At 39.3% G+C, this 72,089-nt stretch overlaps 3 protein-coding genes across 3 annotated transcripts; all 3 read left to right on the top strand.

Annotated features, from left to right (window-relative positions):
* The first annotated feature begins 18,953 nt into the window (after positions 1-18,953).
* LOC138879345 (uncharacterized) lies at positions 18,954-19,535 on the top strand. The gene has a single exon (XM_070158956.1). The coding sequence runs from the start codon at positions 18,954-18,956 to the stop codon at positions 19,533-19,535; it is 582 nt and encodes a 193-aa protein (XP_070015057.1).
* A 13,630-nt stretch (positions 19,536-33,165) lies between these two features.
* LOC138879344 (uncharacterized) lies at positions 33,166-33,786 on the top strand. The gene is made up of 2 exons (XM_070158954.1): positions 33,166-33,588; positions 33,649-33,786. Exons 1-2 carry the CDS (start codon positions 33,166-33,168, stop codon positions 33,784-33,786), a joined length of 561 nt encoding a protein of 186 aa, XP_070015055.1.
* A 22,717-nt stretch (positions 33,787-56,503) lies between these two features.
* Positions 56,504-57,537, top strand: LOC138879343 (uncharacterized). Its single transcript, XM_070158953.1, has 3 exons — positions 56,504-56,705; positions 56,765-57,051; positions 57,292-57,537. The coding sequence occupies exons 1-3, from the start codon at positions 56,504-56,506 to the stop codon at positions 57,535-57,537; spliced, it is 735 nt and encodes a 244-aa protein (XP_070015054.1).
* The last annotated feature ends 14,552 nt before the right edge of the window (positions 57,538-72,089 follow it).

The following is a 72,089-nucleotide window of genomic DNA, read 5'->3' as shown; positions in this document are numbered from 1 at the left end:
GTTGCTTCAGCTCGAGCATCAATTATCTCAGCCCTGACCTTCGAGAGATCGGACTCGAGTTTCGTGATCATATCCACTAGAACTGAAGTGTTGTCACGAGCCAGGCAGAGTTGGGCCTCGAAGGCGGCAACCTTAGCCAAGACACCCTTCTCCTCCAATGTGTAAGCCTGCACCTGATCCCTCAGTTCACCACAAGCATTCCTAACTCAGTCGACTTCGCCCCTAAGGTACTCTAGAGCCTCTGCCTTTTTTGCAACTAAGATACGCAAAAGTATTAACATTAAGGGTCAAAAAGGCGAAATGCGTACTACGAGAGGTTACTTGCTCCATCAAATAGCTCTTGTAATTTGAGCTCCGATACGCCTCATATCGCCAGTGCATCAACTCAACATCCTTCCCCTCGCTGAGGAGACTAAGAGACTCACCCTCATCTAGAGCTGTCTGAAGCCTATCCCCGTGATGGAGCAACTTATAACTGAGCCTATCAAAGGCCTGCAGAAGAAAAACTCGATAAGAAAAGGAAGACGCAAAATGCATAAGGACTATGCCAAAACTCACAGCGGAGTGAAACCGGCGGACTTCCTCGAAGGCCAAGCACACCTCTGTTGGTCCAGCCCCTCCAGCCCTAGAAGAACCAACTTCGATTGAGGCATAATCACTAGTAAGAACCGTCGCTCCCGAACCAAAGACTTCGGGAACATCAGGCTCGGGCGATGATCTCTCCTCAAAGACACAGGCCCGTTTAGCCCCGCTAAAAGCTCCATCATAATATGAGTGCAAATTCCGTTTATCATCGTCGTTTGTTATCTTAGAGGCCGACGACTCCTCCCCCTCTATGGAGGTATACAACCTCACCCCAAGGAACCGCCCGATACCTGCAACGGCAAAGCCAGTATAGAAGAAAGAGAAAAATGTCATCTCAAACATACGAGGACCAAGGTGAAAGCAGCATACGCGCATTCTTTGGTGTTTCACTTCCCATCTACCCCGTGACACAGCTCGGCACCTACGCTCGTCGCAAGACGAATGGGTCGCCAACCTCCGAACCCAATCGGGCAAATCAAGAACTTTTCCCAATGTCCATGAAGTTGCTACAGAAAACGAGGAAACACAATTACTCAACTAGTGTTCGCTATAAGAAAGCCTAAGAAGGCACGAGACACTCTACGCACGCGCGTAATTCCATCCCTCGAGAAATGGCATGAGCTCCACGGGGATAATGTCAACCGTCCGAGCCCAGACAAACCGGCTGGCCCACTCTTGATACTCATATTCCACATCATCAACAACAAAGGGCATGGGCAAACAACACCGCAGGGTTAGCAGGCCTAGATGGTGAAAGGGCCGGTACAACCTAACGGGGTGACTAAGCATGAATTCAAGCCCGGCCTTCTCCACAAAGAATCTCATCATCTGTACCACTCGCCAAAACAACGGATGTATCTGTGCCAAAGTAACCCAATACTTCAGGCAAAAATCAAGCATGACCCTATCAAGGGGGCCTAATGCGAAAGGGTATAAGTATACATTCAAGAATCCATCAGCAAAGTCCGTAATACTCTCATCTGGGGAAAGCACCTGCAGCACTACCCCCTCGCCCTATCTGTAGTCTCTCCTCACCATCTCCAGATGTTCCTCTCTTATCGAAGACATAGTCTTCAGAGCAAACTCTCGCTGATCCTGAGCACCGGGAGTAGAACTCTCCCCTACCTACCATGCAGGCCTTGAAGTAGCAGTCATAACTATGGTGGAATTGACAAACTAAAGTAGGGATGTACGCCAACACTTTTTGCGCTCGAGGTAACAAAGGACCCGATGCCAAGGCAGAAGGATAGCTATATAAAATAATGCGATCTTTCAAAGAAGCAAGAGCCACCCCACATATATGTGGGAAACTGCATCACCTCCAGTCCTGAGGTGGTGCCCGACATCGAGGACCTCCATCAAAAAGAAGTCAGGGTTCGGAAAGCCTTCTGCGCTATCATAGAGCTCAAGGTGGTATCCTATATCGTGGTTTTCCTTTCTAAAATGAAAATAAGCACTTCAAGCTCCGCCCAAGAGGGCTCGACCACAGAAAATCGCCTAAATACGAATAGCCCCTTCCTCAGAAGCCTGCCTACAACACCTCAAAAGGTTATCTACTCCAAGCTCAAAGGAAAAGCTCTGAGCGCCCGAAGTCGGATTTCGCTTCGGTGCACTATCTCCATAGGGCTCAAGGGCCCCAATGATCCAGGTTTATCGGACCACTTCAGGCTAAATTCCGGGAATAGCGATGAGCTCAGAAAGGAGCCATTTTTGTTGACAAAAGGCTTGAAAAATATCGTCAATCGTCAACAGAGGCATACATTCGAAATCTCTGCGAATGCACAGGAGTATACGAGAACACGACAAAAATATAAAGCAGAAGTAAAGGAAATATCTTCATATTTGGTAAATATCAGCTACAACGGCCCTCAAAGGGTCCTTACATACAATTACAAAAGCCTGCAAGGGGTTCTTACGCAAAAAGGAAGAAACAACAAGGTTCACACGCGTGATTAAAACCTAGAAACTGGTCTATTCTCGAGGATCCATCCCCGTCGACAAGCTCCTCCGGGCACGCATCCTTTAAAGCCTCATCCCGGCCTTCCACACCGATATCCCCAAAGGATAGGGTGAGACGAAGGGAGGGATGAAAAGACGTCATAGCTCACTGAAGGTCGTGGACCCTCGCTGGCCAAGAGAACCTCGGAGAGACAGCGGACCGGGTGAGCCTCGGCCTCGCTTGCACGGCTACTTAGAATCCACTTCTTGGAACACTTAGCCGTGCAAGCCACCAGCTCAGGACAGAGCACCACATCGAGCCGAGGTATGAAGGTAAGCAGCGGTGTATAATTAGAGCCCCTTTCTGAGCAACGGTATATGATCCGAAGATCTTTTCACGAGCAAGGAAAGTTGACCCCTGTATGTTATCATCTCGAGCAAACAAAGGTAGTGATAGCAGACGTAACAGCAACCACAATAGTAACAGGATGACATGATAGTGCTCGACAAGGGAAAGCTCCGGCAAGAGGCCACAACACAACCTACGAGAGCTTTGCAAAACGGCCTTAAGGCCACGAACCCCAAACATGATGTTCAATGATAAAGGAAGATGATAAGAAGGAATGGACGAATGAGCAGATGAAAGTACTTGAATAAGAAAAACAACACCAGAACACCCCCATTTATAGGGGGGCAATAACACGGTCATCGAGGCTTTGAAACACTGACTGGCGGACGCAAATACTACGTTTGTGAAAAGTCGAATTGACGATGCTACTTTCACCTTGGAGAACGGGAATCAATAATGCATTGAGTGATGTGAAATACACAAGTCCGGGGGATATCCCGGTTGTCGCAAAAGCTCGCGCCACAGGTTACATCATTGGTATGATGTCACCGCAAGAAGCTCGTAGAGTCAGGTGTTAGAATCATTCCCATAGCTCCGTTCTAGGAAACGCGAAGACTATCTGTACGTGGAAAAATCAGAGGGCTTAATTTCTCGTTATCAAGCCACCTTGGATGAATATCTCGAGACCCTGAGGACGTGGAGTTGCGACCGAGTCCCCTCCCTTGGGGTTCATCGATTCCCAACTCAGAGATGATGAAGATCGAGGCTGAACAAAAAGGGGAGTTCCCAAGGCATGCGGCTAAGTCTGATAGAGCCGTCCTACCTAGAGTCTGTGTCAAGGCATCACATCTAGCCGTCCTATCTCCATGCTTTTACAATTAATGCATGTTGTACTATAGCCGGATTCACCTCCTATATAAAAGGAATTCACACCACTTTGTGTGGGGCTGCTGTAGCTCCAACTATCCTACACAAGATCAATAATATCTCTCTTTCTCTTTCTTTTCTCTAACTTATTCGCTCGGGGCTACTCTTTGCATTTATTGCTTTCATACTTTTTCTTTATTTATTGCTTGGTATTGGCAGTAAAGAGCTTCCTTTAATTATATTTTAACTGTTATCCGTTTTTCGGTTACTCCCGATAGCTCAATCTCGAGCCCGATATCGACCCCGAGGCTTTCATTGACCAATCCGAAGCCCGGGCAGCAAGACCTTCGGTTTGATTACTACCCCATTTTAGCTTGTATCTCTTAGTTAAACTTCATATTCTTAGAATCAACTGCTCTAACAACTAGCATAAAAATAGATCACGTATTTTTAGAGTCCCATTTACATATTTAATTGTTGATTTTAGATAACTGCATGAATCCTGTTTGTTCACTAGTATGTCCAAGCTACATGTCTAAATTCTGCTTGTTCTATATGTGATTAGTGTTTCTAAAACTTTGAATGCTTCATGAAGTGCTTTCCTAGTTTATTCATCTAAGTCTTACCTACTCTACTTTACTAATGAGATCCTACTAAGGTATCTAGCCTTTCAAAGTACTCTAGTTATGTGTATTAGTCATGTCTAAGACCTGTGTTCTCAGCATGTCTTTACTGTAATCTTTGTAGCTAACTTTTCAATTCCACAACTTCATGAGGAATTTGTGTATCTGTTAGCTATCACTAAGGTGTATTCTATGTGTCCCCTACCCCTTTCTCCTTGTGTGAAGTCTGTTTGCCAACGGATTTTCTGAAGTTGTTCTAGGACTTGTATTCTGATTTCAAGATGTTCTTTTTCGTGTTTTTCTAACTACTGTTTTACCCAAACTAGTACTGGTTTTCAAAAAGTACTAAGACTCTTCTCTACACTTTTCACCAAAACGTTTTTAAAAAAATTATGCACTCCCACTTACTCTTAGTTCATTAAGTCCTCCCCCTCTGGTATGTGTACTGCTTGGATATCCCTAATGTCTCCTTGAACTCTGGCATATCAGGGATATCTCATCCATACTGCACATAATTAGTCTTTATTTGAGGAAAGTCTGGGTGTGAGCACTGCTCGGGTTCCTTGAGGTCCTTAGGGAACTCTGACATGCCTGGACATGAATTGGGCTATAGAATCCTTGGCATTTGAGACTAGTAAAGGCTCGGCACACCAGGATTTGCTTTTGGCCTACTTCAGGCTCCCTATAGCTTAACTTCTATTCTATTTATGTAATTTTTATTTAGTCATTGGTCTGTAGTATTTAATCTTAAACAGATATTGGGGTGACTAGTAAAAAGGGAGGGTAGTTGTATACTATGGGAAAGTAGGGTAAATAACATGCCTATATGTTTGCTTGGTTCAAATGTATTATATTAGATAACATGCCTATAGGGTTCATTTGGTTCAAAAATGTTTTATTAGATTACATGCCTATAGGGTTCATTTGGTTCAAATGTGTTTTAATAGAAGACATGTATATAGGGTTCATTTTATTCAAATGTGTTTGTTAGACAATATGTCTATAGGATTTGCTTTGGTTCAAATAAATTCTTCTTGCTTTTCTTTTACATAATTAGAAGTAATGCCTATAGGATCTAAATCAGCTTTAATTATAGAAATCATGCCTATAAGACCCAAAATCAGTTTAACTCGTGCTTGTAGGTTCTGAATCAGTTTAATTGACTGACCTACTCATTTTATTAACAGTATTCAATGTTGTGTTAATTAATATCACTAGAAAGCATGCCTATAGGATGCTAATTGTCCGTTTAAAAATGTTTACTATTTTACTACATTCCTGGTCAATAATTAGATACCATGCTCATAGGACATCACTATTACATGCCTATGCAAGCCTGTAGGGCGATTAAAAATCTTTTAAACTATAATTCTATGCTTTGTTATTTGTGACTGGTCATAATCAACAGGTCTAAAATCAGTAGGCAAACTGAATAGGTCTTTGACAGTTTGGTCCTAACTCAATACTGCATATTCTCTACTCACCTAGATATCTTATTCTAGGGCTCCTTTAAATACCTGAAACCGTGTTTATGATGTGCACTTGCTTGCTCTGTCTGTGGAGGTAAAACTTGAGCCTTTAAACGTTCCATCTTGGGTCCAGTCCTAATTGTTTTGGTTGTCGCCTAGATTTTTCTCCTTTAAAGTACCTTAGGATAGTCTAGAACTACCCAAATTAGTGGTCCTAAATACCTCAGGGCCACAAGGAAGGGACGGGTAGTGCACACATGAGAAATCTTTTAAGATTGCTAGAACGCTTTAGGCTATGACCAAGGGGAGGGAATTGGGTAGTAAGGATATGATGATTGCGCCCTAATGTCACATGTAGCCCCTCATTGAGGAGTGATTACTGGCATTGCATGGGTATGATCCTGTAGGCTAACCAACCTAGGACCCGCTGTTTCCCAATTCCTATGTGTTTAAATGAACTTCCTTTTCTTTATATATATATATATATATATATATATATATATATATATATGTATGTATGTATATGTATATATATACATATATACTACATATATATTCAAGTTGTTCAAATCTCCAACTTGCTTCCATTGCCTGAATCATACATGTGCTTAGAATGTGAAAACATGCCTTTATTTGCGAATATGTGTTGAAATTGTTTACCTATAAAATGACTAATTCACATAGTTTAAGTTCGGCCGGGACGCACCATTATGAATCGCGAGGGGTGCCTAACACCTTCCCCTTAAGGTTATTTCAAGCCCTTACCCTAATCTCTGGTGATGCAAACTAGTACATGAGTTAAATACTGAAGGTGACTTAAAGCACCTTAATTCGTTAGGTGGCAACTATTCAAAATACCCAATTCCCAAAAGGAAACAAGATGTTCCCCCATGAATTTCAAAACCCAGACTTCTCTATCAAAAAAGAAAAAAGGCGGCGCGATAGCATGGCGACTCTGCTGGGGATATTTTTAGGCTTTTTCCATAACAAACACATTTTGTGAATTAGTCCAAGCATGATCTATCCCACGTACCCTTTCCCCTTATTTAAATTTAACTGTCTATTTTCAAGCATTTATGATTTCTTTATTTTCTTGAAACTGACTTGTCTCTTTGTTTTCTTTTATGTAACTGTCTTTCAACTATTTAAATACTGCATTTATTATTTTCTTACATGCAAATACTTTACAACATGCTATTTATTGCTACATAAATCATGCTCGACATCATATTCAACTCCTGCGTAATTAATCCTACTGCAACGCTTGATGAGTGTTTGCGTTGTTCCTATATATCACCCTTTAAATTTGAAAAGGCGTGTTTGCGGTAAAACTAGTCGATCAGCGGTGCATTCAATGGTTTCGTGCCTTTCCCCCTCAAGTTGTCCGCTTGAGGGTCCCAATCTAGACCTTTATAATAGCCTTACTCTGGTTAATTGTACATGCATCATGGTCCAAATATCCATCAGGTTTTCCATAATCCCAACGGACGTAACCACCATTATGTGCATTAATTTGGTGAAATAACTGCCAATATGCTAATCATTACTGTATAAATAGATGAACCTAGAGGGGGAAAGGGCCTAACTCTCTTGTTTTTTGCAGAAAATGAGCTACGAGGTCCCCAGATTTGGTATGGTTGGTAGCATACCCTAACTTTTGCTAGATTGGTGGAGGGATCTTCCTTCATGTGACCAAACCATATGAAATGAGTCTTAGGAAATTTGATTTCTTTGTTGGATCTTTAGCCCAACAAAATACTGATCAAGGCTGCAACTATATTTTGGGACAAGGAAAGGGTTGGGTTCCATTTTAGGAATATAGAAATGACTACCCTTCTAGAAGAAATATGAGAATTTGCTGGGTTACTTTGGGATAGCCTAATCTGTTAGCACCTGAAAATTGCACTGCTAGGGAATTTCTGAAGATGATAGGGCTGAAGAAAAATGACAACTTGAAATGCCTAAAGGACTCCTACAAACCTTTTGTGTTCCTTTATGAAAAATATGGTCACAACAGCTCCTACCGTATTTTTGATGATGATTTCTCAATCAATTCTTTAGGCTGGATTCATCTTAGGGTCTTTGTATTTATTATGTGTTTCTTGGGCATGCTGGTATTCCCAATCCAAGGAGATAGAACCATACTAGGCTGGCCATGGTGACTAAAACTCTGATAGACGAGATCGAGGGGGAGACATACATTATCGTCCCTATGATCATTGCGGACATGTACCGGGCTTTGGAGCGATGTCAGAAGGGGTTCAGGTTCATCGAGGGTTGCAACTTGCTGTTATAGGTCTGGTTGTTGGAATATCTCCAAAAGGGACAATACCATCAAGAATTTCCGCGAAGGCCGTGGAATGATCATATAGCCTTCCATCATCCCAAAAGAATGAACTACATTCCATACATGTTTGCCCAACCGGAGAACGTTATGGGATGGGTACAACTTTTTGAAAATTTGACCAAGGATCAAGTCTAGTGGATGTTCGAATGGTTCCCTTACGATGCGTTCATCATCAGATGCAGTGATTTGTCACACTTATTGTTGATTGGGTTGAGGGGAAAATACTCTTACACTCCTCTCAAGGTTATGAGACAAGTAGACAGGAGATAGATCATACCATGGGTCTCTAAAATGTGTCACTTCAGAGCCAATTTCCAAGGTGATGCCATCCCATATAAGAATGAAGTGCAACATATATGGACCTTGAAGATTATTGTGGAGAAGGATACTATTGAGCCAGAACAATATCGCGCGGGCCACTCATACCTTTACCCTTCGTGGTGGGAGGACAACATAGCCGGGGTCTTTGAGCAAAGGGCTGGACCAGGAAACATGGTTATTGACGAAGTTGCTGAAGTAGAGGTAAAGTATAACAAGCTGCGAAAGGAGTTCGAGAGTCTAAAGCTGAGCATATGGCGCTGCATAAGGCTGACATGAAGATGATTAACGAGTGGTAAGAAAAAGCTATTAAATCTAGCGAGAGGCTGGAATATTTGGAGTACAGTCTAATGGAGTTAGAAGGGAAGATGAGAAAAAGGATCACTGACAATCAGGACGTTGAGGGAAATGAAGGAGGACATCTGGCAAGGGCATTTCTGCTGCTGAACCTGCGCGAGCTGGGAGAGTTGATCGACAAGAGCATCTAGTTTGGAGAGGGTCCTTCTGGGACCAAATAGATTAGATTTATTTTCTTTCTTTTCAAATGTAATAAGGCCAAGAGCCATTAGTGACATTATCTTATTTAGAATTGTTTTGGTTTGTTTACTTTTACATTATGAAATGAGTCAATTATTGGCACTAAATTTCTCCAAATTTATTTGTCTCTAGGCCTACCGCGGGTACACCTAGGTTCCCAAATTAGGAAATGAATTTACATTCTCGTAATATGCGTTTAAATAATTCAAGCATATCAGAATCCTTACTAACTTTTTTACCTTTTTGTTTTTCTTTATTCCTTATTTCGATCCCCTAAGGTTGGTTCGCTCATACTGGCATCATAAGCGTACCACACTAGATCTAGAGGCCCTCCACCTCCTCCTCCTTCAAGTAATACAAAAGGTAAAGAAAATGAAAAAATGGACGACTTAAGTGCTATTCGAAAGGATAATGCTAAGAACACAGAAACTTCAGACGGTCGGAGTACTCAGGCACCAAATGATCTAGTCTTGAGACTGGAACAAAAGATATTGGAGCTACAAGGAGAGCTTGAGTAGTTCTGCAACTTGGTAAAGTTATCACTCACCCTGAATATCCCCGACATCAACCAACAAAACACAAATAACCCACCAACCCCCCAAAACACACAAAACCAACATGCACAAAACCCTCATGCACTGCAGCAATATGCAACCCCACCCCAAAGTCTCAATCCCTTACCAATACCAACCCCGCCATAACATCACCATCAACCAATTCCGTACCCACCAACCGCCACTTATCACACTCCCCAGAACACACCAAAACCCATTCCAGATCCTCAAAACTCAACCAATGATCACCATTACACCCAGGCACCTGGCACTCACCAAAACAACCCCATATACATGGAAATCGTAACTCACTCTATCCAACCAATCTCCTATACACCAGAATCTTCTAAGAAGGACCTGCTCATTAAAAATATGGCTAAAGAACTCAAGAAGTTGATGAGTCGAGTTTAGGGTGTCAAAGGAGGCAAGGGAATAGAAGGTTTGAACTATGAAGACTTATCCATACAGCCAGATATAGAAATGCCAGAGGGTTACAAACCTCCTAAGTTTAAAATATTTGACGGTACAGGCGATCCCAAGGTTCATTTAACGACTTACTGTGACAAGCTTTTTGGAGTCAGAAAGGATGAATGAATCCAGATGAAGCTCTTTATGAGAAGTCTTACGGGAAATACTTTGTCTTGGTACATTAGCCAGGATCCTAGGAAATGGTCCAACAAAGTGGGTATGGCACCTGATTTCATGGACCCGTTCAGGTTCAACATACAAAATGCACCAAATGTGTTCAACATTCAGAACCATAAGAAGAAGCCCACTGAGACTTTCTGTGAGTATGCTACTCGTTAGAGGTCGGAAGCAGCCAAAGTTAGGCCATTTTTGGACGAGGAACAGATGAGCATGTTCTTTGTCAGAGCACATGATTCACAATATTATGAAAGGTTGCTGGTTATTGAAAATCATAAATTATCTGATATCATCAAACTCGAAGAAAGAATCAGAAAAGGAATCAAGTGCAGGATGGTGACAAATTTTGAGGAATTATAGGCCACAAACAAGGCATTACAATCAGACGACATGACAAAGAAAAGAGACGTTAAGGCAGTAATGGTGGCTCAAGGCCTGAAATCTCCACTTACATATCAAACATTTCCACCAACATATCAAACACCTTCACCCACATACCAAGCACCACCATCCACATACCAACCCTCATCTCCCAAATACTCCCAACCAACCACTGCCTATCATGCCTATTATTCCCAACCATCTCATTTCCAGTCACCTCCAACTCGCCAAATTTTTCCAAGACCACGATCAAACATTGATCGCAACCCACCCAGACAGTACATTTCTATTGCCGAGCCCACCGATCAGCTGTATGAAAGGTTGAAAGTCGCTGGTTATGTCACCCCTATTCCTACTGTGGCATTAGAGAATCCATCCCAATGGGTAAACCCAATCATAACATGTGCATACCATTCCGGTATGAAAGGGCACACCATTGATGAGTGCCGAACACTAAGAGATAAAATCCAGACACTAACTGACAATAAGATTATACAGGCGAAAGAAGCTACACCTAATGTCCGCAACAACCCCCTCCCAGAACATAGGGGTGGTGGGATACATGTGATAGAACTGGATGAAGAATGGGATCCTGAGGGGTCAATCGGGCTTATTCGAGAAGACGATGACTTTAAACTTGTAGTCACATTTACTCCTATTATAGTGCAGACTCAGTCACCGATCGAAGTTGAGTTAGCTGCATCAGTCCCATTTGAGCTAGAAATGGCTCAACGTGCGGCCACCCCTGTTCCATTTGAAGTGGAAGTGGCCACACCTTTCACGGTGACAGTATCAACCACACCTCCTTTCAACTCAAAAGCAATACCCTGGGATTATGTTGACAAGGCTAGGCGAAAAGGAAAGGCAAAGATGGAGGAATCCAATGCTGCATAAAGAATGACTAGGGCAAGGAGAATCTATACACCTAAACATTTGGGAGGACCAAGTAAGGATGCCGCAATCAAGCAGTTTGTCATTGAAACAAGACCATATGACCTTTGGAGGAATGTGCAAGCAAGGGTATATTCCTTCATTGATCATTTGAACAAAACCCTAGCTCAGATATCAATACTGTCACTATTGCAAAATTTAGAGGCACACAAAAATGCTTTGATGAAGGTGTTGAGTGAAGCTTATGTACCCAACAATATCTCCTGTGGAGAGATGGCCAATATTGTAGGGCGGGTTCTAGAATGTCAAAAGATAATCTTACACGAAAATGAGATGCCACCTGAAGGGTTGAATCACAATAGAGCATTGCATATCACAGTGCAATTTGAAGATAAATTCATTGCCAGGGTCTTGATTGATGGTGGTTCGAGCCTCCATATTTGTCCGTTGGATACTCTAAAAAGACTGGGCAAAGGTTTCCATGAAATACGGGCAGGAAGCATGAATGTGAAAGCTTTCGATCGGTCCCAAAGAGCCACGATTGGCAAAATTAATATTTGTCTACAGATGGGGCCAACTTGGTTCGATGTCAAATTTTAGGTGCTTGACATATTAGCCTCAAACAATTTTCTTTTAGACCGACCATGGATACATGCTGCTGGAGTTGTGGCTTCCATACTACATCAAGTTGTGAAATTCAAATGGAACCATTAGAAAGTGATCATTTATGGAGATGGGAGTAACCCCATTTACACCAGTCAAACTATCCTGGTTAATGGAAATAGAAGAAGGTTAGGAGGGGAAACCTATCATCACATCGAACGTGTCAATGCCGTCGGGAAAGACAAATAGTGGAGTAGAAAAATAGAAAGCAAACTGGCATGGTCTGGGTATGAACCCAGCAAAGTTCTTGGGAAAAATCTCGATGGTATTACTAAGCCGATACAGCTGAAGCATCATGGTACTACCTTCAGGCTTAGATACCAGTATACATGGCAAGAGCACAATGATTGCTCGCCTCTATGGTGCGGACCGTATTACCCTCTCGAGCAACCAGTGCCACATCTGGATCAAGCTTTTCACCAAGCTGATACAATATGGGTAATTGTAGAAAAAGAAGCGTTAGTTGGGGTGTGAAATCTATTTTTGGAGGATGAAGACATGGACTGCAGTGTAATAATTGAGGAGGAGGAGGGGGAGGAAAAATTCCTCACTATTCAGACTGTAGAGAAGGGAGTTGTTCTCAAGAACTATGCATTTAAGATTTTCAGTAATTTTGTTTTTTTTAAAGACTCACTTATTTCAAAATAAATGCTCGATTCATTAAGCCGTCCTCGTTTGGATGTTTTAAGTATTATTCAAATGCATTGCTCTTTATTATTTATTATTATCTTTTATATTTTTTTTCTACAACATTATTGTTACTTTTCCTGATAAACTGGTGACTGTGACATGTAACGAGGCAACACAACATGAGAATAGTGATTCAGATGAATAAGATGAGATACTTGAGGAAGTTGTCAGGGAAGTTGAAAACTTTGAGAATAAGCCTAAGTCCAACCTTGACGAAACCATGAAGAAGATGAGATACCTGAGGAAGTTATCATGGAAGTTGAAATCTTTCAAAATAAGCCTAAGTCCAACCTGGATGAAACCGAAGTAGTAAATTTGAGAAACGCCAAGACCGTCAAGGAGACTCGCATCATCATTCACTTATTATCAGCAGACAAAGAGGAGTACATTCGTTTCTTAAAGGAATATGAGGAAATTTTTGCATGGTCGTATGATGACATGACCGGTTTGAGCACGTCCACAGTGGCTCACAATTTTCCTACTAATCCAATGTGTCTTCCAGTGAAGAAGAAACTCGGAAAATTCAAACCAGACATGATCCTTAAAATCAAGAAGGAAGTTACTAAGCAGATCAAAGCCAAAGTTCTCAGGGTTGTTGAGTACCCGACTTGGTTAGCTAACATTGTACCAGTTCCGAAGAAAGATGGAAAAGTCAGAGTATGTGTTGACTATCGGGATTTAAACAGAGCAAGTCCCAAACATGACTTCCCACTGCCAAATATACACATTAGGATCGATAACTATGCCAAACATGAACTCCAATCCTTTGTGGATTGCTTTGGAGGCTATCACCAGATTTGGATGGACAAAGAAGACGTAGAGAAAATCGCTTTTATTACACCTTGGGGGGTATACTGCTACAAGATGATGCCATTCGATCCAAAGAATGCTGGGGCTACCTACATGAGAGCCATGACAACCGTCTTTCATGATATGATACACAAAGAAATAGATATATATGTGGACAACGTCATTATCAAATCCAAGTGTGCCACGAACGACATACCGGATTTGAGAAAGTTCTTCGAAAGGCTAAGGAGGTACAACTTGAAACTGAACCCCGCAAAGTGTGCATTCAGGGTTCCTGCAGGAAAGCTAGTATGATTCATTGTCAGTCGTCAAGGGATCGAGCTGGATCCTTATAATGTCAAAGCTATTCAGGAATTGCCACCACCTAGGAGCAAAAAGGACATGATGAGCTTCCTAGGATGTCTCAACTATATCAGTCACTTCATTGAACAGTCCATAGTTATATGTGAACCTATCTTCAAGATGCTAAGGAAAGATGCCGAGACGAGCTAGATCGAGGATTGTCAGAAAACTTTCAACAAAATCAAAGAGTACCTATCCAAGCCACCAGTTTTGGTCCCGCCAAAGCCGGGGCGGCCTTTGCTACTCTATCTATCTATGTTGGATGGAGCCTTCGGATGTTTTATGGGACAACATGACGAGATAGGAATAAAGGAGCAAGCCATATACTACTTGAGTAAGAAGTTCACACATTATGAAGCACTGTACTCTCTGCTAGAGCGCACTTGTTGTGCTTTGACTTGGACGACCCAAAAGTTGAGGCATTACTCTTGTGCCTATACTACATACCTCATATCAAGGATGGACCCTTTGAAGTACATATTTCAAAAACCCATGCCAACTAGGAAGCTAGACAAGTGGCAGATACTATTGAGTGAGTTCTATATCATCTACGTAACTCAAAAGGTGGTCAAAGAGAAAGCATTGACGGATTATCTTGCTGAAAATCAGGTGGGAGGAGAATACGATCCTTTCAAAATATATTTTCCTGATGAAGAGGTATCATTCGTAGGAGAGGACATTACGAAGCATACGATAGTTATGGGATGTTCTTCGACGGAGCTGCAAATTTTAAAGGAGTGGGCATTGGATCAGTTTTGTTATTAGAAACGAGTCAACATTATCTGGTATCTGCTAAACTCATATTTCCCTACACAAACAACATGGCAAAATATGAAGCCTCTATACTAGGACTCAACATGGCAATCGACATGAACATTCAGGAGCTGCTTGTAATCGGTGATTCAGATTTGCTTGTACACCAGGTACAAGGAGAGAATTTTGGCATGTGCCCAAATTCAAAATGATTATGCCGATGCATTGACCACTTTGTCATCCATGATACAACATCCAGATAAGAACTTCATTGATCCTATACTAGTGAGAATTCATAATCAGCCAGCATAGTGTGCCCATGTTGAGGAAGAAACGGATGGAAAGCCTTGGTTCCATGACATCAAGGAGTATTTGGCAAAAGTAGAATATCCGGAGCATGCAAACCACATTCAGAAATGCACCCTCCGGAGATTGTCCAATCACTTTTTCCACAGCGGAGGAAGATTGTACAGAATAACTCCTGATCTGGAATTGCTAAGATGTGTCGACGGAAAGGAGGCTTCTAAATTACTTGAGGATATACATGCTAGGACCTATGGCTAATAACTATGGATTCTAGTTCATTTCCACTCCTTTTTACTTGAGTTTTGGATCAAAAATGTATACAAATAGTCCCAAAGGCTTACATGTTGTACTTGTTTGCAGGGTTTGGTCAAAAAAATGATAAGTAGTCAAAACCAGCTCAAAAAGGATTGAAACATGCACAAATACAAAGAACAAGTCAAGGCACTACTGCAACATAAAATCCACTACAGTCGCAACAAACCATCCGCGGCCGTAGACAATTTACTGCGGTTTGTGGTGGGTAAGTTCAGAGAGGTGCAAGTTTGGAGGCTCAAGCATTGCGGTCCGCAAGGGATTAGTAGCCTCTTCGCGGCCGCAATCCATTTTATGCGGTCCGCGGAAAGGGGATTCACAGAGCTGGAGTTTTGATGATTGGAAGACATTGTGGTCCGTGGTCCATTTTGTGCGGACCGTAGTGAAGCCACTGTGCCCGTGGTGCATTTTATGTGGCCCGCGGTGGCTAGATTCAGAAAATTAAAAGTCAAGCCAAAAAAGCCTCATCACGGCTGCAGTGCATTTTTCGCAGTCCGCGATACCTCTATCAGGGGTATTTTTGTCCAAAAAATTCAGCCTTGTATAAATACTTTCTTTTCACATTTTAGGGTATCTGTTAGAATTAAGAGTACGTGAACAACAGTTTTGTTCCATTTTGAGTAATTTGTAGCTAGTTTGACACTGAATATTCAATTTCTTAGTTTGTAATCATATTATATGGGTTATTCTTCATCTAATTATATGTTTTCTTCCATTAGTATGAGTACCTAGACCTATTAGCTAGGGTTGTGGCTCAACCCTAGTGTGGGTATTTGATGGATCTTTGGTTTTAAGGCTTAGATATTTATGGGTGTTTGGTATTTGGACTGATTTGTGTTTTCATGTTAAATTAGTGGTTGCAAACACTAATTTGTGCCTTATTGGCTTGGGCTTTTCTTGAGAAAGAGAGCTTGAGTCTAGGAAAATCAGTCCAACAAGGAATTAGGGTGTATTCAATAGATTGATAGCTCCAATTAAAGGGTTAAACCTAGTGATAGAAATACTCGACTTGAGCCTATATTGCTTGCACAATTTTGACACCCAATTGGTCTTGAGAAAGTCAATTAGGGAAAAGTTACTCAAGCTACTGAGAGGTATAGAGTGAGTAGTTTCGTCCATTGGCTATATCGCAATCCCCAACATAACAACTTTGCCTTAGGCTTTAGATCCCTTCAATTATCCACCTAGGAGAAAGTCACTTCCCTAGTGCCTCTTTAAACATTTAGAAAACCTTACAAGCATTCATACTTATTTTCATTTAGCATATTATTAGCATAAAATTAGAAGTAACAAACGAACAATTATGATTGGAAGTGTAATTAAGAGAACTTCGCACTACTAGTTTAGATAAGAATCCAAATTTCAAACAATCTAGCTCCCTGTGGATTCCATCCCGACCATCTCTAGTAAAATCTGCTTCGACCGCTCTTGCCACTTTGTAGTGGTGTAAGGTTGGACTCGATCACTTTTTGGTGCCAATGCCGGGGAGCTAACGATTTTGGCTATCTATCTAAATAGTTTTGTGTATTGTTTTTCTTTCCTTCTGTGTTACTAATTTGTGTGTGTCGCAAACTTAGGTACAAAATGGCGGCAAACAACGTACCTCTTCGAGATCTTCCACCGGGGGAGGAGGTAGATGACAATATTGATGATGGGGTTCCTATAGTGCCTCAACCTCAAAGGAGAGGCCGCTAGGCCAATGATAATGTTCCAAACCCTCCCCCACCACCTCCAAGGGTGGCTCCTCAGTTGCTTCCAAATGAAGGATATGCCAGTGCAATTGTTCCTCCCAAGATCCAGGGGGGCAATTTCAAAATTACAAATGTGATGCTGACATTGATTGAGCAGTGAGGGTATTTCACAGCTGCTTCCCATTAGAATTTATATAAACATCTCAAGGGTTTTGTGGATACGTGATGGGGAAACAAGCAAACAAATGTATCGGAGGATGCATTGCAGTTGAGATTATTCCCTTTCTCACTTGAACGGAAAGCTTTGGACTGGCTCTAGTGGCTTCCCAACCATTATATCACTATATGTGATAAGTTGGCTGATAAGTTCATAGCCAAGTTTTTCTCACTGAGACCTATGGGCATTGAGGGATGAAATCCTAGCATTCAAATAAGAAGCAAATGAGTCCCTTCACGAAATTTGGGATCGATATAGAACTATGGTCAAGGAATGCCCTACCAATGATATGATAGAGGCAATGATTCAACAGACATTTTATCAGGGTATAAACATGACCAATCAGTGTGTGATGAACCAGTTAGCAGGGGGTAATTCCATAAAGTTGCCTTATGCTGAGGCTTGTGACATTCTAGATAAGATGGCTGGCACATCCTCCGCTTGGCAAAGTAGAGCCAATGTGCTGCATGGTGACCCCACAGTCATTCACTTGAACAAAGATCTCCATGATCATGGGGAGGCACTAGCAGGACTAACAACAACAATGAACAAGCTTGCAAAGGCAAAGTTTTAGCAAGTTCAAAATCCATGACATGTCAATGCTATGGAGGGTGTCAACATGTTAGTAAACAAAAGAAGACAAAGAGGTCAACAGAACCAAAGGAGTTCGGATCAATATGACAATGATAGTAGTGGATTCCAAGATGATGGTTGTGATGAGCAGAATAAACAAGTGCAATACATGAATAATTATCTAGTCCAAAGGGGCAATTCATGCAACCAACAACAATGGGGACTCCAAGGCAATTGGGAAAATCAACAACAACAAGGGAATACTAATTGGGGGAACAACAACCAAAATTTAAATTGGGGAAACCAGAATAATAATCGGAATAATTAGGGTAATTTGAATGGCAACAACAAAAACTAGGGTAGAAACAACAATCATGGTGGTTGGAACTTTAGCAACCAAGGAAATTGGGGGCAAGGCTTTCAAAAGGCCTCCAATGTATCAGCAACTGAGCAACCCACCCCCATTTACATTCCAAGGTCCTAGTTCTTCCAACAATGAAATGGGAAGAATTGAAATGATGTTCGAACAGATGATGAAAAAGAATCATAATTCTGATGCCCAATTGGCATCCCACAATACTTCACTCAGAAACTTGGAGGTTCAATTAGGCCAAATCTCACAATCCTTGAATACTCACTCTAAGGGGGCTCTACCTAGTGATACGATAGTCACCTCGAAGGGTGGTAACAATTTTGTGCATGTAATACAGTAACTACAAGAAGTGGACGAGGCGGTGATGTGAATACCTCCAAACAAAAAGAAATTTTTAGTGATGAAATTGAGTTGCAAGAGGATGAGATCCCTTCGGTGGTTGAGAATGTGAATGGGGAAGTGAGGATTTATATCCATGATGTCGAGGTGGAAACTCAGAATGACATGAACCTATCTAGGGAACACGTAATAGAAATGACAGAAACAGTTGTGCCTAAAGCCAAGGCTCCTTTGCCAAGGCCACCTCCACCTTATCCTCAAAGGCTCGTGAAGCAGAAAAATGAGAACCAGTTTAAGAAGTTTATTGACATGATGAAGAACTTGTCTATTAATGTGCCATCGGTGTAGGCTCTAGAGGAAATGCCAATTATGGTAAATTCATGAAAGACTTGGTGACAAAGAAAGGATCCATGGATTATGAGACTATCAAGATGACCTACCAAGTTAGTGCAATAATACACTCAATGGCTCCGAAGCTAGAAGATCACGATGTTTTCACCATTGGGAGTGCAGACTTTGCAAAAGCACTATGTGATTTGGGGGCAAGTATCAATTTGATGCCTTACTCAGTTTTTATGACTTTGGGTATTGGGAAACCAAGGCCGACTTCCATGAGATTTCAAATAGCAGATAGAATAATGAAGAGACCATTGGGTATAATTGATGATGTTCTTGTCCGGTTGGACAAATTTATCTTGCCAACTAATTTTGTGATCTTGGATTGTGAAGTAGATTATGTGGTTATGATCATATCGGGAAGACCTTTCCTTGCAACTGGGAAGGCCTTAGTTGATGTGGAAGCAAGGGAACTCACATTCCGGGTGGGTGATGAGAAAGTGGTCTTTCATGTGTGCAAGTCAATGAATCAACCCAACATTTCTGAAGTGTGCTCTTTTGTGGATCTTATCATGACAGTGATAATTGATGATACTAGTTCAATAATGGGAGATCCCCCTGCATAGTTATATGGAACTACGGGAATGCACCCAGTAGATTCCCCCAGTACTGGGTATTTACATTTGGGACTACGGATCGGGATTACCGGTAGATCCCCGTGCATTATGAGTTGTACTACGAGACTGCACCCTGGAGATCCACTAGAGATTTATATTTGGGGACTACAGGACAGTATCCTGGGAGATCCCTGGTTGTTATCTCTGTGCTGAGATGTACTCCTTCCGCGATTATTTTGTCTCCATTGTAATTGTTGTTACCAATTCAAGTGTTTTAATGGTGTAAATTCCTTTACGGTTGTGATCCTTTGTGTGGGAATCCATAGTTTTGACAATACCTCGCCCTATTTGTTTTATATATATTCAACACTTCAAATTTCAACAATTTTTACATTTTTAACCTAATTGATTTCTCAGCTAAATTTTCCTTAAACCTTTTGAGGTTGTAATTTACTTAAAAAGGAATTTCTTCTATGTTTTAATTTATTGATTTCTCGTATTAAAGGTAATAATTCATTCAATATTGTACTTTAGTTGAAAAGGGTATTTTCTTTATCAAATAATTTCTAAAAATAACTTCATCTTTTCTTTTTGATTTCCTATTTGGGTTGGGAGTTGTTCTCTAATTTATGTTAAGTGAATGAGGCTCCTTGGACATTCTTAATTGTATTGGGTTATGGAACCTATGAACTGAGTAATATGAGGATGTTGTTATGCAATATGAGACAGAAATATGTGGGCACGAGGTGCCGTGAAAATATAAAAGTGGGCTGAGACCTATATTATTTATGATTATGAAATGAGGTGTAACGAGGTGACCTTTACTCGAAAGAATTATATTCGAAAGATGCTTACTTGGAAGATACTTTTTTGAAGGAAATAAATTCGAAATATATTTATTGAAAAGCATATTATCTTAGAGATTATTACTTGAAGGATTTATAGGCGAAAGATTTATATTTGAAAAACTCGATTAATTGATTGCACTTGTATTTATTATTTGTTGAGAAGCATTTATGGTGTTATGGTTGCCTGCTATTTATATCATTGGTTGATCGTTGTTTCCATCATTGTTATCTACTTCCTATTATTTTTTACGCTATATTGTACAGGTTTATTTGGTAGTCTGGTCCTAGCCTTGTCACTACTTCGCCGAGGTTAGGCTAGGCACTTACCAGCATATGGGGTCAAGTGTGCTGATACTACACTTTTATACATTTTGTGTATAGATCCAGGTATTTCATCGATAGTAACTGTTCGTTGCGGTAGAGACTCGAGGTAAACCCGTTGCAGCGTTCACGGTCCTCGGAGTCACCTTCAATTGTACTTATTTCCATATGTTCCTTTTGTTCGGAACAGTGATGTATTTATTTTGTATAACTACTCTTAGAAAAGTTTATGGCTTGTACTACCGATTTTGGGAATTGTAAATTGTTTAGAGAAATTTCATTTGAAGTTTATAAATATCAATGTTATTTCAGTAAATGTTAGGCTTACCTAGTTTAGAGACTAGGTGCTATCACGACTCCTTCGCAGGGATTTTTGGGTCGTGACACCAATTTTATAACCCGCGCAGCCCGAAATCAATCCTAGCCATTGATCTCAAACAATCAACGGTCCAGGACCTCTTTTCCGTTTTTAATTACACTATCACCCAAAACCCTACCTCACTATCTCATTTGTGCCACTTCTGAATTCTCTCTCAGACACCCTTAAACCCTACAGCGCCGTCACTTAAAAATTCCCCCAAACCCCTTCGATTATTGACCAGATATGGGGTCTTCTAGTGATTTGTTGCCTATGGCCATTTTTGTTTGTGAGTATCATTATCTTCGTGTTTATTGCTCGAATATATGATTTTAAATCATGTTTTCTTTGATCTCTGTCATTTTTTTAAATCCTAATCTTATGCTACTTGGGTATGTTCAGATCCTTGTAGATCTGAAACGTTTTTAAGTGTTATTTATATTTCTCTTTGGAAAACCTTCTGTTTTTCCTTATTACTAGTCGGTTCGATTTTTTCTGAAATTAGGGTTTCGCTTTAAGCTCTCTCCGAAAAGGTTTTAAAACTCCTAAGTGTTTGAATCTGATTATCTTTACTAGTTTGACTAATTTTTGTGTATATGCTTTAAACCCTAGGTTTCTCTGCTTATTGCACTGATTACTTTAATTTTTTCCGTTATTGTTTATTTCTGTCAATCAAAATAGATTGACTGAATTTATTGAAGGCTCGAATTATATTTCTTGTTAAAGTCAGTACTTCCCCGTGATTTAACCTATTTTCCTTATTTATGACTTTTAATTGGTACTACTTGCCTTATTTAAATTAATTAGTCTAATTTATGGTCAATAATGGATTTATTTACTTTGTGTGAATCCCAATCCGGGATGGTAACTGATGTTGACACCCAATTTTTTCCTATATATTTTCAATATGCCAAATAACTTCAAAATAGCATATATATGTATATATAAGAAAATCCAAATATTTTATTATTTTTCCACAAATTTTTAAAGGTTTAAATTGATTTATTTTCTTCATTTTATACATAAAATCCCAATATTTATTTCCAAAATTATTATTTTTTATAATCCATTATTTTTATATTTATGTCAAAATATGGCTAAGATAATTTTTACATATTTTTACAATTTTATTTAGTATTTTTAAAGCTAAATTGCATATAATTGCAATATTAGCCCTTTTAAGGTTTAATTAGGTTTTATATTTGTAAAATGGGATCCTGTATTTTCAAATTGTTAATTATATATTATAAATCATTTTAGTTCTTTTCGATTTATTTTCAGAGATTATCCACTATTTTTTATAAAATTAAAAGGGAAAAGTGTCTATTTAACTCGTAGCCACATTTGTATTTCAAATATAACCTAAATCAGGCCCCAATTCCCTCAGCCCAATTTTAATTAAACCCGACCCTAACCCAATTTTAACCCTACCCAAACCCGGTTCCCCACCTACCTCATTTAATCCAGGCCGTTGATCATTCAGATCAACGACCACTATTCCACCTGCCTAAAATAAACCTAAACGATCCCTTACCCTAAATCATTTCTCACCACCCGCCACCCATGAATCCCCTTCCTCTCCAATTCTCTCTACAACCTTACCTAAACCCTAGCCGCCGCCACCCAAATCCACCTTAATCCCTTTTAATCCCCCTCAATCCATGGACTCCCAAGGCGGGTTGAGACGTGTACTCGTCTTCTATGTCTACTGGTTACCTATTTTCATGATTCCATGGACAGATCTTCAAGAGATCTGGTCCAGTCCTTACTCAACTTCTATCCATGGCCTTTCTCCGGCCATCCATGGCCGTTCGACTCAGATCCTTGACTTTTCTGGCTAGATCGGTAACCTTTCAAAGTCTTTCTCACTTTTCTAGCTTATCTGAAACCCTAACCTTTAAGGTCTTTCGATTTTCTCTCAGATCTATCTTATATCTGTTTGTGTTGTGAACTTTTTGGTGTTTTCTCAAAGGTTCTTCGATTTTCTTTCAAAGTGACTCTTCGTTTTCAACAATTAGGGTTTTCTCAACCTCTTTTAAAAGATCCATTCTCCGGTTTTCAGTGTTGTTTTATGCTTTTACTACGTTTTAATTGTTTCCTTATATTTCTTTTTTCTTTTTTCTTCTGCCTGGTTCATCGTGTTAAAAACCCTAAGTGTTTTGGTTCTATCCGAAATTTTGAAACTCTCTTTCTTTCTTTTATACGCATGCTTGGTTCGATTAAGTTGAAACCCTAATTTCTTAAAACGTTTCCTCACTTACTACTGTGAGTTATTTATTTGTTTCTGACTTTCTATACCTGTTAGACTGGTTTCTTCACTTTGTTTCTACCTGTGAGCCATGACTGTTTGACTTTGTTGATTACCATGCTTTGAATAGCCTTTAGCCTATTCATGTCACTCATGTATGGTTATGTTCATCTAGTTTGCTCCCTTTTGTCTATATGTTTGACCCTGCATGTCTGATACTTCTGTTCATCCTATTTATATGCCAAAGTGCAGGCTCATGATTCTTTCTTGATTGATCTTGATTCCCCAAGTTACGACTGATTGCAAGTGTTTTCATATAAAGCCCCTAATTATACCCGTTTGTTTGAATTGATTGATTTCTTTCCTTTATTTGATGTGATATTGTACCCCTGCTGAATCCTTTCCCGAATTAAGTATATTTTGTACTTAGACTTAATTATTTACCCTATACATTCAATATCCCCTATATGGTCAGAAATCAATATTTCTCAAGCTAATTTATTTCTTTAATTAACTCTGTTAGTATCCGTTTGAGCAGTAATCCCTTGATTAAAGGTAAGTACTTATGTTAATTAATTCTGATTGTGATTATTTCCATGTTTGTGTTAAAACCTTACTTGTTACCTTATTCTCTACCCGTTTTCAAAACTATAAATATCCCAATGCTTTCACTAACAAGCCACAAACAACAAAGTTCAAAAAACACACACTTACACATTCAAACTCTCTTTCTTTTCTCTATTACTTGTGCCATTGCCTTGTCTAGCCGGCTGAAAGCCAAGGCTATACTTTGGAACACTGATTGCCTTACTTCTTTTTCTACACTTTGCTCCTTCAACTAGTACGTTCCTAATTTAAATTCTAAGACTCAACCTATGTGTTCCCTTGCTGTAAATCACTGCCTCTTTCTAACTTAATGGCTCATGCTGTTGAGTTGTACTGTTTGTTTACTGCTTTACTCAGCATGCTTAAAATTCTGCCCTTCTTTAAAAGTGATCAACATGTTTACCTGTCCCTATTTCTGTCCTTCAACTATCATGCCTATGATGTGCCTAATGCATGACTAATTGTGTGTGTCTGCTTTGCGTCCTCTATGTTCCATACCCCTATCAGCTATGGTTGGTTTGAGATTATGCCAGCATCAGCTATTGTTGTAGATGTCCAAACCTAACCCCTGCTGGGGTTATGTGTTTACAAAAAAATGTTTGTGTGTCCCCAAGTGCCTTGACCCCTTTGTGTGACTACTGATTCTGTGTGTTTGAGTGTTGGTTATTACTACAACTGATTTCAATCACCTCCGTCATTGATTGCTTTCAAAAAATGGACTTGTCAGTCTAATTTTAAACAAACTCCTTTTCAAACTATGTGTTATGCACTTCCACTATACTCTCAAAATCTAGGTTCTTCCCCTCTTTTGTGAGTCTTGCTTTGGGACCCTTGAGCTTCCTCTATACCTGGACACATAAGGGCTGGCTCTTCCACACTACACTTACTCTATTTGGTTAGGCAACATCTAGGTGTGAGCACTACCCTGGATCCCTTGAGGTCCTTAGGGAACTCTAACACACCCAGATATGAGAAAGGCTTTGGAATGACATTGGCATTTGAGGTGGTTTATTCCATAACTCAGAGAGGAAGTCAGAATCAGGCTTCCTACGGTTGTAACTTCTTATGTTTGCCTTTTTTAATGTAATTCAATCATTTATCTGTAATAATTTGTAAACAAATATTGGGGTGATTAGTGAAAAAGGGTGGGAAGTTGTGTATTGTGGGTAAATTGGGTAGATAACATGCCTATATGGTCTATTTTGATTCAAAATACGATCTGTTATATAACATGCCTATAGGATCTGCTTTGGTTTAAAATTAATTCTGCATGTTTTACTTTCACACAATTAGAAACCATGTCTATAGGATCTAAATGGCTTTAATAATAGAGATCACGCCTATAGGGTTAATATCGGCTTTATAATTAGGTATCATGCCTATAGGGTGTAAAGTAATTGAAGCTCAGTTTTCATTACATCATGTATTCAAATTGGTCTCTCTAGAAATCATAACTATAAGTCCAAAGTCAGCTTTTATTACTTAGATACCATGCCTGTAGGAATTAATATCAGCTATAATAGAAATCATGCTTATAGAACTTAAAACCAGTTTAGTTGGAGAAGCAGTTTAATTCACGTTGTTTATTCTGAATTGGATTAGTCAATCAATCTATCGCTTCTATAATAAGTTTTCAAACACTGCCATAATTAATACAGTTAGAAAGCATGTCTATAGGATCACAAGCTGTCCGTTTAAAATTGATCACTATTTTACAGCATTCCTAACCAATATAGATATCTTGCTCATAAGACATCACTACTACGCTTAGGCAAGCCTTAGGTAATAATTTGAACAAAAATTGAAATGCCTTTGTTTAATTATCACCCGTTACAACCAGCAGACAGGCCTGATTCGGACTTCTTATCTGAGTCATGTAATAAATTTGGTTCTGATTCAACAACTTAAACACCATGCTTTAGTATTTAAAATCCAGACCTTGAATGTGTATAAGTCATGTTGTCTATGTGCATTATTTGTGAAGGTATAACTGAGCCTTCTATCTGCCTACCTGTTTTCCCCTAATTGCAGTCTTACATATTTTGTATGGCGCTTTAGTATTTTTACCTTTAAACCTCAGGTCAGCCTAGAAACTCCTTCTTTTAGGAATAGGAGTCCTAAAATTCCTCCAGGACTAATAGGAAGGGACGGGTAGCAGCATGCAATAAGAGTCGAGACAAATCATCGCTCTAATTACCTTTATATGGTAGGAAAGGGTAGATATGGATATGATAACCGATGCATTAATACCACTTGTAGCCCCTCTTTTGAGGAGTGTCATATCGAGTATTGCATTGATGTGATCCATATTATAAACCAACCTAGGACCCCCTCCCTTTTACATTCCCAAGTATGTTTAAATTATAATTCTTTTCATAATCTTGCCTCTTTTTATTAGCTATTTTCTTACACATGTGTATGCCAACTTAAAATCCCTTACTATTTGAGCCAATACTTGCCTATTTTCTAATTGTACAAATTCATAAAAACTGTCTAGCCGGGAAACACACTAGTGGATCCTGAGGGGTGCCTAACACATTCCCCTTGGGATAATTTCAAGCCCTTACCCTATCTCCGGTTACCAAACATAGTTAGAAATGAACCCTATAGGTGTCTTAATGCACCTTAAATCATTAGGTGACGACTCTTCAAATGCAAACTCTGCTCCCAAAAGGAATGAGTTGTCCCAACCAAGTGTCATAAACCCGATTTTTCGATGCGAAGAGGAAAAAAGGGGGTGCGACAGCATGCCGACTCTGCTGGGGATTTTTAGGCTTTTACCATTTCAGATTGTTCTTATAAATTTGTACCTCCCTATGTGCAATTACTTGTTAATTTCTTCAAGCATTTAATTTCTTCTTCAAACTGCAAAATTGACATATCTTTCTTGTTTCCTTTATTTATTGTCGCTTTAAATTATAAAATTGTTGTATTTATCGGTTTCTTAAGGTGCAAATACATGTCAACATGCTTTTAATTATTGCATAATCATGCTCAACATCATACTCCACTCGTGCCAAAAAGTACTATAAAAACGCTTTTAATGAGTGGTTTGCGCTCTTCATATATTATTACCCCTTAAATTCGAAAAGGCATATTTGCGATAAAATTAGTCGATCAGTGGTGCAGTAGACAGTTTCGTATCTTCCCCCTTGAGCTATCCGCTCAAGGGTACCAGTTCAAAACCCCATAGAAACCTTACCCTATTTAAATTATGCATGCATCATCGCCTAACCTAGCCGGGTCAGTTATGTTATCCACATAATGACCCTTTAAGGTAACCTTGTCCAAAGTCCACTAGGTCTCCTTAAAACCCGAACGGACGTCTTCACGTTCTATGCATTTATTTGGAGAACTAAATGCTTCATACTAATTGTTGATATTAAATAGTCGAGTCTTGTGGGGGTAAGGGCCTAATCTTGTTTACCTTGCAGAAATATGAAAAACGAGGTCCCCAGCTTCGTTATGGTTAGCACACCCTCACTCTTGCTACACTGGTGGAGGAATCTTCCGTCAAATGACCAAATCAATGAATGGAAAGAGAGGGCCGCCAAATCCCGCAAAAAGCTGGAATATCTGGAATACAGTCTGCCGGAATTGGAAGGAAAAGTGAGGAAGCGAGTCACCGACTGCCAGAACGCTGAGGAAAACAAAGAAGAACATTTGGTAAAGGCATTTTTACTGGTGAACCTATGCGAACTAGAGGATTTGATCAACGAGACCATTCAACTCGAGAAAGTCCTTCTGGGACCAAGTAGATTGGAGTTTATCATTTTTGCTTTATAAATGTAATAAGGCCAATGGCCATTAGTGACTTTTATTTCTTGTTTATTTAGTGTCGTTTTGGGATTCTTCTATTTTTATTAATAAAATAAGGCATTTAGCATTCTAAGTTATCCAAATCAATTTGTCGCTAGGCCTACCTTGGGCACAAAGAGGTTCCCAAATTAGGACACGCTTTACATTCCCACACTATGTGTTTAAATACTGCAATGCTTTTTATGATCTTCACTAACTTGATTACCTTTTTGTTTTTACTTTTTTTTTTGTTATTCCCCTCCCCAAAGGTTGGTTCATGCATTCTGACATCATCATCTTATTCCACGAGATCCAGGGGTCCTCCACCCACTCCTCCTCCCAGTCCCATTAAAGGCAGAGGCAACAATAAAATGGAAGATTCGAACAACATTAGGAAAGAGAACACAACTGAACGGGTTGAGGTCACTGATGGCTAGAGTATTCGGGTTCCTAACGAGAATGTGTCTCAACTTGAACAAACACTATTGAAATTCCAAGAAGAGCTTGATCAGGTTCGGAATCTGGCAAACCTGACATTTTCCTTCAGCACCCCAGATATCAACTTCCCCAATACTCAAAACCCTACACCTCCTCAAAACATCCCAAAATAGCATAATCATCCTGCTCCTCACTATCAGATTACTTCACCAAAGAACCAATGTAACACCTGTCATACCCCAAACAACACTCCACTACTCATCCCATAACCTCAAAACCCCATAAATGACCATTTCCACACCCATACACCAGGTCATCATAACACTCCTATATATGTGGAGACCATGCCACAATCTACCCAAACTATCTTATGCGCGCCTCTGTCTGATGAGACGGATCTGCTTATTAGGAACTTGGCCGAGGAACTTAAGAAACTGATCAGCCGAATTTAGGGTGTTGAGGGAAGCAAAGGAATTGAGAGGCAGCACTATGAGGACCTTTGCATACAGCTTGATGTCGAAGTGCTTGAGGGGTACAAACCTCCTAAGTTCGAAATGTTTGATGGTACGGGTGATCCAATGGTCCATCTGAGGACATATTGCGACAAGCTGGTTAGAGTAGGGAAGGATGAAAGGATCCGCATGAAGCTACTCATGAGGAGTTTGAAAGGAGATGCATTATCTTGGTACATCAGCCAAGATCCCAAGAAGTGGTCAAGTTGGGTAGGCATGGCATCTGACTTTATGGATAAATTCAGGTTTAATACAGAAAATGCACTAGACGTGTTCTATATTTAGAATTTGAAGAAGCCCATGGAGACGTTTCGCGATTATGCTACTCGATGGAGGTTCGAAGCTGCTAAGGTCAGACCGCATAAGAAGAATAGCAAATGTACACGTTCTTTATTCGTGCTCAAGACCCACAATACTATGAGGGAGTGATGATGATTGAGAACCACAAGTTCTCCGATATTATCAAATTAGGTGAGAGAATTGAAGAAAGTATCAAAAGTGGTATGGCTACAAACTTCAAGGCCTTACAAGCTACAAATAAGGCTTTACGATCTGGTGGTGTATCCAAGAAAAAGGACGTAGGGGCCATGATGGTTGCACAAAGGATAAAGTCTCCCCTTAAATACCAAACATATCCAACACCTCCACTCACATACCAACCAACTCCAAATTACCAAGTACCCCCACCTTCATACCAAGCTCCGCCACCAACTTATCAATCATCTCCACCTCCTACATATCAACCTACCTCACCCAGATACTCCCAACCTGCTCATGTCTACCAAACTTACAATGCTCAACCATCCAATTATCAATCACCCTACACGCCAAAATTACCTTAGACCCTGACCTAATTTTGATCACAGACCTCCAAAACAATATACAGCCATCGTTGAACCCATCGACCAGTTGAATGAGAGACTCAAAGCTGCTGGTTATGTCACCCCATCACTGCTGCAACCCCTGAGAATTCTTCTCAGTGGGTTAACCCAAACAAGTCGTATGCCTACCACTCCGGTATGAAAGGGCACACCATCGATGAATGTCGTTCCTTGAAAAACAAGATACAGTCCTTGATTGATAACAAGGTCATTGTGACAGAGGAACCCGCTCCAAACGTTCGCAACAACCCCCTGCTAGACCATAAGGGTGGAGGTATCCACATGATTAAAATAGAAGATGACTGGGATCCCAAAGGATCAATCGGGTTGATCACAGAAGGTGATGACCCGAAGAAACCAACAATTACTCTCAATCCAATCATAGTCCAGATCCAATCATTTGAGGATGCTGAGGTGAATATGTCTGTACCTTTTGAGTTTGACGCAACACCATCCGCAAAGACACCGGCACCAATTGAGGTTGAGTCGTGTCTCCAGCAAATGCATCCATACTATTTGAGGTTGTAGTCTTGCCGCCCAAGGCACATGGTCCACTCGAAGTGAGAATAGCCGCATCAATCCTAGTGGCGATGTCTACTATGATACCATTCCATACAAATGCCATACCCTAGGACTATACAGCTGAGGCGAGAAGGAAAGGCAAGGTTAGGATTGAAGAAACTATCGCAGCACAGGGTATGACAAGAACTAGTAGAATCTATACCCCTAAACATCTAGCTGAATCAAGCAAGCAGGCCTTCAATTGGCCACCCTTCATTGAGACAGGTCCGGACGAGCTTTGGAGGAAAATACAGGCCAATGAGTATTCGGTCATCAACCAGTTAAACAAGACGCCAGCATAAATATCCATTCACTCTTTGCTGCAAAATTCTGAGACGCATAAGAATGCTTTGTTAAAGGTGCTGAATTAAGCATACGTACCAAGTAACATCACTAGCGGGGAAGTGGCTAATATGGTAGGACAAGCTTTGGAAAGCCATAAGATCACCTTTCATGAGGATGAGCTGCCACATGAAGGGCTGGGGAACAACAAGGAACTACACATCACCGTGCAATGCGAAGATTATTTCATCACCAGAATCCTGATCGATGGAGGTTCCAGTCTTAACATTTGTCCGCTGGTAACCCTCAAGAAGTTGGGTAAAGGGCTTCATGAGACAAAGGATGGAGCAATCAATGTGAAATCCTTCGATGGTTCTCAGAGGTCCACCATTGGTGAGATTATTCTATGCTTACAGATGGGACCAACCTGGTTCGAGGTCGATTTCCAGGTAATAGATATACCAGCATCTTACAACTTGCTGCTGGGACAACCATGGATTCATGCTAGTGGGGTTGTAGCATCAATGTTGCATCAGGTAGTAAAGTTCGAATGGAATCACCAGGAGGTGATCATTCACGGTGATGGTCGCAACCCTATATATAGTCGCCAGACCATTCCAGCGATTGAGGGAAGAAGGAAGCTGGGTGGAGAATCTTACCACCACATTGAGATCAATTCTATCGACAAATACAAATGGTAGGATAGAAAAATCGAGAGTATACTAAGTTGGAGTGGATACGAACCTGGCAAAGGGCTCGGCAAGAACCTCCAAGGAATATCTGAACCCATAAAACTCAAGAAACATGGCACTACCTTCGGTTTGGGATAGGAATACACCTGGGAAGAATTCAATAATTGGTCGCCACCATGGCACGATCCTTACTATCCACTAGAGCAACCAATACCGCATCTAGAGCAGACCTGCCAATAGGCTGACATTATTTATGGGTCAGATGAAGAAGAACTTGCTTTTAGAGGACAATGATATGGACTGTTGTGTTATTCTCGAGGAAGAGGGGGAGGAAGGCCCTTCCATACAGGCTGTGAGCAAAGGGGCACATCTCAAGAAATGGACCATCAGGACAACCAAAGCCTAACGTGCCTCAGGGTAGAAAGGCTAAAACAAGCACTATTCATTGTGTTTACTAAATGATTTTCTTTTCGCATTTTCAATTCCCGCCATAAGATCTTAAATGTTCAAAACAGTCATTCAACTTATCAAAAGCATTTTGATTTTCTTATGTATTAATATTTATTTCTATCGTTTTCTCTCCTTACTTTACCAATACAACATTACCATTACTTATCTTGATGAACCAATGACTGTGACATGCCATGAGACAACACAACAAACGGACATTGATTCAGAGGAAGATGAACCGAACAAGATTGTCAAAGAAGTTGAGAACTTCGAGAACAGACCTAAGTCCAACCTGGACGAGACCAAAATTGTCAACCTGGGAGATGCAGAAAACGTCAAGGAAATGCGAATCAACATTCACCTATCGCCATTAGAGAAGAAAGAATACAAAGAATTTCTAAAGGAGTATGAGGACATATTCGCCTGGTCGTATGATGACATGACTGGTCTGAGTACGCCTATTGTGGCTCACAAACTGCCAACCGATCCAATGTGCCCACCGGTAAAGCAAAAGCGCAGAAAATTCAAGTCTAATATGAGTTTGAAAATCAAGAAAGAAGTCAACAAGTAGATCAAATCTAAGGTTCTCAGGGTAGTAGAATACCCGACATGGTTAGCCAACATTGTGCCAGTACCAAAGAAGGATGGGAAGGTCAGAGTCTGTGTTGACTACCGGGATCTCAACCGGGCTAGTCCGAAAGATGAATTCCCTTTGCCAAATATGCACATCCTGATTGACAATTGCACCAAGCATGAGTTACAGTCATTTGTAGATTGCTTCGCTGGTTATCATCAGATCTAGATAGATGAGGAAGATGCTGAGAAAACGGATTTCATTACGCCGTGGGGAGTGTACTATTACAAGATGATTCCATTCGGCCTAATGAATGTAGGGGCCACATACATGAGGGCCATGACAACCATTTTCCATGTTACAATACATAAGGAGATAGAGGTATGTGTGGATGATGTTATTATCAAATTCAAGAAGGCCACTGACCACATGGAAGATCTGAGGAATTCTTCAATAGACTACGGAGGTACAACCTGAAACTAAACCCCGCTAAGTGCTCATTTGGGATTCCTGCTAGAAAATTGCTTGGGTTTATTGTAAGTCGGCGAGGAGTAGAACTGGATCCATCAAAAGTCAAAGCCATTCAAGAACTACCATCGCTAAAGAACAAGAAGAATGTGATGAGTTTCTTGGGGAGGCTTAACTATATCAGCTGATTCATAGCACATTTTGCAGTTATCTGTGAGCCAATCTTTAAGATATTGAAGAAGGAAGCCGCTACCAAATGGACCGATGATGGCCAAAAGGCCTTCGGCAAAATCAAGGAGTACCGATCAACACTACCAGTCTTAGTCCCGACCGAGCCAAGTAGACCCTTATTACTCTACCATGCAGTGTTAGATGGAGCTTTCGGCTGCGTTCTGGGGAAGCATGATGAAACAGGGTGGAAGGAGTAAGCAATTTATTATCTTAGTAAGAAGTTCACCCCGTACAAGGCTCGAAATTCTCTGTTGTAATGCACCTGTTGTGCTTTAACTTAGGTAGCTCAAAAGCTGAGACATAACTTCTATGCCTATACTACATATCTCATATCAAAGATGGATCCTTTGAAATACATCTTTCAGAAGTCCATGCCCACTGGCAAGATAGCCAAATGGCAAATCCTATTGAGTGAGTTCGACATTGTTTACGTAACTCAGAAAACAATCAATGGACAGGCACTGGCGGACCACCTTGCTGAAAACCCCGTGGATGGAGGATACGAACCCCTAAAAATGTATTTTCGTTATGAAGAGGTATCATTCATAGGAGAAGACATTATGGAATCCTATGACGATTGGAGAATGTTCTTTGATGGAGCAGCAAACTTCAACGGAGTTGGCATAGGAGCAGTCCTAACATCAGAAACCGGTCAACATTATCCGGTGTCTACCAAACTCAGGTTCCCTTGTACTGCCGAGTATGAGACCTGTATCTTAGAACTTAAAATGGCCATTGACATGAACGTTCAAAAACTGCTGGGGATTGGAGATTCATATTTACTTATACATCAGGTACGAGAAGAATGGACAACCAGGAACTCTAAAATACTCCCGTATTTGCATCACGTATAGGAAATTAGAAAGAGGTTCACAAAGACAGAAGTCCAACATGTTCCCAGAATCCAGAATGAGTTTGCCGATGCATTGGCTACCCTATCATCTATGATACAGCATCCAGACAAGAATTTCATTAATCCCATTCAAGTATAAATCCATGATCAACCAATTTACTGTGACCATATCGAAGAGGAAGCAGATGGAAAGCCTTGGTTTCATGATCTCAAGGAATATTTGGCAAAAGGAGAGTACCCAAAACTTGCAAATCCTACTCAGAAATGCACACTTCGGAGATTGTCCAACAACTTCTTTTACAGCGGAGGAATCTTGTATAGGAGGACTCCCGACTTAGGATTGTTGAGATATGTCGATGCAAAGGAAGCATCCAGGCTATTAGAGGAAATTCATGCTGGGACCTGCGGTCCACATATAAACGATTTTGTCTTAGCGAAGAAGATACTCCGGGCTGGTTACTTTTGGATGACTATGGAAATGGACTGCAACTAGTATGTCTGGAAATACCACCGATGTCAAATACATGCAGACATGATAAAGGTATCTCTAAGTGAGCTTAACACAACAAGCTCACTGTGGCCGTTCGCCGCCTGGGGAATGGACATTATTGGACCAATCGAGCCTAATGCTTCCAACGGACATAGGTTTATCCTAGTAGCCATTGACTATTTCACCAAATGGGTCGAAGCAGCATCCTATAGAGCAGTGACTAAGAAAGTCGTGGCAGACTTTGTCTGCGACCGCATTGTTTCTCGATTCGGGATTCCAGAGCCAATCATTACTAATAATGGCTCCAACCTCAACAGTGACATGATGAAAGTCATGTGCAAACTTCAAGATCAAACATAGAAATTCCATATCCTACAGGCCTTAAATAAATAGGGCTGTAGAAGCCGCCAATAAGAATATCAAAACAATATCGATGAAAATGATAGAAAGGCATAAAAGTGGCACGAGAGGTTATCATTTTCTCTTCTAGGGTATCGTACTTTGGTCCACACATCAACCTGGAAACCCCTTTTATGCTTGTCTATGGTACAGAGGCTGTCATTCCCGCTGAAGTAGAAATTCCTTCCTTAAGGATCATACAAGAGGTTGAGCTCAACGACGCAGAGTGGGTAAAATGTCATTATGAGCAACTAGCCCTTATAGACAGAAAGAGAATGAACGCAGTCTGCCATGATCAACTCTATCAGAATAGAATGTCCAGAGCCTTCGACAAAAAAGTCAAGCCAAGACAGTTCACACCGGGGCGGCTGGTGTTAAAGAAAATTTTTTCCCATCAAGATGAAGCCAAGGGTAAGTTCTCTCCCAACTGGCAGGGTCCATACATCGTTAACCGAGTTTTGACAGGAGGAGCCCTCATACTTGTAGAAATGGACGTAGAAATCTCGCCAAAGCCGATCAATTCAGATGCAGTCAAGTGTTACTATGTGTAACCTTTATGCTTTCCTTATATGATGTAATTTGAACTACGCCTAACCTAATTTTCATTTAAGAGGGGATATGTAGTCAGCCCTATGGTTTTGGTCACAATTTAATAAAAATTTCATCCCCCCCAATTGGAAACTAGGGCAGAATTTTAAGGAGGACCCTCAAAATTCTAAAGTAATTTCAACTGAACGCCACACAAGCAACAGTTAGAAATACCAACCCATCAAATTGGGGTAGAATTTTGAGAAGGAACCTCAAAATTCGGTAACAAGAGAGGTTTCAATGTCCTGAACCATGTCACAGTCGTCGGTTCATCGAAAAGCTATTTATAAATTATCATTTATGTCATACTTTTACGAAATCATGCATGAAACTGCTTTGTTTAGCAATGATACAGACGTTATCACTGGATCAAGCCGAATGAGTCAAGCAAAGCCAGCAAGGATACGAACTAACCTCCCCCCTAAAAAATTCACGATTTTTCTTTGGATGCAGGCACGAGGATTGCGAAATCATCAAATATACTGTACGCCCATGGAACAAACATTGTTCAAGAATATAACTCTCTGAACCGTTGCACTTGCCAACATTTGCTATCAGCACACACCAATGATGTCTCGTATGTCACAATGCTCACAGTAATCACAATGCTACAATCTGCTTTTAGCTAAGAAAACTCTGCTATCATTTGTCATTTTATTTCTTGCATAAGGCTACCATTTTGCCTTCTGAGACTAAACACTATCTCCAACTGCATTCTTGCATTGCATAAGGCTACCATTCTATGGAAGACTAAACGTTGTCTCCATCTGCATTCTTGCATTGCATAAGGCTACCATTCTGCCTTCCGAGACTAAACACTATCTCCATCTGCATTCTTGCATTACACAAGGCTACTATTCTACCTTCCGAGACTAAATGTTTTCTCCATTTGCATCTGCGTCCTTGCATAAGGCTACCTTTCTGCCTTCCGAGGTTACTATCTACCTCTATCTACATATGCATTGCATAAGGCTACCATTCTGCCTTCTGAGGTTAAGTCTACCTCCGTCTACATTCTCATCTTTGCATAAGGCTATCATTCTGCCTTCCGAGGCTAAGTTCTACCTCCAGTTTTCTTCAAAACTAAGTGCCATCTCAAGCACTATTTATTTCGCTTTTCTTATGGGCTAAGCTCTGTCCTTCAAATCGCAAGACTAAGCTCTGTCTTGTCCACATCATACTACTACATCTTTCATGGGCTAAAATATCGCCAACTCACCCAAAGGCGTCATCGTTCGGAGGCACCATCTTCATAGCCCGAGAACACCATGTCATGGCCTAAGGATCTCTTTCAATCTTTTGCATATCATTATTCAAAGGCAACATGGTTCGGAGGCACCATCCTTATAGACCGAGAGTATCATTTCATGGCCTGCAAATATTTTGTCATACGCTTCATGGCCCAGGACATCATGGTCTAAGGACGTCATCCTAATCGTCTAAAGACAACATTCATGGTCCGACGGGAATTTGAATCATGTTTAAATTTATGCACAGTATACGTTGTGTTGTTTCTAATTGTAGGTAAACCGACAAGAAACGGTCATCCCAGTAGGAGCGATCCCGCTCCAATTCCTGCAGCCTGATCAAACCTAGCCATTCCTGTAAACCTACCACTCACCACACCCTAGATATTGTGTCCGTTTTTGAAATATCTTCATCAGCACAGTCCACATGTGAACCCTGAACTGCATACGGCATGATTCCTATGAAACCAAGGATATGTAGGCAACCCATAAGCCACGGTGCGGCCTAACCTCTTCAAAACCATTTCGCTTGGTCAAAATTGGTCATCATATCTTTACGTGACAACTCTTTCATCCCTCCCAGTTAAAGAGGGGCAGCTGTTGATACCCAATTTTTTCCTATATATTTTCAATATGCAAAATAACTTCAAAATAGCATATATAAGCAAGTCCATATGTTTTATTATTTTTCCACAATTTTTTAAAGGTTTAATTTGATTTATTTTCTCCCTTTTTAACCATAAAATCCAAATAATTATTTCTGAATTATTATTTTTGACAATCCATCTATTATATTTTTATATTTATATCAAAATATGGCTTAGGTAATTTTTACATATTTTTACAATTTTATTTAGTATTTTTAAAGCTAAATTGCATATAATTACAATATTAGCCCTTTTAAGGTTTAATTCGGTTTTATTTTATAAAATGGGATCCTACATTTTTAAATTGTTAATTATATATTATAAATCATTTTAGTGCATTAAATTTGTTTTCAAAAATAAACTACTATTTTTTATAAAATTAAAAGTGAAAAGTGGCTATTTAACTCGTAGTCACATTCATATTTCAATTATAACCCAAATCAGGCCCCAATTCCCCCAGCCCAATTTTAATTAAACTCGACCCTAACCCAATTTTAACCCTACCCAAACTCGGATCCCCACCTACCTCATTTAATCCAGGCCATTGATCATTCAGATTAACGGCTACGATTCCACCTGCCTAAAATAAACCTAAACGACCCCTTACACTAAGTCATTTCTCACCACACGCCGCCCTTGAATCTCCTTCCTCTCCAATTCTCTCTGCAACCTCACCTAAAACCTAGCCGCCGCCACCCAAATCCACCATAATCCCTTTCAATCCCCCTCAATCCATGGACTCTCATGGCAGTTTGAGACGTGTACTCGTCTCATATGTCTATGCGTTACCTATTTTCGTGATTCCAAAGGTAGATCTTGAAGATATCTGGTCCAGTCTTTGCTCAACTTCTATCCATGGCCTTTCTCCAGCCATCCATGGCCGTTTGAGTCAGATCGTTGACTTTACTGGCTAGATCGTTAACCTTTCAAACTCATTCTCACTTTTCTGGGTTCTCTGAAACCCTAACCAATAAGTTCTTTCGATTTTCTCTTAGATCTATCTTAGATCAGTGTGTGGTACGAACTTCTTGGTATTTTCTCAAAGGTTCTTCGATTTTCTTTCAAAGTGACTCTTCGTTTCTAACGATTAGGGTTTTATCAACCTCTTTTAAAAGATCTCTTCTCCAATTTTTAGTGTTGTTTTATGCTTTTACTATGGTTTAACAGTTTGCTTATATTTTTTTTCTTTCTTCTTCTACCTGGTTCATCGTGTTAAAAACCCTAAGTGATTTGGTTCTATCCGGGGTTCTGAAACTCTCTTTGTTTATTTTATACGCATGCTTAGTTCGATTAAGTTCTTTGTGTTTGAATCCTTTTTCCTTGTTTGACTTATCTGATCTGAGTTCCTACCATTTTTTTTAATTTGACTAGTGTTCAAACCCTAATTTCTTAAAAGGTTTTCCTTACTTACTACTGTGACTTCTTTACTTGTTCTGACTTTCTTTACCTGTTAGACTGGTTTCTTCACTTTGTTTTTACGTGTGAGCCATGACTGTTTGACCTTGTTGATTACCATGTTTTGAATAGCCTTTAGCCTATTCATGTCGCTCTTGTATGTTTATGTTCATCTAGTTTGCTCCCTTTTGTCAATATGTTTGACCCTGCATGTCTGATACTTCTGTTCATCCTATTTATATGTCAAAGTGCTGTCACACCTCTTTTTTACACCCAGAGGGTATAAGGGAGTTTTTTCACTTTAAGTGACATTATTCGAAACAAGATTATTTATTATTTTTTAGAGTCGCCACTTGGAATATTTTACGGTGTTCCAAGTTACCAATTTATTTTAAATCCCAAATCGAGGAAAATCGACTTTCCTTTTGAAGTCTCCGAACCAAAAATTTTGAATAAGGAATTCTGTTAACCCGGAAGAAGGTGTTAGGCATTCCCGGGTTCTGTGGTTCTAGCACGGTCGCTTAAACTATTATAATTGGCCTATTATCTGATTTATTACATGTTTTAGCCTATGGTGCATTTTTAACTTATTAACTACTTTTAATTATTTTTTAGGAAGATTCAACGTTATTTAAAGCATGTCTTGAACCACGCCACATGAAATGCACCCACGATCCACGACATATTTTATTTAACGTTGTTGAGAATTGGAGTTGGGTCACATGAAATGCACACCCATGTTTAAGGAAATTAATTTAAATTGCACGCCTAAAGCAACTACGCACTTTCAAGTTAATGACAAGGCTTGCGAGGGCCATGAAAAATTCAACTAATGGCACACCTCAATTTCTAAAGGGTTAAAATTAATTATTCGAGGGCCATAGGTTATCTATTTTTACACTATGGCACACCTCGATTCTTATTTTAAAGGATGTTCGAACTAAGCTTTTGAGGGCCATAAATTATATCTTACTTAATATGGCACGTCTCAAATCTAATTGTTCAAATGATTTCTTATTTTTAAATCAGGATGGCCATAAAATATTGGTGTTACATAATATGGCACACCTCAACTTAGGTAAAAGAATTATTTTAAACAAAAAAAAACATAATTTAAAACTAATGTTTGCACACATACTAAAATCACACTGGTTTCAGGCACTTGGGTCACACCTGCCATAGATGAAACTGACCGCAACATTCAAATTAACCATTGGGCTCGAAATGCAGGCCCAAGCACCATAAGACAATGCTATTCTCACTCACAAATAAATTCGTAATCCAAGCACAAAATGAATCTAAACTCTCACGAACCAAAGAAATGAAAACTGCAGTTTATGGCAACACTTAAAAATTTTGAAGAGAAAAAGGCAACATGTTTGAACTTCTGAAATTTAAACTTTCATGCGTTCTGGGCTAAGCCTGCTATGGAAAAATCCAGCAGTGGCAAATAACGAGCTACTGGGCTTCGAGAAACAGTCTCAAATAGAAGTGGTCATACCACTCCCATTTGCAAACACCTTCAAAGTCCAAGGCCCAAGAGTAAAACAAATCTCTTAAAATGGGGTTGGGGAAACGCAGGACTTAAAATCGAGTCCCTACAGCGTATACAAGGCACTTGACAATCGAGTCTAACAACAAGGGCCTGATGGTTTCAATAGTACACATCTGTATAGTGACCATATTTAAATTAACCCCCAGCTAACTCATAGACAATTGTGAGATTTAAACCTCAATTAAAACCCCTCTTCAACACATATGATAACAAATCAACCTCATGAGACTGTCATGTAAACAATTCTGAACTTAAACATTAAACCCAACTTAAACAAGCTCACAAACAAACCAGGAGTAATTCAGTGTAGGGTTCCACCCTTAAGGTAATAACCTAGAACATTTTCTTTATCTAAAATGACTGTATACTGACTATTAGCTAGGAAACAAATCAGCCGACAATTTCATGAAATAAAGTACTACATGACTTTAAATAGCAGACTACACTTACTGGTATATATTTTATTTAAAAGTTTTTATCCCCAGCCTATACTTGTCATTTTAGCAAGTTCAATCAGAAATCAACACCAAAACAAACATTGATTTCAGCAAAACTAAAGCAAATCTAAAACACATGTAAATCAACTGAACCTTCTACTGCAGTAATCTTAACATTCCATCCATACAAACACAAGCTCAGCTCATTTAAACTAAGTGACTAGAGCCAATAAGTTATCCAATATTACAAACAGAGCTTAAAACTAAAATAGAAAAGAGCAAACATAATGAAGAAAATAAACTAATTATACAATCTAATGATTTCAAGAATGTAGAAAACAACATTTGACAAACTGATATGCCATAGATTTTCAGCTCAATCAAACAACTTCATGTTATTCCATTTCACATGTCAAGAAAGTGTAGTGAATACCTGGTTACAGCAAAATAACAAGGGAAAATAAGCTGGGAGTTTAGGAAGAAACAACAACAGCAGATTCGATTCGGTAAACCAGCAACAACCGGACTTGAAAACCAATTTTAGACTCGAAAAATGACCCAGAAATTCTTGTAACTTTCAGACACTAGAACAAATAGGAATCTGAACCAATTTTCACCAAAAATTGCAATGGATAATCTCTGCCCAAAATCTTACTTGAGAGTGAAGTAATCAGCCTTTTATAGAGAAGTTTTAGGGTAGCAGAAATAATTTCAGTTTTTGCCCTTTACTCCTTTTTTAATTTTTTTCCTATTCAGTCCTTACTTTCAAAATCTATTTTTCAAACAAGTCCCAGACCCACCTTCCAGGAAGCTTTCTAGATTAGTTATATAAGATTCCCTAGACTAAAATCCCTAAAATAACCTTTAAACCTCTGCTATTTACCCTCGACCAAAATATGGGTCAATTTTGACCCAAGACTAAACAGACATGGCCTTGCTAAAACCAGGCTAATCCCTCTCTTTTGGCTTCTGATTTTTAGAACCTCAATTCAACCAAAATCAAAACCCACAAGATACTAACTTACAGAGTCGTAAGGACTCATGAGGTCCTGAGCCCAGAGAAAATAGAAACAAACAGGCATTTGAACAAAATTGAACAAAAACCAAAAACATGCTAATTAAAAATAAACCTAAAACTAGCATGCATACCAAAATGATTTGAAGAAATAGAAAAACAAGAAAGAAAAGAAAGAAGCAGAAGAAGATGAGATGAGAAATAAAAATTAAAAGTGAAGAAAAGAAAAGCAAATAGAAAAAAAAGATCAAGTACCTAAGAGACGGTTGGACAGTAGAAATTGAATAATTCTTCAACATCTTCGATTTTAGTCGATATTGACATTAATTGTGTGCTCTCGTTGAGAACACACAAATAAAATCAATCTCGACTCCAAACCTTTAACGAAACTTGCCGATTCGGAAGATTTGGGATTTTAACGTTCGGGATCGGGTCGTCTCAATTGAAGATTCGAAGGATTCTGAAAGGATTTGGGGGAAACTAGATAGGGATTGGGAGAGGGGAAGTCATGGGGGTATTGTGGTGTAAATTTGGGGAGGATTAGAGGTTGCACCGCTGGCTGGATATGGTGGAGAATTTATGGCGACGCTAGGGTTCATTAAGATGAGGGAGATGAAGTGAAGTAATTCACAGTACTAGGTTAATGAAAAGGGGGTTCAGACACTTTTAAAGGTGATGGGGAAATCATTTGGGGCCGTTGGATATGACAAAAAAAAAGGCTCAGATTGTTTTAACTCAAAGAACTCCAAACGACGTCGTTTGGTTAAGCTGTAAAGGCTGGACCAGGTTGAGGCATGATTGGGCCGGTTTGAACGGGTTTCAGGAGAAAAATTGTTTGGGCTTGGGGGAAAATTAATTGAAATGGCCCAAAATTTGCACTTCTTTTATTTCTTTTTCTTTTCAATTCCAAATCCTTTTCTTTTCAAATTTACAATAAAAACCTAAATTAACTCTTAAAAACTAAATTAATCTATCAAATTATATTAAATACTCAATATAATATTTACAAAAATTAATTAAGTCCTAAATTAAAATAAAAAGCTGTGAAATTCAAAATTAAAGAGTTAAAATGCCAAAATGAGTTATCTTTTTTTTGGGATTTTTCATATTTCATAAAAAACTAATTTACTAATTAATATAAAAATGTAAAATAAATCCTAAATGCAAATGCAATGTATCTTTGTATTTTTCATGAATTAAATAAAATTATACATGAACACAAAAAATGAAGATAATCAGAAAAATTATACAATAATTCCTAATATAACAAATAATTAAAAGAAAAAAATCTAATTCTTTGGAATTTTATAGGAGTAATTCATGTGAGGAAAATATCACGTGCTCATAAGTGCAGAATCATGATTCTTTCTTGATTGATCTTGATTTCCCCAAGTTACGACTGATTGCAAATGTTTTCTTATAAAGCCCCTAATTCCACCCGTTTGTTTGAAGTGATTGATTAATTTCCTTTATTTGCTGTGATATTGTACCCCTGTTGAATCCTTTCCCCAATTAAATATATTTCGTACTTGGACTCAATTATTTACCCGATACTTTAAATATCCCCTATATGGTCAGAAATCAATCTTTCTCAAATTGATTTCTTTCCTTAATTAACCCTGTTAGTATCCGTTTGAGTAGTAATCCCTTGATTAAAGGGAAGTACTTGTGTTAATTGATTCTGATTGTGATTATTTTCATGTTTGTGTTAAAACCATACTTGTTACCTTATTCTCTACTCATTTTCAAAACTATAAATACCCTAATACTTTAACTAACAAGACACGAACAACTGAGTTCAAAAAACACACACTTACACATTCAAACTCTCTTTCTTTTCTCTGTTACTTGTGTTATTGCCTTGTCTAGCCGGCTGAAATCCAAGGCTAGACTTTAGAACACTAATTGCCTTACTTCTTTTTCTGCACTTTGCTCCTTCAATTGGTACGTTCCTAATTTAAATTCTGAGACTCAACCTATGTGTTCCCTTGCTAGAAATCACTTCCTATTTCTAACTGAATGGCTCATGCTGTTGAGTTGTACTTTTTGTTTACTGCTTTACTCAGCTTGCTTAAAATTCTTCCCTTCTTTAAAAGTGATCAGCATGTTTACCTGTTCCTGTTTCTATCCTTCATGTAGCATGCCTATAATTTGCCTAATGTATGACTAATTGTGTGTTTCTGCTTTGGGTCCTTTATGTCCCAAACCCCTATCCCTTCCATGTGTTTATTTTTGGCTAGTTTGAGATTATGCGAGCATCAGCTATTGTTGTGCATGTCCAAACCTGATCCCTACTGGGGTTATGTGTTTACAAACAAATGTCTGTGTGTCCCCAAGTCCCTTGACCCCTTTGTGTGACTACTGATTCTGTGTGTTTGAGTGTTGTTTATTACTAAAGTTGATTTCAATCACCTCTGTCACTGATTACTTTCAAAAAAATGGACTTGCCAGTCCAGTTTTAAACAAACTCCTTTTCAAACTATGTGTTCTGCACTTCCACTATACTCTTATAATCTAGGTTCTGCCCCTCTTGTGTTAGCCTTGCTTTAGGACCCTTGAGCTCTCTCTGAACATGGACATATAAAGACTGGCTCTTTCACACTGCACTTACTTTGTTTGGTTATGCAAAATCTTGGTGTGAGCTCTGTCCGGGATCCCTTAAGGTCCTTAGGGAACTCTGACACACCCAGATATGAGAAAGGATTTGGAATGACATTGGCATTTGAGGTGGTTTATTACATAATTAAGAGAGAAAGTCATAATCAGGCTTCCTACGATTGTAACTTCTTATGTATGCATTTTTTTGGTAATTCAATCATTTGGTCTGTAATAATTTGTAAACAAATTTTGGGGTGATTAGTGAAAAAGGGTGGGAAGTTGTGTATTGTGGGTAAATTAGGTAGATAACATGCATGTAGGGTCTATTTTGATTAAAAATACGATCTGTTAGATAACATACCTATAGAATCTGCTTTGGTTTAAAATAAATTCTGCTTGCTTTACTTTCACACAATTAGAAACCATGTCTATAGGATCTAAATGGCTTTAATAATAGAAATCATTCCTATAGGGTTAAACTCAGCTTTATAATTAGGTATCATGCCTATAGGGTGTAAAGTAATTGAAGCTCGGCTTTCATTATAGCATGCATTCAAATTCGTCTCCCTAAGAATCATGCCTATAAGTCTAAAGTCGGCTTTTAATACTTAGATGCCATGTGTGCAGGAATTAATATCAGCTATAATATAAATCGTTCCTATAGAACTTAAAACTAGTTTAGTTGGAAAAGCAGTTTAATTCACGTTGTTTATTCTGAATTGGATTAGTCAATTAATCTGTTGCTTCTTTAATAAGTTTTCAAATACCGCCTTAAATTAATACCATTAGAAAGCACGTCTATAGGATCTCAAGTTGTCCATTTAAAATTGATCACTGTTTTACTGCATTCATAATCAATATAGATATCATGCTCATAGGTCATCACTATTACGCCTAGGCAAGCCTCAGGTAATAATTCGAACAAAAATTGAAATGCCTTTGTTTAATTATCAACTGCTACAACCAGCATGCGGACCTGATTTAGACTTCTTATCTGAGTCATGTAATAAATTTGGTTCTGCTTCAACAACTTAATCACTTTGCCGTAGTATTTTAAATTCAGACCTTGATTTTATATAAGTCATGATGTCTATGTGCATTATTTGTGGAGGTATAACTGAGCCTTCTATCTGCCTACCAGTTTTCCCCTAATTGCAATCTTATATGTTTTGTATGTCGCTTTAGTATTTTTACATTTAAACCTGATGTCTACCTAGAACCTCATTTTTTTAGGAATAGGAGTCCTAAAATTCCTCCGGGACTGATAGGAAGGGACGGGTAGCAGCATGCAATAAGAGTCGAGACCAATCATCGCTCTAATTACCTTTATGGGGTGGGAAAGGGTAGATATGGATATGATGACCGGTGCATTAATACCACATGTAGCCCCTCTTTTGAGGAGTATCATACCGGGTATTGCATTGATGTGATCCATATTACAAACAAACCTAGGACCCCCCTTACCTTACCCAATCTCTAGTAATGTAAACTAGTGCACGAGTTATTTGTTCTAGGTGCCGTAACGCACCTTATCCATTAGGTCGCGACTTTTCAAATCTCATACCCAATTCCCAAAAGGAAAGGAGTTGTCCTAAAAAATGTCGAAACCTGGACTCCGTGAGGAAAAGAGGGCATGACAGCATGGCGATCTTCTGGGAATATATTTTAGGCTCTTACCATAACAAATTTGTTTTGTGAATTAGTGTTAAACATGCTTTATTCTGTTAATACATGTGCACCCTTTCTTTTCCCCCCTTATTTGGATTTAATTGCATATTTTTCAAGCATTTACGGTTTCCTTTATTTCAGAAACTAACTTGTCTCCTTGTTTTTTTTCTTAAACGTCTTTCAATTATTAAATACTGCATTTATCATTCTTTTAACATGCGAATACATGACAACATGCTATTTATTGTTGCATAAATCATGCTCAACATCATATTCCACTCATGTGTAATCAATCCTATATCAACGCTTGATGAGTGTTTGCTCTCTTCCTATATATCACCCTTTAAATTTGGAAAGACGTATTTACGATAAAATTAGATGATCAACGGTGCAGTCGACGGTTCTGTGCCTTACCCCCTAAAGCTGTCCACTTGAGGGTACCGGCCTAGACCTCTTTAGAAACCTTACTCAGATTAATTGTACATGCCCCATGGTCAAACCTAGACAGGTTAATATGTTGTCCGCATAATAACTCTTTAAAACAAGCCTCGTCCAAAAGTATACCGTGTTTTCACAATCCCAATGGACACAACCACGATTGTGTGCATTAATTTTGGAGAAATAAATGCCAATATGCTAATCATTGTTGTATAAATAGTCAGATCTGGAGGGGGAGAGGGCCAAACCGTATTTGATTTGCAGAAAATGAGGCACGAAGTCCATAGTTTCGGCATGGTCCATAACATACCACCACTACTGCTAGATTGGTGGGAAGATCTTCCACCAAGTGATAAGAATCATGTGAAAAGGGTCTTGGGAAACTTCCATTCTTTATTGGGTCTCAAGCCAAACAACATGTTGATCGAAGCTGCCACAATGTTCTGGGAGAAAGAAAGAGCCTTGTTTCGCTTTTGAAAAATTGTAATGACCCCTCTCCTAGAAGAAATAAGGGGATTTGCTGGGCTACCTTGGGATAGCCCTGGTTTATTGGTGCCGGAAAATTTCTCTACTAGGGGGTTTCTTAAGATGATTGGATTAAAGAAGAATGATGACTTGGAGTGCCTGAAAAATTCCTACATACCCTTCGACTTCCTATTTGAACGATATGGTCACAACAGATCTTATGGTATCTTCGATGACAAATTCTCCATCACTTCCTTCTGTTGGATCTACCGCACGGTTTTTGTGTTCATTGTCTGTTTCTTGGGTATGTTAGTATTCTCAATCCAAGGGGATAGAATCCACACCAAACTGGCCATGGTAGCTAAAACCTTGATGGATGGGATCAAGGGGCAGACATATACATTGTCCATATGATCATAGCAGATATATGCAGGGCCTTGGAGCGTTGTCAGAAGGGGTACAAATACTTTGAAGGTTTCAATCTACTGCTGCAAGTTTGGTTGTTAGAACATCTCCAAAAAGGTCAATACCATCAAGAGTTTTCACGAAGGCCATGGAATGATCACATAGACTTCCATCATCCCAAGAAAATGACCTATATCCCAGACAGGTTTGCTCAACTAGAGGATGATATAGGATGGGTGCAGTTTTTCAACAATTTGACCGAGATCCAGGTTCAATGGATATTCGAGTGGTTCCATATTGACGAGTTCATCATCATATCCAGGGAAGTTCCACACATGGTACTGATCAGGTTAAGAGGCATATACCCTTATACACCCCTTAGGGTTATGAGATAGGCATGCAGGAAGCAGATCATACCAGGGTTGCTAAAATGAGTCACTACCGGACAGATTTTCAGGATAATGATGTCCCATACAAATGTGAAGCTCAGCACATGTGGCATTGGAAAATTATTGTGGAAAAGGATACCATCGAGACAGATCGATATCATGCTGGTATTGTGTACTCTTACCCATCATGGTTAGAGGACAATATAGCAGAAATATTCGAGCCAAGGGTTGGTCCAGGAAATATAGTCATAAATGAGGTTGGTGAGGCACAAGTGATGTACAACAAACTGTGCAAAAGAGTTCACAAGTCCGAGGCCGAGCACATGGAGCACTACAAGATCGACATGGAACTAATTAATGAATAGAGGGAGATGGCTGTCAAAACAACCGAAAGGTTGGAATACCTGGAGTACATTCTAATAGAATAGGAGGGAAAACTGAGAAGAGAGTCACTGATTTCCAGAACACTGAAGGAAGCGAAGGAGGACATTTAGCAAGGGCATACCTACTGCTGAACCTTCGAATTGGGGAATTTGATCGACGAAGCCAAAAACATCTAGCCTAGAGAAGGTCCTTTTGGGACCAAGTAGATTAAATTTATTTGATTTTTCAAAATGTAATAAGGCCAAGTGCCATTAGTGACTTATCTTATTGAGTGTTGTTTTAGATTCATCTATTTTTACATTAATGAAATGAGACAGTTATTAGCACTGAAATTCTCCAAATTTATTTGTCGCTAGGCCTACCTCGGGCACAATGAGGCTTCCAAATTAGGACATGAATTTACATTCATGCAATATGTGTTTAAATACCGCAAACATTTTAGAATCACTACTTGACTTGTCTACCTTTTGTTTTTCTTTTTTTTTTATTATTCCCATACCCTAAGGTTGGTTCGCACATACTGACATCATCAGCATATCACAGCAAATCTAGAGGCCATCCACCTTCTCCTCCTCCAACTAATCCAAAAGTAGAGGAAAAGCTAAGATGGATGACTTGAGTGTTATACGAAAAGAAAATATTGAGAATATTGAAACTTCAAACGATTGGAGTACTCCAGTCTAGAATGACTTGGTCATGCGATTGGAGCAGAAAATACTAGAGTTACAAGGAGAACATAAGTAGGTACGCAACTTGGCAAACCTCTCCCTCACTCTGAACGTCCTAGACATCAACCAACAAAATGTTCAAAACCCAGCACCTCCTCAAAATACGCCAAACCAACGACCACACAATCCTCTCGCACCCCATCAGTACACCAAACCACCTCAAAACCCCAATCCTCTACCGGTACCAACTCCTCCACAACACCATCATCAACCAACCCAATACCCACAAACCACTACCTATCACACTCCTTAGAACATACCACAACCTATTTTCGATCCTTAAAACTCGACAAACGACCACCACTACACCCAAATCCCTGGCACCCACCAAAACAACCCCATATATGTGGAAACCATAGCTCACTCCACTCAACCAATCTCCTATACACTAGAGTCCGCTGAGAAGGACCTTCTCATCAATAACATGGCCGAGGAACTCAAGAAGTTGATAAGTCGAGTTCAGGGTGTTGAAAGAGGTAAATGGATAGAAGGTCTGAACTATGAGGATTTATGCATAACCAAATGTGGAACTGCTAAAGGGATACGAATCTCCCAAGTTCGAAATGTTTAATGGAACAGGTGATCCCAAGGTTCATTTGAGAACTTACTGTGATAAGCACGTGGGGGTCAAAAAATATGAAAGGATTCAAATGAAGATTTTTATGAGAAGTCTCACCAGAGATGTCCTGTCCTAGTACATAAGCAAGAATCCTAAGAATTGGGCAAATTGGGTAAGCATGGCATCAGACTTTATGGACTGATTCAGGTTTAATACGGAGAATGTACCAGATGTCTTCTATATCCAACACCTAACAAAAAAGCCAACTGTGACTTCTCGCGAGTATGATACTCGATGGAGGTCAGAATCAGCCAAGGATAGACCAGTATTAGACGAGGAATAGATGAACAAGTTCTTTGTCCGGGCACAGGATCCATAGTATTATGAAAGGCTAATGGTTATTGAAAATCATAAGTTCTCCTACATTATCAAACTCAGAGAAAGGATTGAAGAAGGCATTTAGAGTAGGATGGTGATAAATTTTGAGGCACTATAACCCACGAACAAAGCATTACAATCAGGTGGCATATCAAAGAAGAAAGAAGTAGGGGCAGTAATGGTGGCCCAAGGTCCAAAATACCCACTCACATACCAAACACCTCTGCCTACATACCAACCTTCACCTCCAAAATATTCCCAACCTGCCACCTCCTATCACAATTAGAACACCCAGCCAGCCTACTATCATTCACCTCCAACCCGTCCAAATTATCAAAAACCCCGACCTAACTTCGATTGCAAACCACCCAAACAATGCACTGCCATTGTTGAACCCATCGACCAGCTGTACAAAAGATTAAAGGCTGTTAGTTATGTCACCCCTATTCCCGTTGTGGCAATGGAGAATTCATCTCAATGGGTCAACCCGAACAAAACTTGTGCATATCATTCCTCTATGAAAGGGCACACCATTGAGGAGTGCCGAACATTGAAAGGAAAGATTCATATATTGATTGATACCAAGGTCATACAGGCAAAGAAGTTGCACCCAAAGTCCGGAACATTCCTCTTCCAGATCATAGGGGTTATAGGGTACATGTGATAGAAATGAATGAAGAATGGGATCCCGAAGGATCAATTGGACTAATCAAAGAGGGCAGCGATCCTAAAAAGCCCGCAGTCACTCTCAATCCTATTGTGGTCCACGTACAACCGCTAGTTAAGGTTGAGGTAACCGCATCTGTTCCATTTGAGGTAGAAGTGGCCACACCTTTCATAGTGATAGTAGAAACCATGCTCCTTTCATGTCCAATGCCATACCTTGAGATTACATTGACGAAGCTAGGAAAAAGGGAAAAGCAAAGATGGAAGAATCTGGTACCGCACAAGAAATGACCAGAACTGGAAGGATCTATACGCCCAAAAATTTGGGAGGATCAAGCAAGAAGGATGCTACCAATCAATCTGTCATTAAAACTGGACCGGATGATCATTGGAGGAAAGTAGAGGTGAGGGAATATTTTGTCGTCGATCATTTAAACAAGATACCCACCCAAATATCCATCCTATCATTATTGCAAAATTTAGAGGCGCATAAGAATGCACTTATGAAAGTGTTGAACGAAGCTTATGTGCCCAACATTATCACTAGTAGAGAGATGGCCAACATGGTAGGGTAAGTACTGAAGAGTCACAAGATCACATTTCACGAGGATGAACTACCGCCTGAATGGTTCAGTCACAATAGGGCACCGTATATCACGGTATAGTTTGAAGACAAAATCATTACCAGGGTCCTAATAGATGGGGGTTCAAGCCTCAATATTTGTTCATTGTCTACCCTAAAAAGGTTGGGAAAATATTTCCATGAGATACACGCAGGAAGTATGAATGTGAAAGCATTTGATGGGTCTCAACGGGCCACGATTGGGGAGATTATCCTTTATTTGCAGATGAGACCAACTTTATTTGATGTCGAGTTCCAAGTACTAGACATATCAACTACCTACAATATTCTATTGCTTCGACCATGGATACATGCCGCTGGGGCCCTGGCTTAAACGCTACACCAGGCCGTAAAGTTAGAATGGATCAATCAGGAAGCAATCATTCATGGAGATGGAAATAACCCCATTTACACCAGTCAAACTATCCCGATTATCGATAATAGAAGAACGCTGGGTGGAAAACTTATCACCACATTGAACATGTCAACGCAATTGAGAAGAATAAGTGATGGAGTAACAAAATAGAAAACATATTGGCATGGTCTGGGTATGAACCCGGCAAAGGGCTTGGGAAAGATCTCCAGGGAATTACCAAACCGATACAGTTAAAACGACACGGCACAACTTTTGCGTTGGGATATCGATACACCTGGCAAGAGTATGATGATTGGTCGCCCCTATGGCGTGGTATTTATTACCCTCTCGAGCAGCTGATACCACACCTAAGTCAGACTTTTCACTAGCCCGATACGATATGGGGATTTGTAGAGGAAAAAGCTTTGGCTGGGTTGAGAAACTTGTTCCTGGAAGATGATAATATGGATTGTAATGTGATAATTGAGGAGGAGGAGAACAAGACCTCACCATTCAAATTGTGTAGAAGAGCGTTGTTCTCAGGAATTGGACCGACACACCATCCCGGGCTCTCCGAGTTCCTGGGTAGCTTGGCAATTAACCCGATTTGTTTTTATAGCCATGCTAAGCACTTAAGATATTTTCAGTAATTTTATTTTAAAGACGCATTTTATTTCAAAATAATTACTCGAGTCATAGAGCCGTACTTGTTTTGGATATTTTCAAAATTCAATCAATCCATTGCTATTTATTGTTCATCATTATCTTTCACATTTTATTTCTACAGTGCTATTAATACTTTTCCTGATGAACCGATGACTGTGACATGTAATGAGATAATGCAGCATAAGGCTAGTGACTCAGAAGAAGAGGATGAAATATCTGAGGAAATTGTCAGAGAGGTTGAGAACTTTGAGAACAATCCTAAGTCCAACATGGACGAAATCAAGGTAATCAAATTGGTAGACGCGAAAAACGTCAAGCAGACGCGCATAAGCATTCACTTATCACCATTAGAGAAGGAAGAGTACATTCATTTCCTGAAGGAATATAAGGATATTGTTGCATGGACATATGATGACATGACCGGTATGAGTACATCCATAGTGGCTCATAAGTTGCCTACCAATCCAATGTGTCCACCGGTGAAGCAGAAACTCAGAAAGTTCAGAACATATATGAGCTTGAAAATCAAGGAAAAAGTCACTAAACAAATCAAAGCCAAAGTCCTCAGGGTAGTTGAGTGCTAACTTGGTTAGCCAATATTGTACCTATTCCGAAGAAAGATGGGAAATTCAGAGTGTGTGTTGACTATGAGGATTTAAATAGAGCAAGTCCCAAGGACGATTTCCCACTAACAAATATACAAATTCTAATCGATAATTGTACCAAGCATGAACACCAATCCTTCGTTGATTACTTTGTGGGTTATCACTAGATCTGGATGGATGAGGAAGTCATGGAGAAAAAAGCTTTCATTAAACCGTGGGGAGTAGACTACTACAAGATAATGCCATTCGATCTAAAGAATGTTGGGGCTACTTACATGAGATCCATGGCAACCATCTTCCATGATATGATACACAAGGAAATAGAAGTGTATGTTGACGATACTATCATCAAATCCAAGAAGGCTGCAGTTCACATAGCAGACTTGAGAAAGTTCTTCTGACAGGCTAAGGAGGTATAATCTAAAAATGAACCCCGCAAAATGTGAATTCGGGGTTCCCGCAGGAAAGCTATTGGGATTTATCGTCATCCGCCGAGGAATCGAGTTGGACCCATCCAAAGTCAAGGCTATCCAAGATTTACCACTACCAAAGAGAAAAAATGATGTGATGACTTTCCTATGATGCCTCAACTACATCAGTCCCTTCATAGCACAGTCCACGGTAATATGTGAACCCATCTTCAAAATGATGAAGAAAGATGCTGAAACTAGTTGGACCAAGGATTTTTAGAAGGCTTTTGACAAAATCAAAGAATACCTGTCTATGCCGCTGGTCTTAGTCCCGCCAGAACCTGGGAGACCTTTGCTACTCTATCTGTCCATATTAGATGAAGCTTTCTGATGTGTTTTTGGACAACATAATGAGACAAAAAGAAAGGAGCAATCCATATACTACTTGAGTAAGAAGTTCTCGTTTTATGAAGTACGATACTATCTACTAGAATGCACTTGCTGCGCTTTGACATGGACAGCTCAAAAATTAAGGCATTACTTCTATGCCTATACCACATACCTCATATCCAAGATGGACCCTCTAAAGTACATCTTTCAAAAGTCCATCATTTTCTAACATGAAGGTAAGTCTTAACCGGCAGCCTAGGGAGATTTTCAAACAGAAGGAAGAGAAGGAATAGTAATTTCGTCATAATTTTCCGGTCATAACTCCGGCGGCCGGTGGTGGAATTAACCAAACTTGGTGTCAAAAGATACATATTTTCTTTACGAATAACATCCAATTGGTTTCAACATCACATCTATAGCTAATTTTTATAGATCTTAATTTCTTTTCCACAAGTTATTGTAGCAGACAATTCTTTTTTGCTACTGTCAGTTCTTTGACAATAATATTCAGCGCTACTGACTTATTGTATTGTCGATGTGATCTCTATATGGATTGTGGTTGAAATACATATTTGTAGGAGTGTGGAAGATCTGTTTCGTTCACTTGCATTTGAGCAACCTTCAGAAATACAGCATTGAGAGCAGCTTCTTCTTGGTCGTTCATGGCCAAGCTGGCCGGCGACCAGCTAGCAACAATGGCTGGTCAGCCACCCCAAGCAACCTCCACCATCCCCAACAACATTACATCAATACACAAGCCCGTAGATTTTTCGAATATCCTGAAACCAGCTGTGATCAATGCAGCAGGGCAAGGATCAACGACAAAACAGTCTACTATTGATCCTATACCACAGTGTCAAGTAGTCATATTACAAGGACAACCAATGGTTTCTTTTACTGAAGCAGAAGTTGATCGAATGAACATGATCGAAGGCTTACAGCATGCATTAGTTTGTAAATTCTCATATGGGTGGCCAAAAATTGTTGAATTAAGACGAATTGTGCCGCAACAATGTGGAATTAAAGGAGACTGTAAGATAGGCTACCTTTGTGACAGACATGTGTTAATACGATTGTCGTTATGGCATGACTTTGTTGAATTTTCGTCGAAGGGTGTGTATTATGTTAAAGACAAATATGGGCAGGAATACCAACTGAGAACCTTGATATATGATGCTAAATTCAAAGTAGGAGAGGAAACACTTAAGGTAATGGCGTGGATTTCGTTTCCAAATTTGTTACCAACCTACTTTGTTAAAGAATGCCTTTTTTCTTTGGCTTATGCTGTAGGAAAGCCACTTCACCTAGATTTGGCCACGATTAATAAGACAAGGCCAAGTTGTGCAAAAGTTAAGGTTTACTTAATCTCCTAGATAATCTTCCTACGATGGTGCGAATGGAAATCCTCAATGAAATGTCAGGAACTATTAGAACTGAATGGGTTACTGTTAGGTATGAGTACCTACCAAAGTATTGCAACATGTTTGAATGTTGGAGAATTAACCCGGAATTAATGGAAAGCAAAAAAGACAAACAAAAGTATGCTAAAGAAGTTGTGGTTCAAAGTCAAAATGAAAATGAAATACACAAAGCCCCAATGATGATTCTTACTAGTGGAAAAGTCGTAGGTAATGTCAAGCATCAATGGAAGGAAGTTAGAAATAACAGAGGACAGAACAAGGGTAAACAAAGTGAGAATAATGAAGTAAATGACACTACTGGGAAGGAAATTATTCCGGTCAATAATGAAGCAACACAACAGGTACAAACAACAAACAAATTTTCTCTGTTGGAGGATGAAGAAGGTGCTGTTAACGAATTTAATCAATTAGATGTAGTGGAGCAGACACCTTGTCAAAACGATCTTGTACCTAAGGATAATGCTTCAACTGGAAATTTGAACCCAGATGCTCATGATGTTAATCCAAACAATAATGAGACTGTGGCTTCAATCGCTGTTAACAGCTGTAATGCTACTTGAGGTTGAAAAGGAATAAATCATACAGCCCAGTCATTTAATCCTGCAGTATTTAGAACAAAAGATGTTAGCAATGGGGAATTGACACCCGCTGGGGTACAGAAAAATTATCCTAATAATGTGGTAGGTGTAAACACCTCTTGTCAAGAGATCCTAGCAAAAGACACAAAGGTAGATGTAGAGTTGGCTCAAAATGCAGACAAAGTAAATACAACTGATGTAATAACAAGGCAGGAAGAGGAGATAACCAGTGACAATGACCAAGTGGAAGATACTGATTTTGAACTTTTTAAAAGCATTGATAAAATAAAGTGGAATGGAAATAAATTGTGGTCAAACCAACCTGAGAAAGATGCAGCAGAGGGAGAAATTCCAGATGGAATGGCAAACGACAAGGAAACAGGAGGGGAAACAAACAACGAAGAGGATCAAAGTGTAAATGCAAAAAAACAAATAGTCACAAAATGCTGAAATGCAGTTTTCTCCAAATGCAGAATTAATCCATGATAAAGCAGGATTGTGTAATGATGAGGACCCTGGTGGAACAATAGCAGGTATCAACAAGTCTAAGAAGAATAAATCAAAACAAAAGAGTGCAGAAGATAGTACTGCTAAAACAAAAAACACTGCTAAGGATCCAGGTAAGCAAGAAACAACTGCGAAGGTTGCTGTGCAGAATGTAGAAAAGGATACTGTTACATTGAACTCTGGCCAGCTACAACATGTAAATAGCTCTGCAAATAAAAAGTTGAAAAATTTGAAGAGAAGTACAGATATAATTTGTTCTGAAAATACAAAGAAAATTGACTTACCAATTGATCAGACAAATAAGGATTTGGATAAGGAGTCAACAACACAAAACTTCCTCAATGTGGCTAAGCAAGGTGATTTATCACCTAGGCACATTGAGCGGGTGAAATCTGCAGCTAAAGTAAAGAAAAAACAAGCAAAAGAAACCTTCACAGTCCCAGCAGGAGGTATAAAAACTAGAAGAACGCTTTCTAAATCCAAAGATCAATGATGAAGGCAATTATATGGAATGTGAGGTCTGTTAATACAATGCAGGCATTTGAAAGATTGATCACAATGCATAGACAACATCATTTTGAATTTATAGGGATTCTTGAACCTATGCAACAGTCTAACAAGATGGAAAACTACAGAAGATGGATAGGCTTGGCCCAAGCAGTAGTGAATGTCTCAAAAAAATTTGGGCTTTCATTGATGAAGCTTTTAATGTGGATATTTTGTATAACACGACACAGTAGATTACACTGAGATTATTCCATACAGAAACACATGCCGAGCTCACTCTCACATTGGTATATGCAAAATGTGATGTTATTGAAAGAATAGAATTGTGGGATTCACTCTATGCAATGGCTTCTGGCATGACAATACCATGGCTTGTGAGAGGTGATTTTAATGTAAGTTGGGATGAGGAGGAGAAATTTGGTGGGTTACCTGTATCATTAAATGAGGTTGATAATTTTAGGCATTGCATCAATACATGCAATTTGACTGATTTGGGCTTCAAAGGGAGCATTTACACATGGTGGAATGGTAGATCAGAGGAAGACTGTATTTTCAAGCGGCTGGATAGATGTCTTGGTAACATATAATTTCAATAGACTTTCCAGGGGTGGAGGTGTCACAATTGTCTAAAATTGGATCTGACCATTGTCCTATGCTATTAAAATGTGATACTGAGTCTCTCACTATCAAGAAATCATTCAGATTTCTTAACTTTTGGGTACAACATGCATCATTTAAAGATTTGGTAAAGGAAAATTGGAAGGCTGACTTTGCTGCTAATCCTTTTGTGACCTTTAATCATAAATTAAAGAAGCTTAAGAAAGCCTTGTCTACTTGTAGTAAAGCTACCTATGGAGACATTTTTCAGAAAATTGCTAGCCTAGAAGAAGTGGTCCTAGTTCATGAAAGACAATTTGAGCTTTCTCCTACTCAAATGAACTGACAAAGGTTGCATAAGGTTCAAGCTGAAATGATAAAATATTTGGCATTGGAAGAACAATTTTGGAGATAAAAGGCCGGAATGGCTTGGTTTAAGGATGGTGATTGAAACACAAGATTTTTTCATGCGCAAGTTAATGGAAGAAGGAAAAGATTAAAACTCACCAGAATTCAAGACAGCCTTGGAAATTAGGTGGAAGAGGAAGATCAGATTGCAGCAGAAGCAGTAAAATTCTACCAGGAGCAATTCAGGGAAGATACAATTCCAACAACTTTTCACATAATTGATCATATCCCATCCATGGTAACTATGGAACAAAATGAGAAGTTAAATAGCAACCCCACTCGAGAGGAAATCAAGCATGCAGTTTTTGGGTTGAATGGAGATTCAGCAGGAGGGCCAAATGGTTTTACTGGAATTTTCTACCAATCTTGCTAGGAGATTATAGGTGAAGACATTGTGCAGATGGTATTATCCTTCTTCTGTGGACAACAACTTCTCAAAAGTGTAACCCACACAAATTTAGTCCTGTTACCAAAAAAGAAAGAAGTCAGTACCTTTTCAGACTTACGCCCGATAAGTCTTAGCAATTTTGTCAACAAAATCTTTTCAAGAGTAGTTCATGACAGAATGGTAGGTATATTACCAGGCTTAATATCAGAGAAGCAAGCAGGGTTTGTGAAGGATAGAAGCATAGTGGAAAATATTTTGTTAACTTAGGAGATAGTCACAGATATGAGGCTCAGAACTAAAGTTGGTCCTAATGTTGTGATCAAACTCGATATGACGAAAGCATATGATAGGTTGTCATGGTTATTTCTTACTAAAGTGCTGAGGAAAATGGGATTCTCTGAAAGGTTTATTGGATTGGTATTTGATTTTGTTGGAAATAATTGGTATTCAGTTCTAATAAATGGATAGCCACATGGTTTTTTCAAATCATCGAGGGGAGTAAAGCAAGGGATCCATTGTCTACGACACTCTTTATTCTGGCTGCTAAAGCTTTGTCAAGGGGATTGAATTCGCTGCATACAAACCTGTACTTTTGTGGCTTTGGAATGCCTAAATGGAGCCCAAAAATCAATCATCTTGCATACGCAGATGACACCATAATCTTCAGTTCTTCTGATGCAACTTCTCTTCGACTCATCATGGAGATCCTACAAGTATATGAAAATGCATCAGGCCAGCGGGTTAATAAAGGTAAATCTACTGTATTTATTCATCACTTGGTAGATCAAGAAGTAGTGAGGAAAGTGGAGAGGACTACTGGAATTGGTAGGCAGGACTTCCCCTTCACCTATCTAGGATGCCCAATTTTCTATGCTAGGAGGAAGATGGAACACTATCAAGGATTTCTGACCAAAGTCCTTGACAAATTGCAAGCCTGGAAAGGTAAACTTCTATCCATTGGGGGTAGAGCAGTCTTAATAACTAATGTCTTACAGAGCATGCCCATTCACTTGTTATCCGCTGTCAATCCTCCTAACTATGTTATTAACAAGCTCCATAAGATGTTTGCACTATTCTTTTGGAGTAGTTCTGTGGGTGGTACTATTAGGCATTGGGCTTCTTGGACCAATCTGTGTATGCCATATAAAGAAGGAGGCATTGGATTTAGATCTCTACATGACATAGCTAAGGCACTTTTCTGCAAGCTTTGGTGGTTTTTCAGGACTAAACCAAGCCTTTTGGAGTTCCTTTATGAGCCAGAAATATTGTAAAAAAATGAATTCTGTGGTAGTGCCCTATAAGGGAAGTTCTCATGTCTGGAGAAAAATGATTGAATGAAGAGAATTAATTGAACATCAAATTTTCTGGCAACCTAGAATGGGCTCATCATTATTCTGGTATGACAATTGGACAGGGCTGGGTGCTTTATACTCTCTTCTTCCTGCAGATTTTGCGATTGATGATAACATACACAATGTTAGTGATTTGGTTAGGATGGTCGATGGAATGTGCAAAGGCTATTGGAGGTCTTACCAGAGGAGTTTGTAACATATATAATTGAAAGAGTTAAGCCTCCAGTTATATCTAATGATTGAGATGTTCCTTTTTTGGATGCTAGAAACAAAGGGTAATTTCACTGTGTCAGCATGGGATTATTTAAGGAGGAGGGAGGATCCTAGAAGAGCATATTGTTTGATTTGGGTTAAAGGTATGCCTTTTAAAATTGCTTTCTTTATGTGGAAAATATGGAGAGCAAAGCTGCCTCTTGATGACTTCATGCGCAGATTAGGCTATTCAATGGAATCTAAGTGTTGGTGTTGTGCAGAACCAAATGAAGAAACACTAACACACCTATTCTATACAGCAAACGCAGCAAGGACAGTGTGGAAATTTTTCCTAGACAGGGCAGGAATAGCAACTGAGGGTCTAAGTTTGTATCAGGCAATAACAAAGTGCTGGACAACAACTGTATTGCCAAGAATTAAACCAATACTACAAGCCCTACCTTCGTGTATCTGTTGGGAATTATGGAAAAGGAGAAATAGCTTAAAACATGGTAAAGTTGTATCTATTAGTCGGGTTATTTATCAGGTGTCCAACACATTACAATCACTCATAAAACTGAGAAAACTAGGACTGCATGTTCCTCATAAATGGTAGGACATGTTATTGGTGCTCGAGAATTATACTCCTAAGCTGAAATTTGAGAAAGTGTTTTGGGAGTTTCCATTGGAAGGATGGATCAAAGCTAATACTGATGGTGCATCTAGAGGCAATCCGGGAAGAAGCTCGATTGGGGTGTGCTTGATAGATGAATATGGTGATGTTCAGTATGCAACAGGTAGGTAAATTAATGAGGGCTCAAACAATGAAGCGGAAGCTGAAGCAATGGTGGAGGCATTGAGAATATGCAGGTCATTGAATTACTCTAACATATGGCTACAAACTGACTCGTTGTTACAGAAAAATATAATAGATGGCATATGGAAACCTCCATTGAACATTGTGGAACAAGTGGATGAAATAAGGTGATTGAAGGAGATATGCAACCTAAGAATATCACATATTTTCAGAGAAGGGAACAAGCTGGCAGATCACCTAGTAAACTATGCATTGGATTTTGGTCCTATTGAAGCGTATCTTTTTAGAGATCTGGACAATCAAAGTAGGAAGATAGTAAATGAAGATAAATCACAATGCCCGTATATCAGAGTGAAGGTTTCAAGGAGCTAAAGGATGCAACAAAGGGTATCAGTGTTATTACCAAAATCAGATCACAAAATATACTAGTACTGACAGACAGAGAAGGAGTTCTGGTGTTTCTTGAAGCCAATATCTCTTCTTCTGCTAGCAGTACTTCCGAAAAGGCTGGGATTAGTTCTCAAACTGAAAAGATGTATATGATAATGTCTTACCTTAATGAAAGAAATACAGATGGTAGTATCAATGCTATGCATTAAATCAATTGGAAGGACACTAAAAGGTAACACTGGCATATCAAGGAGAAAAATCAAGTTACAGGCAGCCAAAGATTTTGGAGAACTAACTCAACTTAACGTGCAATAAAACACAAGAAGTTATGAAGTGGTAATACTGATCGATGTTCAACTGCACATGGATGTCGACACAAATTTTGATACTTTGTATGAACTTTTGACAAGTTCAAGAATAAAGCTTGGGAACATAATTCTTAAAAGATGGGCTGGACATCACACCAACTAGAAATATGAGACAGTGTGCTTCTTAAGTATGCAAGGCTGGTTCACATGGGGGAGAACACATGAATCAATGGATGAAAGAAAACGCTTTTTTGGCTCTAAAAATGGGCTGAATAATTTCTACTTTCATGAGGCCCGAGGACAAAGCATGTTTCAATTGGAGATGGCGAGATTTAGAAACAAATACTGGGAATCTCTATGGAATGTCTCAGTCTCATATACAGCTTCACATAGCCATCGCGTGATATCCAAGACAACTGGACAAAATATAGTCAAATGTCTGATAAAGTTTAGTTGGCCAGAGGAACTTTTGCGTTACTTTTGGTTAAAAGCTTTGGATTGCTCTAACGCACGCCTTTTCTTCGTAGGGAAACTAACAACATTGGACCACTTTGGGAGGAGGAAATAATGCCTCTAAATAAACAAGCGTGCATGTCATTTACAGGGGCCATGGCACACAGTAATATATGGACCATTGGGATTTTAGATGAGAGCACTGGAGAAATTTATTTGGTCAAAAGAATGGGGAAAAGTTTGAGCATATCAGTAGAAGACATGTGTGTGGGACACAATACAACATACACGACCCAATTTTTTGAGACTTTCAAGAATGCTTTTAAATGCAAATATCTCTCTCCACAAATGATATCTGGAAATAATAGAACAAAAATGTCTACTATTTGTGTGGGCAGCTATAATGAACATGCATAATGCAGGAATGCTAATGCAACAGTATCTCTAAATGCAACAAACTATGGTGGATTCGAGATAGCTTTGAGGGAGGTTTGGAGCAGTTATGAGTTTGACAAAGAAAGGAAGGGGAAGATGGAAGCAAAGAATAAGGAATGGGGAGTTAAGAGGGAGTTGGGAAACACCAAAAGCCAATATCATCGAATCTGTAAACAAGAGAGGGTACTGACTGATGTTTGCACTAACCATGTTTCTTTTTTGCAGGAAATGTTAATATACTCATGCCTTGTATCCTAATACGACCTCATTGGGTGGTATTAGCACTAAGTGCTCAATCCCGTGAGGAAGGAAAAGAAACAAGCACAAGCATGAGAGGTTTGAATAGGGTTACATCGCAAAACTGGAAAATCAGCAAATTTATGGCCAAATTTAGTATCATGAGGATGAATCATTTGAAAATGCAGGAAGATGTATGTTGTGTGATTGACTGTTATACAACAGTCTGCAGGAGTGAGACAATACAAGAAAAGAAAGTCAAAAACAACACACTCATACGGGCAGCTTTGGGCACGAGAGAAAGGTTTTGGAAAGGATTTATGAGTAATTGGGATGTGTTGTGGAACTTCCCCCTGAAGCAGATTTCAACTACAACAATACAGTTAACAGACTATACAAGGAGGCCAACTGGGAACATGTGGTACTATCATAAAAAAGAGGTCCAAATTTATACAATGGAGCGGGTCATGTGGCAAGGTTATCTGCAACATTCGAGTAATTATCGACCACAATGGGCTGACATATCAATGCAACAAGGTAGAAGGACAAAGCAGGATGAAGCACATGTAAGGATATTACCAGAAATCAGTTCAATAATGAACAAAATGCAAGGTATAAACAATGATCGAAGGCACGAGGGTCTTGAACGTCATAAGCTCTGGACAGTGGCTGTTGGGTGCAATCAACTGAAGATGCATATCTGGACCTGTTTTAGGTTTTATTACCTAGGACTAGTTCTTACTTTCAATTATTATTTTAGATCATATGTGATATCAATGTTGAACTTACTAGATATTGATAATAGGTTCTATGTACGCGTCAAATTTTATTTCTTTCATACAATTAGACCACCTAACTCTCAGTTTGTTTTTTGACAAGCATTAAGAGGATTAGTACAGTAAGGTTAGCCTGGTTTGTGTTATATGGGTAACAATACCGGTGTTATTGTCCCCCTTATTTGTACTATTCCTAATTGATGTATTTTTCTTTTCTGTTATAAATAAAAAACTGACCCTAGGCACTTGCCTAGTGGATTGCCAAAAAAAAAGACCATGTGTAACGGGAAGTTAGCTAAATGGCAAATACTGCTAAGTGAGTTTGATATCATCTATGTAACTTAGAAGGCAATCAAAGGACAAGCATTGGTAGACCATCTTGCTGAAAACCCTGTGGAAGGAGAATACAAACCACTAAAAATGTATTTTCCTGATGAAGAAAGGTCATTAGTAGGAGAGGACATTGTTGAAGCCTACGATGGTTGGAGAATGTTTTTCGATGGAGCAGCAAACTTCAAAGGAGTGGGCATCAGAGCATTTTTGGTATCAGAGATAGGTCAACATTACCCTGTATCTGTGAAGCTTAGGTTACCATGCACCAACAATATGGCAGAATACGAGGCTTGCATCATGAGGCTCAATCTGACCATCGATATGAATATACAACAACTGTTGGTAATTGGTGTTTCGTATCTTCTGGTGCATCAGGTATATGGAGAATAGGCTACGAAGAACACCAAGATACTACCATACTTGTATCATGTGCAGGAATTGACGAAAAGATTCACAAAGATAGAATTCAAACATGTACCCAGAATTCAAAATAAGTTTGCTGACGCACTGGCCACCTTGTCATCAATGATACAACATCCAGATAAGAATTTCATTGATCCTTATCCAGTGAAGATCCATAATCAACCAGCTTACTGTGCTCATGTCGGAGAAGAAACAGATGGAAAGCCTTGGTTCCATGACATCAAAGAATATTTGGCGAAAGAAAAATATCAAGAACAAGCAAACCATACTCAGAAACGCACACTTCAGAGGATGTCCAATCACTTCTTCCAAAGCAGAGGGACCCTGTATAGAAGAACTCCTGATCTAGGACTATATAAGGTGTGTTGACGCAAAGGAGGGTTTTAGATTGCTTAAGGATATGCATGCTGGAAGTTGCAGACCACATATGAACGATTTTGTTCTAGCCAAGAAGATACTTAGAGTTGGATACTTTTTGATGACCATGGAAACGGAGTGCATTCGGTATGTCCAGAAATGCCACCAATGCTAGGTACATGCAGACATGATAATGGTACCACCAAATGAACTCAATGCAACAAGTGCACCTTGGCCTTTTGCTGCTTGGGGAATGGATGTCATCGGTCCAATCGAGCCTACCTCTTCTAACGGGCACTGGTTCATTTTAGTTGCTATTGACTCTTTTACAAAATGGGTAGATGTCGCATCTTACAAAGCTATAACCAAGAAAATTGTCGCAGACTTTGTCAAGTATCGTATCGTTTGCCGATTCGGGGTTCTCGAGTACATTATCACTGAAAATGCCGCTAATCACAATGGTGATTTGATGAAAGCCATCTGTGAAACCTTCAAAATCAAGCACAAGAACTCTACAACTTATAGACCTCAAATGAATAAAGTTGTAGAAGCTGCCAATAAGAACATCAAGAAAATACTGAGGAAGATGGTAGAAAATCACAAACAATGGCACGAGAAGTTACCCTTTTCCCTATTGGGGTACCATACTACGGTCCGCACATCAACTATGGCAACTCCCTATTTACTTGTTTATGGTACCGAAGCTATCATTCCAACTGAAGTATAAATTCCTTCTTTAAGGATCATACAAGAAGCCTAACTCAGCGATGCGGAATGGATAAGGAGTTGCTATGAGCAACTAGCCCTCATAGACGAAAAAAGAAAGAACACAGTATGTCACGGTCAGCTTTATAAGAATAGAGTGTCCATAGCTTTTAACAAAAGGGTCTAACCAAGACAATTCACACCGGGACAGTTGGTGTTGAGGAAGATCTTCCCGTATCAAGAGGAAGCAAAAGGGAAATTCTCTCCCAACTGGAAAGGCCCTTACATGGTTCATCGGGTGCTAACAGGAGGAGCACTCGTACTTGCAGAAATGGATGGAAAAGTTTGGCCAAAACCAATTAATTCAGACGCAGTTAAGAGATACTATATTTAAATTATTTACATTCCTACATATGGTGTAACTAAACTATGCTTGACCTGATTCTCGTTTAAGTGGGGATACGTAGTCAGCCTTGTGGGTTAGGTCATATCATAATAATATTTTCATTTTCCCTCAGAATTTTGAGGAGGACCCTCAAAATTTTGGAGAAAGTCCAGCTTACGCCATCACACACCAAAAAGTCAGAAATTAGTTAAGTAACTGGGGCAAAATTTTGAGAAAGATTCTCAAAATTCCGGAGCAGATCCAACAAACTTTGCTGCATGCAAAATGACCAAAAGAAAATGACCAAAAGATCAAACTGGGGCAGAATTTTGAGGATCCTCAAAATTCTATCGCAAGGAAGCTGCAATGTCTCTAAAAAGTGTTACAGTCATTAGTTCATCTAATTTACTTAATATTATACACCACTATATTTTCTAAAATAACTCTATTCCATCAATAAGTGCATATTTTCGAAAACTTTATTTCTATGGCCACCAGGTGTTACCCATGATGACTTGAACAGGGTCACCAGAGCAAAGCAAAGCAAAGCAAGCAGACAAAGGCACAAACCACCCTCCCCTTACAAACTCATGATGTTTCTTCTAATGTAGGCAAAGTGAACATAACAGGAGTTTTCGCAAACATACACCTATAAAAATCACTCTTAATCAGGCCACTAGACGCAAATATATCTCCATCTAAGAAATATTCTACTCTTATCTGCTACTTGATCACTACATAAGGCTAATCATTGCCTTTTCTTTTCACGAGACTAAGTCTTGTATCAAATTTTGCATGAGGCTAAGCCCTGCCTCCGCATTTACATAAGGCTAAGCATTGCCTTCTCTTTGCATGAGACTAAGCCCTGTCTCAAATCTTACATGAGGCTAAGCCTTGCCTCCGCATTTTTATAAGGCTAAGCACTGCCTTTTCTTTTCATGAGGCTAAGCCCTGTCTAAAATCTTGCATGAGGCTAAGCCATGCCTCAGCATTTGCATAAGGCTAAGGGTTGCCTTCTCTTTGCATGAGACTAAGCCCTGTCTCAAATCTTGCATGAGGCTAAGCCCTGCCTCCGCATTTTCATAAGTCTAATCATTGCCTTCTCTATGCATGAGACTAAGACATGTCTCAAATCTTGCATGAGGCTAAGCCATGCCTCCATATTTGCATAAGGCTAAGCATTTCCTTCTCTTTGCATGAGACTAAGACTTGTCTCAAACCTTGCATGAGGCTAAGCCATGCCTCCACATTTCTATAAGGCTAAGTATTGTCTTCTCTTTGCATGAGACTAAGCCTTGTCTCAAACAATGCATGAGGCTAAGCCCTGCCTCCACATTGGCATAAGGCTAAGCATTGCCTTCTCTTTGCATGAGACTAAGCCTTGTCTCAAACCTTGCATGAGGCTAAGCCCTGCCTCCATATTTGCATAAGGCTAAGAATTGCCTTCTCCTTGCGTGGGACTAAACCTTGTCTCAAACCTTTTATGAGGCTAAGCCCTGCCTCCATATTTGCATAAGGCTAAGCATTGCCTTCTTTTTGTATGAGACTAAGCCTTGTCTCAAAGCTCGCATGTGGCTAAGCCCTGCCTCCATATTTGCATAAGGCTAAGCATTGCCTTCTAGTGAGTCTAAGCATTGTCTCCTTCTGCATAAGTGTTGCTCCACTTTCAATTTGCATTATATTCTTCTCTCAGGGCTAAGCTCTGCCCAAACTCTGCCCATGGCTAAGCGATGGCTTGTTATTACCCTTGGTATCATGTCTCCGCACTTCATGGCCTGATGTATAGCCAACTTGTCCAAAGGAGTCATAGTCCGAAGGCATCATCCTCAAAGCCTGAAGACACCATGTCATGGCCCGAGGATCTCTCAATACTGTGCACCATTATTCTAAGGCGTCGTGGTTCAGAGGCACCATTCTCATGGCCTGAGAATGTAATTTCATGGCCTGCGAATCTCTTATCTCATGATTCATGGCCCCGGACATTGTGGTCTAAGGACGTTGTCTTCACTATCCAAAGACAACCTTTCATGGTCCAAAGGGAACTTGCATCATGTTTAAATTCTCGCAATGCTCTATATAATCGCATGCATTGTGTTTTAAGTTTTGCAGGTAATTCAGGAAGTAACCGTTCTTCAAACAGTAGCAACCTTCACTCCGGTTTCCATTTGTGCCTTACCATTATTTCAAACATAATCGACCCCCATCAATTACCCGCCTTTACTCTGTGACCGTTCAAATATCTGCCCTAAGATAAATCCGTTACACTTCAGACTCGTACTCATAACTTAGCATAAACCCATTTGATACTATCCTTGTCACACCCCAAAACCGAGGAGCACGACCGGCGCTCAACCGAGTAAACCCGACTGAGCAAGCCTGTTAGGTTCCATTCTACCTAAACTGATTCATGAATAAATAGGGATTGGACTCCATTAATCACACTTAGTAATTATTTCATGAACAACTTCCGTTTCATTTCCATTAGTAACATAAATAGTAATTATCAAAATATTACAAGTTTTACAAATCTTTGCCAAACGTCAATATTTCTACTTTAATTCCAATACCCGACACTACCTACAACCTATATATGGAGCCTCTAAACACAACTGAAGAGTAATGTAATATGGAAATGCCGGTAACAATACTCTGGCTATACCTCAAATACAAAGTACATGATGAACATATGAAATAGGACACCAAAACAATGTGGGGATCACCAAGTCAGCTGAATGTATGATGCGGCACTAGCTGCGACCAACACTGCCTGCTATAGAAACACCTACATCCATTTAAAGATGTAGCGCCCCCAGCAAAGGGGACGTTAGTTCCTTCGAATAGCACTAGTATGTATAACTAAACACCATCTAGATAGAAAGAACTTTTATACAAGAGTAAAGAGGAAATCATAAAGACAAAAAAGTTTCAAACAAGCACCACATCAATAATATAAGGAGGTTCACATGATTTTCACATAATTTTTGAAATTTTAGATTGGAGCAACCCACACTGTTGCATCATTATCCACTTTGCCACCGCTTCTTTGAGCGGAGTCTGATCACGGCCCGATCGGCTAAGCCGTCTCCCAGAGATGTTACCATTATTTCAATCACACTTTCCAATTTCAATCATCAATACATTACCATCATGTGTATATATCATGGCGTCCGATCACGGCCCAATCGGCTAAGCCGCCTCCCCGAGACATTACCATTTTCCATTATTCATCTCACTCCAATCTTTGGTTACATATGTATTAGTTTACCGGCACTTGGGGCCACAATTTTCCACGTTCCATAATTCACGTTTCATATTGCTCCCATTTTCAACATTTACTTTGCCACTTAAGATCATAGGCGCATACAAAGGCAATTTAAATCATAAGCATAGAGAGGAATTCATCAAGTTTGGCATATTAGTCCAAAGTAACCTTGTCATGACATTTAGTCATTTAGCACATAGATCATGTTCTCCACACATCCTCCATCTACAGAGAATACCTACCACATACATTTTCACAACAATAATTCACTTATCATAACAAGTACTGCATCAATCACGTTTCGAACTTACAACATTTACACAGGCACCATGGAAGCGCAATTTCTAAGAGACGGAGTTTTAGCCATACATACCTTGTTTAAGCTTTCATTTTTATATCATAGATCAGTCCAAAAAGGTCCGAACATACAAAATCTTGACTTTTTATATCACATATCAGTCCAAAAAGCCGCGAAGAATTTTATGCATCTCTAACACATGATCCTAACTTAGCACCACGTGATTCAGGGTTTTGAGTAGGAAATTAATGGGCCCTTACATCCTCCCCCACTTAAGATCATTCGTCCTCGAATGAGGATTAATTCATGTATTAACAGTCTTAGTGCAATCTTCTATTCTTTATAACTTGAAACATGTTGCCAATCCCCCAAATTTAGCTAACTCCCTATATTTCCGAAAATTTTGCCAGAGTTTTCTTTGTATCTAGGTTTTATCCACCTGTCAGAGAGCCCCATAACATATCCTAACAGCATAACCATATTTCATAAACGCAACATAACTTGTACAATCATCAACCATGGCTATATAGGCAACATTTTACCAAAAAAGGGACAATTTTACATTTATCAAGTCTAAAGATAAGATTTCATAGCAGCTAAATGCATAAAAGATATTACATGACTATTTAAACAAATGTGGATACTTCCTTTTCATTTCATCCTCAGCTTCCCAAGTGGCTTCCTCAACTTGCTGGTTCCGCCATAATACTTTCACTGATGCAATTGCCTTATTTCTCAATTTCCGAACCTGTTTATCAAGAAAGGCAACTGGAACTTCTTCGTATGACAGTTCTTCATTTACCTGAATAGTTTCAACTGGCATAATAGTGGACGGATCTCCCACTACCTTCCTCAACATGGACACATGAAAGACCGGGTGTACTAATGACATTTCGGGTGGAAGCTCGAGCTTGTATGCCACCTGACCAATCGTCTGAATGATTATGTATGGTCCTACATACCTTAGACTTAATTTTCCCTTCTTTCCAAATCGCATGATACCCTTCGTAAGGGAAAACTTCAAAAAAAATACCTAATCTTCTTCTTTAAACTCCAAATCGCTGCGACGAACATCTGAGTAAGACTTTTTGCAACTCTGAGGAGTTTTCAACCTCTCCTTAATAATCTTGACTTTCTCCATGGCCTAATGCACGAGGTATGGCCCTATCAATTCCGCTTCTCTGACCTCGAACCACCCAATGGGAGACCTACATCTCCTACCATACAGTGCCTTGAATGGTGCCATTTAGATACTAGCATGGAAGCTGTTGTTGTAAGCAAACTCTATGAGTGGCAAATGGTCATCCCAACTACCCTTAAAATCGAGAGTACAAGCGCGCAACATGTCTTCAAGCGTCTGAATAGTCCGCTCTACTTGACCATCGGTTTGTGGATGAAAAGTCTTGCTAAAATTTACCTGCATACCCAAACCTTGCTGAAACTTCTTCCAAAAGTTGGCTGTGAACTGAGCCCCTAGATATGAAATGATTGAGACTGGAGTGCCATGTAACTTGACTATTTCTTTGATCTACAACTGAGCGTACCGTTTCGATGTATCGGTAGATTTGATTGGCGGGAAGTGCGCTGACTTTGTGAGTCGATCAACAATCACCCAAATTGAGTCAAACTTGCGCGGGTTCATGGTAACCCTACCACAAAATCCATGTTGATCATCTCCCATTTTCACATTGGAATTTCTGTGCTTTGAGCCAATCCCCTGGGCATTTGGTGTTCGGCCTTTACTGCTGGCAATTTGGACATTTTGCCACAAAGTCCGCCACATCTTTCTTCATGCTATTCCACCAATAAATTTCCTTGAGATTGTGAGCACGTAATTTTTTCCTCATACAAATTACTCCAAAAGAATTCAAAAATTAGGTCTTTTCTTTAATTATGTGTTATTTTTAGGAATTATTATGCTATTTCCTGATTGTTTGCATATGTTTGTGTACATGTTTAATTCATTAAAAATACAAAAATATAGTATCTGCATTTAGGATTTAATTTTACATTTTTTAGATTAATTAAGTGAATTGTTGTTTTACAAAAATTAAAAAATTCAAAACAATAATGTATTCTGCATTTTTAGTGTTTAATGTTGAAATTTCGTGATTTTCTTTTTTGATTTGGTAAATAATATTTTGGGATAATTATTATTTTGAATTAATTAGTATTTTTGATAGGATGATTTGGTTTTATAATTTAATTTAGGATTTTAGTTTTAATTTTTCGAAAAAAAGGAAGAAAAGAAAAGAAAAAGAATTAAAGAGAAGGAAATCAAATTAGGGCCAAATTCAATTTCATTCAAGAGGCCCAAATCAAATACACATGAAACCCGCCCCAGTCCAGCCCAAACCCGTCCCAACCCGGTCCAGCCCCGTTGCCACCTAAACGACATCGTTGGATAAGTTTTGATCAGGACCATCGATCTCCTTTGATCGAACGGTCCTGAGCTTCACCCGTTACCCGACCCAACCCGTTTCCCCGTACCCGATCTCCATTAAAATCCAAATGACCCCATTTCCCCCTTCCTAATTTATCTGGATCGTTGATTGCCATTAATCCAACGGCTCCAGTTAATTCCTCATTTTTATAATACCCAGACCCCTCAGACCCCTCCCCCCTTTGCATCGTCTCTCTCTCACACCCCTCTATCTCTCAAAGGCCATCCCCAAACCCTAACGCCGCCACCATTCCCCCACCGCCTTAGGGTAGCGGCACGACCTCCGTTCACCACCAAAATAACACTCTAGAACCCCTTCGCTCCCTCCTTTCAAAATCCATGACTCTTTTCCCTCGAATATTCCCCGAACTCGTTAAATTTCGGATCGAAGATAAGACCTAAAAATGTCAAAACTCCAAAATCGGTAGATTTGGTGATGATTAAGACCAAAACGGATCTCAGTCATGTATTTTCATCTGAGAACACATGATTGAGATCTCTTTTGGTCGAAATCGAGAGCTTGAAGAAGAAATTCAAAACTGACCATTTTTGCTAGGTATTCTTATTCATTAAACTGGTATTGCATGATTTTGTTTATCATTTTTAATTTCATTTTAGTCTTTGTTGTATCCGCCTTTCTTCTCTTCATTATAGACTCACCTATTAGTCCATCAGTATTACATAATTAATTTAATAGCATGTTTAGTTCATTAGTTTCTATTATTTAGTTCGTCATCATCTGTTCCTTCGCCCCTGTTTCTTTGTAAAAGTTTCTTGTTTTGTTTGAAATGGGTTTCTGGATGGTACTCAATAGGGATTACAGATTTATGGGTTCTGAATTGGGTTAACTTGACCCATTTTGGCTTTGATTTCAGGGTTAGTTTTAGGGTTGAAAGAATAACTTGAGAATTGTTTAATAAACAAGGGGTAATCACCTAATTAAGAAGCTTGTATAGTTGTAGGGTTTAGATTTCACTACTGAATAAACTAAAACCTTAAGAATTGAGTGGAATCGAATTTTTAAATGTTGAAAAGGTACTCTGTGAATCCAAAAGGCATTTCCCATTGCCTATTTAAGGAAACAACACACTGAGAAAAGGGAGAACAGGCTGGTACTCTGAAATACATAGATTCTGATACTCTGAAATACATAAATTCTGATACTCTGAAATACTGAGAAGAGAAAAGAGATTCTGAAAAAAACAAGAAAAAATAGGAAGAGGAGAATATGTTCTGAAAATACTGCAAAATACAAAGATTTTGAAAAGATAGAGTCCAGAAAAATACAAAAAAACAGCTAGGAATTCTCTACTGTTCCATTGCTTCAGTAGTTTTTGATTTATTTAAGTTCTGCAAACAATAATGTTCAGT

Source organism: Nicotiana sylvestris, chromosome 10, assembly GCF_000393655.2.
Source record: "Nicotiana sylvestris chromosome 10, ASM39365v2, whole genome shotgun sequence".
Lineage (NCBI taxonomy): Eukaryota > Viridiplantae > Streptophyta > Magnoliopsida > Solanales > Solanaceae > Nicotiana > Nicotiana sylvestris.
The sequence above is the reverse complement of the archived record's forward strand: the minus strand, read 5'-3'. Positions and strand labels throughout refer to the sequence as shown.

Coding starts and splice junctions, on each gene's coding strand:
- LOC138879345 (XM_070158956.1), top strand. CDS start 18,954: ATGAAAGACTTGGTGACAAAGAAAGGATCCATGGATTATGAGACTATC.
- LOC138879344 (XM_070158954.1), top strand. CDS start 33,166: ATGCCCACTGGCAAGATAGCCAAATGGCAAATCCTATTGAGTGAGTTC. Junction 33,589..33,648: donor CATATTTACTTATACATCAG/GTACGAGAAGAA, acceptor CATCACGTATAG/GAAATTAGAAAGAGGTTCAC.
- LOC138879343 (XM_070158953.1), top strand. CDS start 56,504: ATGGCTTCTGGCATGACAATACCATGGCTTGTGAGAGGTGATTTTAAT. Junction 56,706..56,764: donor TGGTAGATCAGAGGAAGACT/GTATTTTCAAGC, acceptor TAGACTTTCCAG/GGGTGGAGGTGTCACAATTG. Junction 57,052..57,291: donor TTGCTAGCCTAGAAGAAGTG/GTCCTAGTTCAT, acceptor CTTGGAAATTAG/GTGGAAGAGGAAGATCAGAT.